We start from the raw sequence: 72,089 nt of genomic DNA, 5'->3' as shown, positions 1-72,089 counted from the left end.
AATAATTAGATAATTAGGCAAAATGCAGAAAATCCAAGTATTTCCAAGAGACAGGAAACAACATTACCTAGGTTCTGTGCAGCTAGGTGGCACATGCATATTTTTTAAAGTTTGCTAAAGTTACGTGGGATAACCTGCATACGTCCCATGGAACAGGTGTCACACCAATCACTCTAAGTTATGCCGCTAAACTAGCCATTGCACTTAAAACATATAGGGTAATAAAAGTAAACTCTAGGTAAGAGCATACCAAGACCTCTATTGCTGAAAAGGGAAACTGATGGGAGGCGACTGATCTCCGGTTATAAAGCTGCTTCATCCTCACAGCTGGCAACGAAACGGCCGCAACCACAGTCCTGAAATAAAAGAGAAAAAGTTGACACTACAATGATCACATAACACGAAAAAGCTGGTCGCCAGTTTATCTTGGAGAGCATCTGCTGCTACATTAGGTTTTGTATATATGTCAGCTTATTGTTAAACTAAGCTTACGAAAATTTTATACCTTAATGGCTTTGCTCTTTACAAACGAAAACATTTGCCTAACTCATACACTTATGCACTACTTAAGCTATGAGATGTTTACTGGTCCCTTACAATGAATGGCTTCTAAGACCAATTATTTCACACAAAAGGATGCATAACTTATGAGTGTTACTGACATTGAATACCAAGGTAATACCTTTTTATAATAGACGACGGCAGACTTCAAGCACATTTTTCTCACAGATACAGGTTGATCGGTCTGCCTTTCTTTTTTTCGCCAGCAGTAGAAATTTTGTTATTAATATTCGTGCAATATAGGATGATGCTAGGATGTGTGATATGATCCTGAGTTGAAAAGCGCCACTTTTTGTGTGAATTTGGCACCTAGAATTCAAAACTCAATATCTGTACCCAATACGCAACGGCAAAGCAGCAAAGTAATTAAACATTAAACAAGTCCAGGTATCCAGTGCACAGCGCCAGCTGTTGAATAACAACATTGCACAAGCATCGACTGTATAGATGTAGCGTAGTATGTGCACGGAAGGCGTAGTGCCGGCCTCCAGCAAAGAACACAGCCATGGAGCGACGCGCCCGTATGAGCCATCGCCGGCAATTCTATCGCGTAAATTGATATATCCCGTCACGGCACAGGTATCGTTTTCTGGCCGCCGAGGTGCCGGCGCCACTGGTACTCACCTGCTCCGGCTGCGGAGGTTCAGGTGACGGCGTATCCAGTAATCTGAATCAAAGAAGGACACTGTTACCGCCAGGCAGTACGCTAACTATAAACTATAAAGCGTTTCTTATACTCTGACCGGCTGTTCATGCGGCGTTGACCCGTAGTGCCGTTGGAAGCTCACCACACGCTTTTAATACCACAAACGCGCCGCCGACATTTCACGCCCGTAGATCAAAGTCGACGGGTGCAGGCTCTACATGCTACACGCCGCAGTCGCGCACTCCCTGCACAATCAGCGGCGTGGGCGCGAAGAGACACAGACGATAGCACGGAGCGTACTGGCTAATCTGCACAATGCGCGCTTAGTGAGCGACCTACTGCACACAACCACACGAGCTAGGGGACTGGCGCCGCGTACACGCCAGCTAGCAGATACCGCGCACAAAGAAGCGCCGCCGGTTCTCGCTCAAATGATCGCTGTACAAACACTCACACACGCGCACCGCAGTAAACCCTTAACGAGCCGCCACATTTTCAGGCTGCGGTTAGGCGGCGAAGCTTAGCTCACCTCGCACTGCACATAACTATTATGGTAGTGGCTTGCGCTTCGGTGAACATGTCGAATGCTCACATCCACCCTATTAAAGACGCGGCAAAGTCCCTCATCATGTAAAATTCTAATGTTTAAGTACACTCGCTTGACCCTAAACACTCAAGTCACCTCGATTACGACAAAGCTCGAAGAAACACAGTGATCGTGCAAAATGGTTCTAGACGGCCAACTGTCGCGCCATGTTGTACTGAGACCTTCAATGAGTCGTATCAACGCGTCTCCTCACTTAGAACATTTGCACACTCATAGAATGTGTAATAATCGTTCAAAGTCACTTACCGTGGAGTCTTGAGGGTTCAACGCAGTGTGAAACATCAACCACGGTAGAAGAATGTGCAGTCGCTGACAAATGGCTGAGCTTTCAACGCGCGCGCGCGAGCGCTCCGAAGGCTTGTGTTCCTCCGCGCGTAGTTCCGACTTTCGGCGTCCTCTGCAGCACCAAGGCGCGGCCACTCCGAACAGAAAAACAGCGCCGACACACATTGCGCGGGATATTTCGAATCTGACTGCAGAAATAATCCTACTGAAATTGTCGCTGCGGCTGCCTACCTTGTTGGTCACGGCTGAGTTATTCTTTTCTCTATTTGGCTCGTCTCAGATATGGGTGTATTTCAACGCTCTCACTTTCCCGTACGCCACCGTTATTCCTTGAAAACCCCCATTTTACAACCGCAATGGCCCTTCAAATGGGGCCGGGGGTATAATAATGGTTCTAGCTTATTTTACTTCTTCTCGTGGGAGTACTCATTTTAGGCTAGAGGGGAAAAATGGCATATCAACTGTTAAAACGCCCATATGGGCTCATTTGTGTTTACAGTGTACGCCGTGAATGGTGCTTTCGATCGTTACTACAGAACTGTCCATCCAGCGGACAACAATTATCCCATTGTCGCTCAGCACGGACTCTGCGTGCCCGCGAGGCTGGCGCTTGACGAATTCTGGTCGAGCGATAGGGCACTCTTTGGGAAAACGGCTCTGCTTCACTGTGCCCGTGCCTTCGTAGCCCTGTGCCTTGAAATGCCGAGTAGCGTCATGCCTGTGAATAAATTATCAAAATAGGAAAAGAAAGGAAGGTCGTGCGTCTATGCTGCGAGTTCATCCACCATTTGAAGAAGTGGCGCCGCTGCTTTTCCGAAGTATTTTCATATTTTTCAGATGTTCCAGGATCCCCTGCTTGCCTTGATACACTTTGAAGTTTACAAGGTATCCGTTCTTGGCATTTGGGCACCATACTTTATACCCGAAGCGGATAGGCCTTCGCGTATGAACTGTTTACAGCCATGACAACCATAATACTCAATCATACTATCGTCATAGCTCTGGTGACGCACAGGTTGAAAGTGCTCCAGAAACCTTGCTTTCAATAGTACCATCAATGGACGCAACTTTGTCAACTTGTCACTAAGTGTTAGGCTTGCATTTCGCACAGTGCAGCAATGGCATTATCTGTACGAAGCGATTTCTTTGCATAGCATTATAGGCCATCGTGTTGCGCATATCCAAGCCGCTGTCCCAATCATATTTTTTCCCTGGCAAGCGGTTATCGCCGCACAAAACGAACACACCAAGAAAACCTAATTCTTCTTTGGTAACCTCCAGGACGGGCATATTGAAAAATAACGCACACTTTCTTGTTTGTACGACTAGCAGCTCCACGACTGCTTCCTCAAAAAAGATTTCGAACAATTCAACAGGTGAAAAGTCCCTGTCCCCAGCAAAGTTTGGGTAGGGAAATATGCCAAGGCTTTTCTGGAGATCACCGTACGTCCACTTAGAAGCAGTGGTTAATTTTGCAGGCATGGCCGCATCAACTACAGCAGAAGAAACCTCTCTTGTTCCGTCACCTTGCCTGCCGGGGTCGCCATCGTCCGAGTCGGATCCACCAATGCGGCATCCCTCATAGAAAACAGCTTCAGCGCCGGCTCATAGCTTCCGCCCGATTAGATTGTCAATGAGCCCGCCTGAGTCTTCATCGGCCGACTCTTCATTCGAATAGGTGCTACACTTTCGCGGGTCCATATAAATCACTTACACGTCGTCATCGTCTTCTTCGAGTATCTTCGCCATTTATTCGAACATCAACCTATTCAGACCATATAATAGGAAATAACCACTGTGGGAACGCGCCAGCAGCCGTGCAAGAGATGAGAATGCAGTTTATAAAAAAATAAGAAGTTAGGTAGCCTAAAGGCCCAGCGTGACCATATGGCAACGCGCAAGATAACACGCTCGTTCATGGATAAATCAAACAATAATCTTTCACAAATGATCATCGAAGGTCACATATTCAAAGAGCGATATTGAGGTAAGGATATCCGACCATTGCTTAAACAAGTAGAGGAAAAAAAACTGGCTGTGGCTTAGCTAAGGTTAAGCCCAGGATGCGAAGCATACTAGCCTTTATTTTAACGCGACAGCGTTAAGGAGCTCGTGTCGCAGAAAAGCCGGTGTCGTCGGCGTCGGCTCAGGCGTGCGGCGACTGATCAGGCGCACATTTCATTGTCGCGCCGAACGCTGCGTTGCTCGACGCTCACCGCGTCCGATGCGGGGCGCGTAGTCACTGCGCCGTAGCAAAGCCACCTAGAAAATCAGTCTCTGTAGCACGCCGCAACCTTCGCTTCTCATTCCAACGAGCAGCTCTGTCTCCAGGAGGCATCTCGCCTCGTGAGTGTCTAGCAGAGGCAAGCGCAGCTGCTTATATACCGCCGCGACGCCGCGAGCGACGGCGCGAGTTGGAGCCCCGTTTCTCCTCTGTCGTGACGTCACGGTGTCACGTGGTATTGAAGGCGACACCGCCGCGCCTGAGGAGCTGGGTTGAGCTCTAGTAATATGCTTCGCATAAAAAAACACATTACCCCTTGGAGTGATGCATGGTGACGCTACTCGCACAGCAACACTTATTCCCGCCTTTGCGAGGGGCTCCCAAAAAATGACTGACACCTGCTGCCACTTGATATCCGTAAAGGGAACTTTAATCTGTCTACCGGCATGTCAAAAGCGATTTTGGTGCTGTTTTGTCAATCTTAATTGAAATCCACTGTGCAGACTAACGTGACAATATGGTCACGCTGGTCTTTAATGGATTAACCCATTCCGGTGGCGTGCGGCGGGGTAATCGAGCGAACGTGTACAACAGCGAAGGATGAAGGAGAAAAGTGCAGTAACATAGAGAAAGACGTTCAACAAGAGCGGACTGTTCCATGGATCCCAGCGGCCGAATTCACTGTAGTGCTCCAATCAGATGGGATGAACTCCTTCCGGTTATGGTTTTGGGCGCCCGCGTTTTGGACGCTAGCTGGCCCGCGTTGCGGCGGCTCCGCTACTCGGCGGCTTTTTTTGTTTCTTCTGCTACTCAATCGCGCGCGGTCTTAGTGCGAATCGTTTAATTAAAAGGATTGTGAATGATCTTCACAAGCCTCCATTCAATCTGTACCACATGTAATTTCATAAAGTAGACGCAAAGGCCTTGAGGAAACGTTTATTTTGCTCTATGTAAATGCTCGTTCCGGAATTTTTGTACGTTCATCCAACGTTGTGGCACGAGGTAAACAGCAACAGTACTCCAACGAAGCTCCACCGGATGGCATCAGCTGAAAAAATTAGAAGCACGTGTCATTTTGGTGCTTACACTTATAGGAATATTTCATGTAGAGGCTACGCGTGCAAAAGTCGTGAATGGGTGGCATTACAAACAAAAGCAATTAGCTTCTACGTACACGTGGCGCAGAAAATACCCAACTCATCCCAAACAATACCACAAAATATGAAACTATCTTATCTGCCCAAGCATTTCCCATTCCCTGTCATTATTTCCTACACTTTAAGAACATAAATACACAGGCGACTGCGCGTTTCCGAAACTTGGCCTCGGCCGACGCGATAGTAAGCTACATACACAGAAGTGACCACAACACAGTGTCTCAGCCAGAACATGCTGGATGCTGGAAGAATTATTCTACTCGCACTCAAGACAAATTCGTGTGGGCAAAGCCTGTTTGCAGTACTTCAGAAGACAATATTCGAGTTCCTGGTTTTTGAGCTCATCGGCGTTATCTTTTGCGGTTTCTGGCGATGCATGCAACACACTCCAGTTATATCTCTCCTGGTAATCGCTTGTCACGTTTTCATAAGCGTGAGTACCGAAACAAGGTATATGTTGACGCGGCGACACAAAAAGCTTCACAATGTTCTCCCACTGAGATTCAGTACATGCCTAACTTACATTCTCACCACGACCGAGCTGCTTTTCGCCAACCGAGTCTCAACGTCAGGCGCGGTGGGTGTACCCCCCCCCTTCAAGTATATCCCGAAAAAGTAAGTATCGAAATTACAATAATATTGGGAGTCCGAGAACGCCCCACGAACATGTCCCGGTAAGATTCAGTACACGCGAAACTAAATGCGTCACAAAGCCGGGTGTGGCGAGCGTGCCCAAACATTACCGAAAAATGTTGAATTATCGTTGGGTTCATAAAAAGTGTCGCAAACGTTTCGCAGTACGAGCTATTAGCTCAAATTACCTACGCCAGGACGGCCGAGCTGTTTGTCGATAACTGCGTCACAAGTCTTGGTTCCGCGCCGTAAAAGGCTAAATTGCTCGAAATGCGGCGCAGACTGTGAAACAATATTTCTCACCTTGTCGTAGTCCAATAGTGCAGTGGCGCCGTGCTGAAGTGAACAAAGAACGCAAGAATACGCAGGAGCCCAACAAACAGGCTACGTCCAAAAGAAACGGTCGCCTAACGAGTAAACTTCAAGGTAAACTTCACATACGCAGCCGGCCTCGCTCGCTTCGGGTGCGTGTCTGGCTCATGACGCATGCATATGGAGCGTCTGGCGTGCCGTTACCTTGTTGCCAGGAAACGCAAGAAAAGAAGTTACAAGGAGTAAGTTCATTTATATGCTAAACTTTTTAGTTTAAGCGGGAAAGAATAAAAAAGGAATAAAACGTTGTCTGTAAGCTGACTTCACATTCTTTTTTTTTTCGTTGCTCCCGTCAGCTACCGGATGGGATTAGCACTAAGCGTGACGTGCTTCCTGTTGCCAGTTTTTTCCAAGTGTCCCCTGTTGTTGAACTTATTTCTCCATGGCAGTAGTGCCCGGTGCACCGCACCGTGGTGCCGCGCCCGACGTTCTCTACGGCGATCGCCACGAGATGGCGCCAGAGTACCACGCGTCGTCTGCCCAATTCTTCATACTAATTCGGTCACTGCTTTTCATGGGCAAACAAATGTTAAACGTTATCACTCGATGCACGACGTGACTGCATGTATCAGAAGAGCCTCAAATGCTATCGATAGTTGTACCCGTTGGGGTACAACAAATGATAAGCAAAGCTTTTGGTAATCTGATTGTACGCGCGACGCGAATTGCGCAGTACTTTGTGCAAGCCACGAGGGCCCCAACGATTATTCTAGAACCTTCGACGAGTCATGTATAAAGCCGAAGTGGCCGAAGCGCTTGACCCGCAGATGGGATTTCCGACGATCGCGAGCTCTGCTTGTGTTGAGTGTTACTTGTTTTGCAACGCTTCCCTTCGTTTGCAACGAGCTACACGGGACAGATTGTCCGCGTCAGCCAATAAATCGCTTAACTAGAACACCTATAAGCTGCGCTCAAATTTGGCATTAGGGAGTATCGTAATCACCGCAGAATTTTTTTTTATAAAGAGATTCCTTTGATATTGACATGCAGAAGGCAATATATTGAGTGCGAACTTCACTTACGTTGCGATGAGACACTGAGCCAGATTCAATGATATTCTAGAACATTTCTTTTGTAGTCTTTCGCAATTGCTCATGCTCTGCGTACAATAAGCTGATCACAGGCCTATATGCCCGCAAATTAGACTGTGGTGTAGACAATGCAAAATTACTTATTGATTAAATCCTGGAGTTTAACACCGAAGCAACCCTGAGGCTATGTGAACGATGACATAGGGGAGGGTTGTGGTATAAATTTGGCCACTTAGGATTCTGTAAGCCGCTACTAAATCTATGCACACGAGTGTTTTAAAGCAAACATTTCTTTGTCTCACCGATTCGTCCGGGAGCGCCGAAAACGCACTGCCCGCAAACCAACTTGCACATCTGCGTAGAACGCTGCAGTTTACATTGGCAGTACCCCGCCAGCGTTGACTGGCCGGCCAGTCAGTGCCTGATAACGGCGCGAAGCGACGAGCTGAGCAAGAGCAGCGCATGCGCGCAAAGTTCACTGGAAGCGCAAGTTGCGTCTGCTAGGCATGGCTCCACCCCTGTCGCGATTAACTGAGCTTCCCTGCTTATCGGAGACAGCAAGTGCGCGTGAACGCGGGCTCGTCTAAGGATCTGCAAAAAAATATTGAAGCCCCTTTCTTAAAAAAAGACGTCTGAAGGCAACGCTACCCAGACGAACTACATATATCTGTCACGCCGGCCGCATTTCGATGAGGGCGAAATGCGAAAACGCCCGCGTACTTAGATTAAGCTGTATGTTAAAGAACCCCAGGTGGTCCGAATTTCCGGAGCCGCCTACTACGGCGTGCCTCATAATCAGAATGTGGTTTTGGCATGTAAACGCCTTTATTTTTGTTGTATATATCTGCACTGTATTACGCGCGTCACGCAATGCCTTCCCGGCCGTCACCAAGGGTAGGCCGCGGGTGCAGCGCACGCCAGAAGAAGAGGCTGCCGTACGGGAACGTAAGCGCGTGCACGATCGTGCCCGTAAGGCCGTTCGCGTGTATCGGCAACGGCATGCAGAAGCCGCGTGGGAGAAGCTTGTGCAGTCGAGATGACTACTGGCCTTGTAACCGTCATCGTGCACAGAAGACCGAACACGTCTCGTCTTGACGCGGAAACATTCCTGGCAGTAGCGATGAAGACCTTAAGGCCACATAGTACGCCGATCCCCGAGTGCCATGACTTTAACATCAATGTGGCGAAAAAGCACGGCAAAAGGATCGATAGTTTCATGCTAGATCAGTACTCATTGAAACTGAAGATGCTACAGGGACCCATGCACGACGCAACACCGTTCCTGCATTGATCTGACGTTTCCAAGCAGGCTGTCTCACGTTACGATGGCAGAGCCTCTGATCGCCTACCACAACGATGACAAGGAAATACTGCGCAAGTTTGGAGTCATCCGTGAAAGTAAATGTGTGCGTGTAATAAATGGCTACATAATCTAAAGGTTGCGCAAATTATCGAAATGTGTCTTCATTCATATTCAAAGTTCAAAATATACAATCCTATCAAGCAATCATATCACATATACATGGGATCAGGTCGCTCAGCATTTCTTGGGTTAGTTGGGCGGTCGTTGGTTTTGGACTTTGATTCAGTTTGCACTGGGGGCAAAGCTTCGCGTTCAACAAACTTTATTTAAGAAAGCGGCTTTGGTTTTTTGGACTTCACCTCATAAATGCGGTTGAATACGAAGCTGGCGCGCAGCTGCACGAGGGGGTGGGAGAGGGGGATTTGAGTTCACGAGATCCCGCGCACACCTGCATGATTCTCCAATAACAGAACAACCAGCTGCGAAAAAACTGCACGCACACATGCAAACTCTCTCTCTCTCTCTCGCACACACACACAAGAGAAAGAACACAGTTTTTGCGAAGTTTGTGCAGCTTCGTGGTGGGCGCATGGCCAGCCCACAGTTCGAAATCATTGTCAGTGTAGGTTTGCTGGCTTTATATTTTGAAGAAATGGAAGCAAGCATGGCCAATCGCGCAAAACATTTAGTGAACTTTCACCTAGTTTATGATACGTTGCCTAATCTAACCATGATGTGGCCACCGAAAAGTTCTAGCCATGCTCTTCGTTCGGCCAACTTGTATGCTTTCCTAGGAAACAACTTGGAAGATGCGAATAGTGAACATTCCGATTCGAACTGAATGTCGAACATTTTGTCATTTTCACACAAAGTGACACAAAAAGACTGCGTGGAGTCAGTCTAGTAAAATAGCTCTTGGAACTTGATACTCGCATGTAAGGCCGCTTATAACTGCACTTCCTGTCAGCTGCTGAGGTCGTCAATGACAACTTCTTTCAGTTCTCTGGCGCAGGGCATAACCGTGGCAGAAAGTAATGGCACGCGCTTTGATTGCTGTGTTTGTTGAAGGAACCGAGTACAACAGCTGAGCACTGCACGTCGTTTGTACAAGCAAAAAGAGATTGATGAAACCAAAAATGGCGTTTCCGTGGCGTGGAGACTGAAATGCTACCGGAAACCGACACAAAGCGATCACCGCAACCAAACGAAGACGACGTACTCGAAACGAGGGAGGCCAAGTTCGATCTCTGGACGTGCAGCATCAACGACAACTCGTCGCCAGCGCCAAGAGGGAAGTCCAAGCCATAGGGTTCCTGGTCTAAAGAGCCATCGCACCTCGGGATGATATCGGGCCTCGCTCGGGACACTATTTCGATTAATAAACGCTTATTTCTTTCTCTCTTTGTTTGAATCGAAACAATAAATTCATAGCAGCCTAAAGGCCAGGTACTCCTTTTAAAAAAGTGGAAGGTAATGTAGAGATGTTGGTTCCTCTGTGTGCTTACTGAGTTAGTGTAGCCACTTTGCAATATTCGCAGTAGTCCTCAAGCAGTATCATTCGGAACGATCCCCGCTTGCCTCGGTCTGTCTTCCCTGAGACTCGAAAATGTGTTATCCCTTATACTGGGGCAGAAAACAACATCCCACCAATGCGAATAGTTAACTCTCGAATGAAAGAGCAAGCAGGTACTATTCTATTTGTTTTCAATATGCGAAATATTCGCACAACCCTACGCATAGCTCGTATTATGTCTTAATTATAGAGCTACTGGGTGCAGTCTTAATATGAGCTCATCAGTTTCTCCTTTAGATTTGTATCATGTATAATTAATGGTTCTTCAGTATACACCAAGATACTACAAATGGAGATCAAATGTAAAGGAACAGAGGTTTCCAATATAAAGATGCTCCATATACATGAACATGTCTGTTGTTCATCATGCATGCTTACTTTTACTTACACTTAATTGTTTTGTTGCACAGCACTTCAGAATGCATTATAACAATCTTATTTACCTCGAAGGCTGAAGTACCAAATGCTTCCTTCATTGCCAAATTTGACCAGTCATTGAAAATTACGGCGTGAGTGGGAAAACTGTCCAAATCATATGTGCACGTGCTAGAAAATGAAGTCTCACCTAATGCATTGCCTCTGCACTAGGATGAGGGTGCACGCATGCCATCATTTTCGAAATATATTGCCGGTTCGTTGTGGCCCAAGTGCAGAACATAGCCACAATCATCAAGACTATGATTCGAATAGATATAATAGAATAGAATTTATTGTTAGGAAAGACAGAGAGGTCGACCTGAGCTAGTGCGCTCCAGTCTGCTACTCTGCACTGGGGAAAAAGGAAAGGCAGTGAAAGTACTTGGATGGATGATGATGATAAGAGAAGTGGCGAGTGCTTATCTACATGAGACAGTTGTCTTGCTAGAGCCGCTCGTCGAGCTTGGTGTCCTGCAGAAACTTCAACAACAATTTAGCTGCACGCATTGAAATCGCAGTGTCAGGCCATGGGCCGAGGACAGCTTCCTCCGACAGTGGTTGCCTGCCAACGCCGGCTAGGAAACTTGCTAACGTCCTTCGCTCCAACGTATATGCTGGGCAGTCGCACAGTACGCGTTGCAGTGGTTCAGGCCTCTGGCAGTGTTCACAATCAGGGCTGTTCGATTGGCCGATGAGGTGCGCGTAGCGACAGGTGAAAGCAACGCCGAGCCAAATCATGTGTAGCAATGATGTTTTGCTCCGTGTAAGCTTAGGGGCAAACAGAATTTGCCGTCTGGGTCAATCATATGTAGACGTCTGTGAATGTTATCATAGTGGGCTCTGTAAGCCTTTGTAAGGTCCTGCATGGGTGCCTTGATAGTGCAGTTGGTGTCAGGTCACGAGTAGGTGATCCGTACTTCATCAGAGGAAGAGGAAGCCGATCTTGCCTCACTCTCAGCGAGTTCATTGCCATAAACACCACAATGAGTAGGCACCCATTGAAAGGTGATCACGTGGCCACTTAACTCGGCACTGTGATGAAGTTCGACGATTTCCAGCACGAGCAGGTAGTATGGCCCTTTCTTTAAGAAGCATTTTAGCGTCTGTAGCACTGACTTGGCATCGCACAATATCGTCCATTTATGAGATGTCTGCGTTCTCATAAAACCCATAGCCTCCCGTATTCTCGCTAATTCCGCAGCCGTAGATGTCGATTTGTGGTATAATCGAAATCGTTGAGTAATTCCAAGTTGTGGGATGACAAATTCGGCCGTTGTGGCAGATGACGTCACCGAACCATCGGTATATACTTGTACAGTCCCACTATATAATGTGAATATATGGGACAGGGTGAGCTGTTTCTAGCCAATGGAGGAAGCGTGAGACTTCTTTATAATTCCGGGTATCTGAAGCCTCACTAGTGGTCTTGGCAATGCCCATGCAGGTGTCGCGGCAATATCGCTGTCCTGGAACCTTGCAGGTATAATGCTTGCGTGACATGCAATAGCTTTAGAAAAACCACAGTCACGGTTGGTGCTTGGAAGTGTTGATAGTAGATGGTGTGAGTGTCTGGTTAGCAGGCGAAGAAAGGTTCGTACAGGTTGACAAGACCTGTATATGTCGATTGGACAAGCCCGTGCTTCCGCTATTGTGCCCTTAGTTGACGTGCAGCGTAGCAAGCCAAGATATATCCGTAGCGCTTGTGCCTGAAGGCTCTCCAGCGTGCGTATACAAGATGACCCAATGTTAGATAGCACAGGCATGCTGTAGCATATGTAGCCCACAAAAAGTGCCTGGTACACTTGGAGCAAACTTCATTCAGAGGGGCCCCTCAGTCCTGATATTACACGAAGAACGTGTATGAAGTTGGTAAGTTTAGCCCTAAGGGCTGTAACATGTTTGGTCCAAGAAAGGCTGCGGTCTATTATCACGCAAGGAAATGTGTGGTGGGTGACTAAAGGGAGCACCGTTCCGTCGACAGCGATTGGATAATGTGACATTGATTTGCGCGTGATTGCCATGACTGTACACTTAGTTGCTGAGAGTTGCAGGCCTCTACGGCGCTAGTACTTTGCCGTTGTGGTAGCCGCACGTTGAAGCCTCGCACGCACTTGTGGACGTGTGACCCCAGTTTACCAGATACAGATATCATCCGCGTACGTACTGATGCGCGCTGTTTCAGGTAGCTCGTCTGCAAGGCCCACCAGTATGATATTGAACATTATTGGGCGAAGGACACCACCCTGCCGAACACGCCTGCGAACGTCATGTCTATCAGTCTCGCCATCCGAAGTGGACATGAAAATGGTGCGGCCACTGAGGTAACTCTGCAGCCACGCCTACAACCGGCCACCAGCTCCAATATCCTCAAGCGCCCGAAAAATCGAATGGTGGAAGACGTTGTCGTAGGCACATTTGATATCCATAAATATTGCGCATAATAGACGACGGCATCTCTTTTCCTGTTGAACAGAAGATACTAGGTCGATCCCACCGTTAATGAATGATCGGCCTCTTTTGATTCCATTCATCCACTGACAAGTTGACCAGCGGGAAGTACATATCGCAGCGTCGATCTCGTGCATTGTAAAAGGCGCGTCCAGACGGTGATCACTAGATGGTGGGAAAGTCAGTCGTGCTTGCGTTGGTATATCGTTAGAGGAGCTCACAAGTAATTTGCAGCAGTCATCGGCGACCGCAACTTCACGCCGGCCTTGCCGTATGGCCACAGCGCTGAACGGGTGAAGCTGTTGTGGAGGCGAGCGAAGGCTTCGTACAATTTTCCAAATTCTAGAGAGAGGTTTCCTCGGATCCAGAGAGCCACATAATGATCTCCAGCGTTGTTTGTCAAGCTTGTCAAGGTGGCGCAGGGCATGACGCTGAGCCCGGCGTGATGCAGTGACGTCTAATGGTGATTTGGTCCTCCTGTATTTCCGTTCTGCTCGACGTCGTATCGCGCGAGGTCGCTCGTACTGGTCATCAAAAGGTGATCTAGGTGAAGGTGCGCTGAGGTGTTTTATTGTGTCACGTAATGTTGTCGCGATTACGTCTTCAATATTGGATCGTGCTTCGATGGCTTGATATGTGGTGTTCACAGATTCTCGAAATGTTCGCCAATCGATAGAACGCGCATTGTGCGGAGCTGGGGGATGTAACCATTTCAACTAAATATTTGTTGGCAGATGGTCACTTCCATTGGTGTCAAGATCAGCACACCATCGTGTAGCAGACAGCAGGCTTTTTGAAACAAACGCAATGTCAAGCCAACTGCTGTAGTAAGTCTCGAAGGTATGTTGGCGAGCCATCATTGATCACCATCATACCTTGACTAAGCATGAAGTCAGCGAAGTCTCTACCGCGGGCGTTCGTCGAAGCAGACCCCCACATGGGATGGTGGGCATTAAAGTCGCCGAAGACAATGTGGGGACCCGGACAACTGATATGTCGCACTAGGCTTTAAACACTGACATCAGTCAGACATAACGCCGCAAGCACCGCAGCTTTATTGCAGCCTGGGTCCGTGTGTTCCGCTGCTGACGTGTGATGATCATGGCAGTGCCGATGAAGGCACGATGAAGATGACGATGAAGTTGGCGATACATCACTTCTTCCCCTTTTACAGGTCCAAGCGTTCAGGAGGCCGTCGCTGTCGGGTCGATCTTCGTAACGGTGGCGGGCTATCCGTCTTGGCCACTTCCGGACTATGTCGCAACGTGATTGGAGTGCTATCTGCAGGGTTTACGGCTACCCTCTGTGTCGAGAAAGAGTCTGAGACAGTTCGACGTCTCACCTGGTCCAAGTGTCGCCGCTGAATTCCTTTCCCGGAATCAACAGTGACCATTCTGGACCCCAGTTGATCTCGCACTACTCCTGGTACCCACCTGCGATGACTTGTTCGGAAATCGCGCATCCAGACTGGGTCACCTGCCTGAACTGGAGACCCTCCAACTCGTGGTTGGATTTCTGGTGACCTTTCATCGGGAGCGATACAGTCCAGCTTTGTTCTTCTTTGGTACCCCAATAAGAGTTCCGCCGGCGACTTTCCATCCTTGACGGGCGTTCGGCGATATCGACATAAAACCCGCGCTATGCGTATTTTGAGGTCTATTCCGGGGTTCTTCTTTAGTCCTTCCTTGAGCGTACGCACAGCTCGTTCGGCTAACCCATTCGACTGTGGATGATAAGGGGCTGTTGTGAGTTGTTGCACATTGTTCCGTGCCAGAAACTCACGAAAAAGTTTGCCCACAAATTGTGGTCCGTTATCAGAAACAAAGGTTTTTGGAAGGCCGAACCGTGCAAATATCGATCTTAGCGCGTTGGCCGTGGTTTGCGAAGTGGCAGTTTTCATTGGAATGGCTTCCATCCATTTCGTTTCCGAGTCGATGACGACTAAGACCATTTGTCCGTTCAACGGGCCTGCGAAATCTGCGTGCAGCCGGCTCCACCTTTCCCCGGTGGCTGGCCAGGCCAAAGGTATCTGGGCTGGTGGCATCGCTGAAGCCTGCGCACATGTGGAATATGAGTTCACCAGTCGCTCTATGTCGGAATCCAGTCCCGGATACCAAAACAACGTTCTCGCTGTGGTTTTCATGGCTGTCATGCCGGGGTATGTCTCGTGCAAAAGACGCAACACACGCCTTGCCGCCGCCAGGGGTAGAACAATGCGATGTCCCCAGTACACCAAATTATGGCTGACTGTAAGCTCTGTTCTTCTGTTGAAGTACGGCCGGAGATGCTCATGGCCCTGCGGAAGATATGACGGCCATCCCTGGGAAATCCATTTTTTAACCTGCAGAAGGCTGGTGTCTCGATTAGTCAGATGTTCAACCTCGCGGGCGCAAAGCGCTGTTTCCTCAAGCGAGTGCGCATACAAAACGTACTCGTCGGCAGCAAAGTCCCGCGGCTCCTCCATTACTGGCAAGGGCAACCGACTGAGGGCATCAGCATTGGAATGGTCACTGCCCTTCCGGTACTGCAATGTGTAGTTGTAGTTGCCAAGAAACAAGGCCCAACGCTGTATTCTTGCGGCCGCCATCGGTGGTATGGCTTTACCTGGATTGAATAAACCAGTAAGAGGCTTGTGGTCTGTTACTAAGACGAACTGATGTCCGTACAGGTAGTCTTTAAACCGGGCGACACCGAATACCAGTGCCAAAGCTTCTTTTTCTAACTGCGAGTAATTGCGCACGCTCTTGGTAAGTTTCCTGGACCGGAATCCGATGGGGTAGTCAACACCATTCACGCGGTGCGACAAAACGGCCCCAATGCCTACTGGTGATGCATCGCACTCCAGCCGCAGTGGCTTATCCGGGTCGAAGTGAGCCAGAAACTTGGAAGTCACAATTGCCTGCTTAACTTGCTGAAATGCTTTCTCCTGTTCCTGGCTCCATTGCCATTTGACTCCTTTGGATAAGAGAGCATGTAGCGGAGCTAGCATGGTTGCCAGATTGGTCAGGAACTTGCCATAGTAATTTATGAGACCGAGAAAAGCTTTCAGCTCACTCACCGAGGTGGGCTTTGGGACTTAACAACGGCTTTGATATTGTCGTCCTTCGGTCGCAGACCCTTCGCGTCGATACGATGACCGAGAAATGTGACTACGTCTTGCCGAAACTTGCACTTTCCCTTGTTCAGTCGGAGACCATACTGCCACAGCCGCTGCATCACGGTTTTGAGCCTAGATGAATCACGTTTTTTTTCGGCGATGATAATGTCATCCAGGTACACCTGCACTCCAGGAATATCCCCCAGCAGTCCGTCCATTCGCCTTTGGAATATGGCTGGAGCAGAACTTACGCCAAACGGTAATCTGTTAAAACAAAAGAGACCCTTCTGGGTGTTGAGGACTGTTATCTTCTTTGCTTCCTCATCCAATGGCAACTGGTTGTAGGCTTGACGCAAATCCAAGGTCCTGAATACTTCACCACTGTTTAACCTAGCAAAAATGTCGTCCACTCGAGGCAACGGGTATTGTTCTACCACAGTGGCCGCATTCACAGTCATACGGAAGTCTCCACACAGTCGGAGGGACCCATCGCCCTTCAAAACGGGTACCACAGGGGTTGCCCATTCAGCGGTTTTTACCGGCGTCAAAACGCCTTCCGCGACCAGCTGATCCAACGATTCAGACATCTTATCTCTGAGAGCGTAGGGTACAGCACGGGCCTTAAAGAACCGTGGACACGCGTTTTCTTTCAATTGAAATGTGACCGGTGGTCCTTTGCACAGGCCGAGTCCCGGAGCAAACACGTCGGCATATTCGTCAAGCAGCTGTTGCAGACCTGTGCTGGCAGCCTGTATTCCAGCCGGTTGCAGATTCGCTACCACATTCGACAACATTGCCACTCCAACTTCATTAAATGCCTTGATGGTCTCTCTGCCGCACAAAGATGGTCCGGAGCTGTCGACCACTATGACAGTACCAGGAATATCTTTCCCGTCGCACGTAGCGGTCATGCTAAGCTGGCCGACAACTGGAAGTTCACCAGAGAGACAAGAGAGCTTGAGCTGTGAACTCTTCAACGGAGGCCAGAGCTGCTTGTACTTGCAGAATACCGTTACGGGAATGACGCTTACAGGTGACCCCGTGTCCACCAACATAGTGAGCGGAACGTTATTCCAACTGATGTCCTTGTAAATAGGCCTAACCTTGCGGATACTGGCTGCGTGATGGAGAACCGCTGTAATCGTGTGCAAGGCGTCGTTGTCGTCCGAGCTTGTGTCCTCTCCGGCTGCCATGGCGTACGAACCCTGGCGCCGTTCTCTTGCTGGATAAGATCCCTGCCGACGGTCACTATTTGTGCTAGACAGGCACATCCGACGTAGATGTCCTCGTTTTCCACACCGGTGGCACACCGCGCGAAGGTGTTTGCACTCGTCCTCAGCATGCGATTCTCCACACCTTCCACACACGTCGCGTTGTTCCGGCTTGGGACGTCGCTTCGAGGAATGGCTCTTTTGTCGGGCAAAATGTACTTCTGAGTGCGCCGAGTTCATGCTCCTGGCATTTTCAACAGCTCTCTGTGCCGAGACAGCAAAGTCTTCAGCCTCTTCTTAGGTGAGCTTCCGTCGCGTCAGTAAATGGCGCCGAACGTCTTCATCCAGCACTCCGCAAACGATTCGATTCCTCAACATGCGCTCCAATGACGTGCCGAAGTTACACTTCTCAGCTAGGCGTCGAATGTCCGCAATGAAGTCCTGAGCAGCTTCCCCGTCTTGTTGCGAACGCATGAAGAAAGCATAACTTGCAGCGATCTCGTTGACCTCCGGAGCATAGTGATCTTCCAGATACCCGACGACTTCCTCATAGCTCAGTTCATTCACCTTTTTTGGTTGACACCGGCCCTGCACCACACGCACTGCACTGTCCGTGAGCGAAGCGATGAGCAGCGCTCGCTTCTTCGTTGGGTCCACGATGCTATGAGCCTCCAAGTACGCCTCCAGGCGAACGCGATAGGTAGGCCACGTACCTTCTGCATCAGCAAATTCCGGTGGCCGTCCAGCACTCATGCTGACGCGGGTCTTCTCACCTAGCGACGCTAGGCCTCGTCGCCACTGATATGTCGCACTAGGCTTAAAACACTGACATCAGTCAGACATAACGCCGCAAGCACCGCAGCTTTATTGCAGCCTGGGTCCGTGTGTTCCGCTGCTGACGTGTGATAATCATGGCAGTGCCGATGAAGGCACGATGAAGATGACGATGAAGTTGGCGATACATCACTTTTCAACTTTTCAGTAGGGACAGCAAATATGAACTGTCTATGCTCTATGTTGGGGGTATATATCCTCCAATTACTGATAATGTGCGCTGCTTGTTCTTCACCGTTATGCAAACGTACTCGTTGGAAGCGTGTGCACGAATGTCTTTACGAAGGCACGTTAAATTCCGACGAACAAAACTGAGCACTTTACTTAAATTGTAGTTATTCCTTGACGACAGGGGCACATATCCAGATACGCGTACTAAAGACGCCATGTTTGGTTCACATATTACAGCCACGGGAAACTGGTATTTGAACATCCATTGCCGAAAGTCTGCGAGGCGGCCTCGTAGGCCTCTGGCATTCCACTGCATTATTGCAGATCTTCATAATGGGTTTTCAAAAGATAAGGCCATGATGCCTTATTGTAGAGCCCCGAGGAGTGGTTGCAAAGCATCTAGAACATGTAGCGCGGTCTTAGCAACCGGCGTCTGTAGTCCGCAGAGAAGTCAACGCATCGTAGTTATCAGGTGTTTCAGCATGTTTCGTTGTATCTCGTATAGAGGACGATAGAACACTGGACTTTTGTTAACGGAGGTTAACTGGGTTTATTAAGCATGGAGTACACAGGAATGGGTGTGGTTACATGGAGGTACAGAGAGTAGAGTGTCTTGAGACGGGGCGGCGGCCGACCAGCAGGAGAGGAGCGGGAGAGCCAGACGCAACTTGATATGTCGTCTGCTCAGAGTTCATAGAGGTGGAGGGCTGCCGCGACGGTGGGAGCGGAGGTTTCAGAAGGGGCGTGCGGCCAGCACGTGCGGGATGGTGGCGCCATCTCTTGAGCCTTCTTGTAACATCCTTCCTTTTTTGGTGATAACCTTTCAACCGACGACAAAAATTGGAGGACGCTTAAGCTTCGCCTTCAAGAGTGGAACGCGATAGCGTTCCCGTCGACCCGCCAATGGGTGTAAGACAATGGGCTACAGGGCAGCCATCACTTACGAGGCGCCCCGCATCAGACGCGCTGAGCGTCGAGCCATATGGTCGAGCAACGCGGCGTTCGGCGCAGCAATGAAACGTGCGCCTGAGCAAGCGGAGCGAACCAAAGAACTCGGTATCCCGGAGGGGGAAATGATGCACGCCAGCCAAACGCCGTGATCGGCACGGGCAGAGAGATAGAGAGATAGTGATCTAAAGAAAGGAAGGACGCTTGATTCTGCGGAGGGAGCGAGGCGAAGCGTTGTCAGGGGAGAGAGTCCGAACCGCGACAGCTCCAATGCGCGCGTGGCGCGCCATCTGTCGGGGCAGCGCCGTACATGGAGAGGAGGGGCTCTTCTGTGTTTGCCGCAAGATGGCTCTCCGTGTGCGGAAAGCGCAGAAGAAATGCAGCGAAACGCACTTCGCTACTCGTGTAATGGCGACTTCTGTAAGTTACATGTTCATAATTACCTATATACACCACAGTATAACTTTCCACGGCTCGTTTTGAAGGCAACACCGCATTCACTAGAGGCGCGTTTGTACCTTTTGGAAGCATCGAAATCGTGGCTGAGTGGTAGCGTCTCCGTCTCACACTCCGGAGACCCTGGTTCGATTCCCACCCAGACCATCTTGGAAGTTGCTTTTTATTTATGGAGTGCCTGCCGTGATTTATCGCTCACGGTCAACGCCGCAAAAACGCTGACGCCGACACCGACGCCGACGACACCGGCTTTTCTGCGACACGAGCTCCTTAACGCTATCGCGTTAAAATCCTCGAACCTCTTGGGAAGTCTTGTCTTTCTTTGAGGTCTGATGGTGGTGCGGTTGGCCTGATTTGTCGCGCTGGTATCCTCTTCTGGTGGTGGTGTAGTGTCGGGCAGTTCTTGTTGGCTTTTGTCGGCAGTCGCGGAAGGTCTTGGTCTGATAAATACTCGGTTCCTTCGCAGCACGCTTTCACCAACTTGAACTTCATACGACCTATCGTCAATTCTTCTAGTTATTGTTCCTTTGATCCATGTCCTGCCTTTCAGTGGTCGAACTGTGACACTTTCACCTTCGCTTAGGGTCGGCAAATCCTTGGCTTGTCTGTTGTAGTACAGCGTTGCTTTTTGCCTTTTCGCCTTTCTTTTCTCGCTCACGTCGACTGCTTTAGGTTGCAGTAGCTCCGATGGTGTTGGCAAAGTCGTTCTAGTGCGGCGACTCATGAGTAATTGCACTGGACTAGCGTTGAGTCCTTGCAGCGGAGTGTTTCTGTAATCAAGAAACGCCATTTGTGGATCTGAGTGGCTGTCTTCGGCTTTCTTGAGCAGCATTTTTGCCGTCTTTACGTCTGATTCAGCCATTCCATTGGAACGCGGGTATCCTCCCTAGCAAAAATTCTAATACAAAAACTAATAGCCTATGAGGTTATTGACACTAATACAGTCTATTATGTCTATTAGTGTATTAGTCTAATAGACCTATTGGTGTATTGGCCTATTAGTCTGATAGGTCTATTGGTGTATTAGTCTAATAGGTCTATTGGTGTATTAGTCTAATAGGTATATCGGCGTATTAGTCTAATAGGTACATCGGCGTATTAGTCTAATAGGTCTATTGGTGTGAAAGAAAAGGTCTCAATGCACCAGTTACAGAATGAAAAACAGGCATAATTGCTAGCAGCATTTATTAGCACACAAATATTTTTACAGATTTCTCTTTCGAGATCTTCGTCAGGTCAGCAATTTTGATTGCCAGAGCTTTTACTCCACCACTTCGACCAGAGAACGTCCTTTTGGGGTGGTCAGAAAAACCTGGGTTGAAACATACACACATATAGAAACATTTAAAAGCAGGGGTGCTAGTTCTACCAGTAAATGTTTAAGCAGGCTATATTTGCTTCTAAATTGGAATAATATGGCCCCGTAATTTCCAAACTAATATTAGGGCAAAGTTTGATATGCTTAGTTCGATATGTTTATCATAAAGAAAAATGACGCCATCTCATATGACAAAACAATTAGACAGCACATAAAATGCACCAAAAATGTTCTGTGTGTTGCATCGAAACTGTAGGCAGATAAAGAACAACTCTAGACAGAAATCTTGCACAGCATTGTCGGAAACATGCATGTCACTGCTGCTATGCGCACAACAATCGGCCCAATCACACTGTACTGAAGTGCATCCACCATTGGGATAAAAAGAAACAACTTTATACTATACTATAGAAGCATAAATAAGTACAATAGTTACCTCCAAATGGAAAGGAATCGGCGCCGGCGAAGACACATCACATCGATGCACGCTGATAGATCCACGAAGCACAGGGGTAAAAACAGTTGCCTTCCGTTGTTTTGAAGTCACACAACACCCATATCCAAGTATTATATTGCAGGAATAAGATTGCGCAGACGCCAGCACTTCGGGTTCCTTAAAAACACATCGTTAATTCACTAAAAATCGCGCACACCTCGCCTCGACATGGCTACAGTACACTGCAACATGGTAGCCGCCAATGCACACGTGCTGTGCGCAACTACGGCTGACTACGGCCGTACTTTTGCGATCTTCCCGCCTGCCATGTTCCCTTCTCTGCGATACTGCTCATTGATGTCAATAAATATTACGGCCTTTTATATGGGGTATTAAGTTATCAATTTAGGTTACAAGTTTAACACTGCTTTATGCGCACTTCAACAGAAGATACGGGACTAACGCAACTTCAGTGGCAAACAACTATGGTTGCTGCGATTGCACCATCGTTCGTAAACCCACCGGGCATCGCGACTCTGCCTCGCAGGTCACGGCTGGTTGTTCGTTGTGGTTTTTTTTTTTCGTGGCGAAGCATTTGCTGCGTTGTAAACACTAGCTGTTTCCTTACGACTCATCGCGACGAGGCTCAACAGAGGCCTAGTTATGAGACGTCGCCAGTGAAACAAAATTAGCAAGACCATGTTGGCGCGCGTCGATCGCTTTCGTGTATATTGCTGAGAGATAAGCTTAGTGCGATGAAACTAATACAAACGTGCGAATGCTGTGTGCTGCACATTTTGTTCTTTATTATTCAGCGAATAATCAGAGACCTCTCTGCAAATGGTCCCCAATACAGACTTAATTTTTCATAAACTTCCACCCTCGCATTAAACAAGCAGCAAAAAGGGGCAACAGAATTCAACAATGCATGTTGCATAACAGACCAGCAACAATCTGTATAAAGTCAATAGGACGTATCAGTCTAATAACGAAACTAGCAGACATGCAACACTGTTTGTATAAGACTAATACGCCTAATACATAGGCTCTATTGGTCTTATAGGTCAATCAGTACAACTGATAGAAATTTCTATTGGTCTAATACAAAACTTATACAACTAATACAAAACTGTATTAGACTAATACAAACTTCTATTAGAATTTTCGCTAGGGCTGGGCTTGACGTTTTATGTTCAAAGTTCCAGCTTTTCGAAAAGTTGTCGAATTCCTCGCTGGTGAATTGAGGTCCGTTGTCGCTTATCAGGATTCTTGGTATTCCGTGTCTTGCAAAGTGAGACTTCAGTTTGAGTATTACTTGAGTGGACCTCATTGATTTCAGTTGGTCCACTTCCCAAAAGTTGCTGTAGTAATCCACTGTGATCAAGAAGTTATTTCCGTTCAATTCGAAAATGTCGCATCCAACTCGCTCCCATGGATAGCTTGGTTCAGGGTGAGGACAGAGAGTTTCTCGTTGCTGGGAGTGTGCGTGCTTTTGACACACTTCGCACCCTGCGATGAGGTCTTTTAATTCTGCATTCATTCCAGGCCAAAAGACACATTCACGAGCGCGTCTTAGACAGCTCTCAATCCCAAGATGTGATGAGTGAAGCGTTGCTTTGATCTCACCTCTCAGAGAAACTGGTACGATTAGACGTAATCCCTTGAAAATGAGGTTGTCTTCAACTGTAAGCTCATCTCTGTATGTGAAGTACATGCGCGTGTCTTGGGGTAGTTGACGCTTATCTTGTGGCCAACCTGACAGGATGATTGCTTTCAACCTTTGCAGTGATTCATCTCTCTCAGTCGCAGACCGAATCTTTTCCAGGGTTTCTTTTCTCACAGGAAGGTAGTGCAAGACGTTGATGTTTTCAAGTTCTTGTTCATTGCTTTCGTTGGGAAGGAACGCACGTGACATCGTATCAGCCAAAAGTAATTCTTTGCCTGGTCTGTGCTCGATGACAATGTTGTATCTTTGCGTCTGAAGAATCATGCCTTGTAGTCGTCTTGGAACTTGATCCAATCGTTTCTTCAGGATCGCTTGTAGTGGCTTGTGATCGCTGATGATCTTTGTTTCTCTACCGAATGTGTACTGGTGGAACTTGTTTAGTGCGAAAACGATAGCCAACATTTCCTTTTCAATTTGTGCATAGCGGCTTTCTGTCGGTGTAAGTGCTCTGCTGGCGAACGAGATTGGCTGTCCGTCTTGAAGAAGAGCTGCTCCGAGTCCAAGATCGCTTGCATCATACTGAATTTCTAACTGCTTTCGTGAGTCGAAGTAGGCCAGAATTGGAGCTCTTGTCACAGCGTCTTTTGCCTTTTGAAATGCTTCTTCTTGCGGTTTTCCCCAGTGCCATGGTGTATCCTTGACAGTGAGCTTTTTCAATGGCTCTAATACACGCGAAATTTTCGGCAAGAATCTGGAGAGATAGTTGATCATTCCGCAGAAGCGTTGTATTCCTTGGACGTCGACTGGCTTTGGCATTTGGTCAATTGCCTTGACTTTATTTGGATCAACTTTTAGTCCTTCTTTTGTCAGCAGGTGTCCCAGGAAGACAGTTGATGAGGCTCTGAGCTGAGTTTTTTCTTTGTTGAGACGAATTCCGATTTGTCGGCATCTCTGGAGTAGACTCTCTAATTTCTTGTCATGATCTTTGACAGCATCCTTTTCAGTTTCGCCCACTCCATAGACAAGAATGTCGTCTGCAACGCAGAGAACCCCGCTAAGTCCTTCAAGTGCCACTTGAAGTCTTTTCTGAAAAATTTCGCTGCTTACCGCAACAGTGGCGTAGCCAGAAAATTTGTTCGGGGGGGGGCTACGCCACTGGCCCAATATATATATATATATATATATATATATATATATATATATATATATATATATATATATATATATATATATATATATATATGTGTGTGTGTGTGTGTGTGTGTGTGTGTGTAGCTGCACGTTTCTCCCTGCAACCACTTCAGCAAATTTGAGGAGGTTTGTGGCATTTAAAAGAAAAAGTTTAATGGCGTTTTTCACTGGTTGATCTGGAGCGGCCGCCCAAATCCTCGAGCGAGCGCTCGGGTTTCACAAATCCGAATCGGCCAGCGGAGCGCAAAAACGCTCCGCGGCGGATCACACAGGAAGTCTGCGTACACGTCGCACGAACCGGTTCCGAAATCCATGCCCTACTTCCGTTCTGTATGTTTCCACGGCAACCAAACTCGCCGTTCCCCGTGTGTAATTTGACCGTGGCAGTCGCATAGTCCGTCATTTCCATGTCGCGCCCGCAAGGATTGCGCATGGACAACGTGCATAGATGGCTTCGTACAGCACCTGCGTCACTTCGTAATCGCTGTCGTCCGCGCTCTCATCGCTAAACGCGAGTACAGTGGCTAGAATAGCCACTGTAACGCGAGCGCTGCAGCAGCACCGAACGCAGCCATTTTGCGAAGCAACACAATGTTGTGCGTACCAACCAGGTAACGATTTCGCTTGAAGACGGAAGTGACGCGAGCTATTTCCGCCCGAATCCGCGTCTCGGCGGCGCAGCAAGTGAGAGCGATCCGGCGCGGAGCGAGTTGATCCGAAACGACCAGTGGAACGCGCGAACCCGCTCCAGATCGACCAGTGAAATTCGGATTCGTTGCCGCGGAGCAAGAAATCCTGCTCCGAATCGACCAGTGAAAAACGCCATAATTCTAGTGACTACTGGCTTCGAATTTTTTCATTTAGGAGGTCAATTATTTATTAAAAATTGGCCAAAATTGAAAATTTTCGGGAAACGAAACTATCAAGTTTAAAACTCCGTGACTCAGCAATGAAAAATGGTATCACAATTCTGTGAATTGCATCTAATAGTACATCTACAGCGGACAAAATAAATATGTTAAACATGAATCTCAAAAAACTTTAGTTTTGTGGAAATACGGCTTTTGCAGAACCCTTGTACACAACGTAACCAATTAACGTAAGATACAAATTGACACAGCAAACTTGTCCGCTTTGACTGTTATAATAAATGCCGTTTACAGAACCACAATATCTGTTCTTCATGCATAGCTATTAGTTTGTAAACGCCGTGCTCCTATTTTTTCAAACTTTCGAATTTTCCAAAATATTTTAAACAAAATTCAGGCCCTAAATTGAAGTTCTGTTTCCAACAGACACTAGGATTTAACTTTCTCTCTCAAATGCAACCAATTTCAATAAAAGCGATTAGCAGGATTATCTCAGAAAAGCGTTTCTGCGTTTTACAAGTATTTGAATAGGCCGCATCGGATTGGGCCCGAGCTAAAGCTTCCTCTTAAACAATTTATCGAGGGATCAAATACATGAATAATAACTGCATTGTCATTGCCAAAGATGCTGCAAACGAATTCTTGAAAGCTACGCTCTGTATATACAAGTAAAATATGTATTTTTTTCATAAAATAATATACTCGTATGTGCCAAAAATTGTGCCCAACGTAACTGACGTCAATGCTTCCATGTTTTTTGTCTATTTATTAAGTAAAGAAAATATCACACGAACTTTAGAACTATATCAGTTCGAAACCAGGAAAGCTGTGCATGCCGCTGATATGAAAAATTAAAAGGCAATGAACTGAACAAGTTGAGGACAAATATCTTAATGAAACTTTGTCATTCAAGAACCGTGCTTACATTCTTGTATATATGCAATGGCCAGTGAAAAATCTCAATGACACTGTCGTTTGTTCCATTGTATTACGCAGGAGTAGCTGTCCCTTGTCGTGTATCGTGAGTAATTCCACCGAAGTTATAGTCGCGACAGAGAGCACGTATAAAAAGCAGGAGTTCTGCAAGATATATGAGGGCAAGTCAAATGAATGAGCCAACAACGGGGTACTTTATTTAAAAGTAGTCTTCATGATAATTTAGACATTTGTCCTGTTGACTAACGAGTTGCGTGATTCCCGTCTTATAAAACTCCTTGGGTTGCTGCTTCAGAAAGTCTGTATCTGGTTCCCTTGAGCTGTTTTTTCGGTTGCCCCGAAATGTAGAAGTCGCAAGGTGACAGGTCTGAGCTGTATGGCGGATGTTGCAGCGTTTCCCACTTGAACTTTGCCAGTTTTGTATTAACCACATAAGCGACGTGGGGACAGGCATTTTCGTGGAGCAAGATGACCCCATTCGTCAATTTTCCACGTTGTTCGTTCTTGATTGCGACACGCTGCCGTTCTGGCGTTTCACAATATCGGAAACAATTGATAGCCTCTCAAGATTTAGCAAATTCTATCAGAAATGGACCCTGTCGATCAAAAAAAAAGTCAACAACACCTTTCCAGCGGAAATGATGGCCTTTACGTTCTTTGGGGGTGGTAAATTCGAATGTTTCCGCTGTAAGCTTTGCCGTCGTGTTTCAGGCTCGTAGTAGTGGCACCAAGGTTCGTCCCCGGTCACAGTTGCAAACAAGAAGTCGCCATGCTCATTGTGATACCCGATCAGATGAGTCAAGGCAGTGCGAAACTTCTTCGTCTTCTCGCGATAGATAAAAATCTTGGGGATCCATTGCGCACCAAAGAGCCGATAGCCGAGAAGCTCATGAATTATGGCGTGAACCGAACCGTGACTGATGTTCGGACGGTCTGCCAGTTCATCGATGCTTATCCTCCGTTCTTGTTTCAGCAGCTCATGAACCTTTGAAATTGTGTGGGGGGTGATTGCACGATGGTTTTGGCCCAGTCTTGGAATGCCTTTGCAACGTCCTTTGAACCGTTTGCTCTAACGATTCACAGTGGTCAATGAAATGCAGTGTTCAACGTACACGGCAGTCATATGGTGATTAATTTCTGTTTTGGAAACACCTTCAGCTGTCAAAAACTTCGCGACACCGAGTTGTTCAACTTTTGAAGTGTCCATTATGTGACGCAACCATATTCAACCCAGTGTATGAGAGCATTAAAGAACATTTATCTTCACACCTGCGTGTCACTTTTGTAAATGAGACATGCCGTTCTCCTACGCGCATGCCTCGCAGATAATGAACCGAACCATTATTGCGCGGTTAGGGTAGGCTCACTTTCATTTGACTCGCCCTCGTACATTAGAAATGCAAAGATACAATGGGATATGCAAATGCGAAAATACTGCTTGATAAAGGACAAAAAAGTGTCACTGGAAACAAAGTTCACTGCATGTATACACAAAACCTCGCAACAAGATATTTAAGTATACGTATAAGTCTCCAATGAGTCTATGTATGTAACTGTATAAGTTAACTGTATTTAATGCATCTAATAACTGTATAACTGTAATAACTGTATAATGCGTATATAATACTGTAATAAAGAAGTAACTGTATATAATGCGTCAAACAAGGCAAATAAACATGTTGCACAATCATAGATTCACAGAATCCTAGATTCCGCCCCCATTCCATCCACTCCCCCCGATGTATTGCGCGCGACGGAAGGCGGCGCGCTTGCTCCCCGCTTTTCTCCTTTGCGCACACAAGACTGAGCCACCATCGCCGGCTCACCCATTACACCTCCCCTCCTACGCTTTCACTCGCACATACAGCATGCAGCGCGTGGTCACGATGTTATCACCCTTGGACTTTATACGAAACATGAGGGCGATGGCAGGAATGCGCCTGGAGTGTCCATATAATTGCTTTCGCAATAATATAATAAACGTATCCGGCAACTGAAGCGTCCCGTCGCCCATTACTTTCCGCAAAAGAAGTATCAAAATCGAACTTTCACCATGCGACAATTCGCTGCGCCGCAACAATGTATTTTTTTTCTGTGAGGCGGAGGCACCGAAAGGAAAAAGAAACGCATAGGAAAGTATCTTGGCCAGAATCTAATGCCTACTTCGGGCACCTAATGGGGCTACGGAAGGAATACCGAAGAAAACATGAGACGCTTGGTCCACTGAGAACCATACGCATACTGCTCAGTATCCTACAGCGGCGAAAGAAGAGTTTCCGGAAAGGTTCCGCTCAAGGAATGCGGTGCAATCCTTCGAGTCCCCACAGTGATGGCGGGGAGCGACCATTGCTTTTTTTCTCTCGTCTGCTAGCCAGAAAACTTCCAAAACTCTGTCCGGTGAAAATCCACTCGGCCAGAGAAAACCGAACGCGCACCAAAGTGTACCGCACGGTGGTCGGGGCCATACGAGAAAAACGTATGCGCTCTGGTTGGCTCTGGCAGCCCGCGGTTAGGGTAGCGAGAACAAAAAAAAAAAAATCGAAGAGGCTCAATGTGTCCTCGCGAATAAAAGTCAAAGTAGAAAAAGTAAATAAGAACGTATTTACTTTGGCTGGCTTGAGTGTCTTGACATGGATGTTCTGGCGTAGGTTAAAAAAAATGTTTATATTTTTTTATGTGACATGACGGCACAAATGAACCACCCCAACGCTTCGTCTCATTGGACCTCGCTGCCTGTTTGTCAACTCCTCGGCTAGTGTGTTGATTTGGCTTGTCTCGTTGTATGTTACGATGTAAGACTTTAGAAAAGTCAATAGACATTTGGCGTCAAATGTTTATAACAACATTAAACCCACAAAGTTCCGCAATTGAAAATCTAAAGCACAACTTTGGAAATGTCAATGCACCTTTCACATCAAGAGCTTATGAGATTTATACCCATAAAGTTTCGCTATTGATATCCATGCGCTCCACAGATTCCGTGGCCTCAGTGAGATGCCGCGGCGAGCCCGCTCACCATCAAAGTGCCCTCGAAACTTTGTGCTCGGATGGCACTGCTTGGCGTTATGTGACTCCCGGTGTATGGGCGTTGAATCCAGCCCGAGTTTGCAATCTTCGCGGTTAAATGTCTTTTCGAGCGTCAAAAAGACATTCTAGACAAAATCCAGAGTGATTTCCGGCGCCGGGGGTCGCTTTGGTCGGCGGTGCATGGACAGCACGAAAAAATTTCGGGGGGGGCTGAAGCCCCATAAGCCCCCCCCCCCCTGGCTACGCCCCTGTACCGCAAGTCCAAATGGCAGGCGGATCCATCGATAACGACCTTTTGGTGTTTGAAATGTGGTCATAAAGCTTTACTCATTATCGAGAGAACATTGCCAGTAGCCTTCCCGCAAGTCTAGTTTTGAGAAGATTTTTGCTTTGGCAAGATCGGGTAGCACATCATCGAGGATGGGCAATGTATGACGTTCTCGTTCGGGAGTCTCGTTCAGTACTTGTGGGTCAATGCATATTCGCATTTCGCCATTTTTTTTGGTTGCGACAACCAATCTGCTCACCCACTGCGTTGGCTCTGCTACACTTTTAATGACACCTCTTTTTTCCAGATTTGCCAATGTTTGTTCTAGTTGCGGTTTAATGCTGACAGGCACTCTGCAACTTGTTATCGCTTTCGGAAGCATATCTGGCTTGGTCACCAAGTGTACTTTCCCCGGGAGTGTTCGTAGAGTGTCACCAAAAACATCTGGGTATTTTTCCACTATGTGATGAGTGAAATTTTGTTCTGGAATTTCGTCGATTCCAGCCACAAGGTTATAGTCTATGGTTATCAGACCCATTTTCTCGGCTGTAGATCTTCCGATGAGAGGAGTGAAGTCATCTTTAACCACTATGAATTCCACAGAATGTCTCTGTCCGTTTGCGGTTGTAACATCTAGCTGCGCCTTGCCTGAACAGTGAACTTTGCTGCCATTCCACATTCGCAGTGTTGTTGTGCACGGTTGTATTTGCTGTTGCCTGACGTGTCTAGCCGGGATAACGTCAACAGCTGCACCGCTGTCCACTTGAAACTTTACTTGAGTTTCGTTCACTCGCAGAGACGTGTGAACTGAGCTTGGTTTGTGGCTTTGAACTGCCATTATGTCTTCATCCTCGCTATCTACTGCCAGGCCAGCAATTACCTTGCTGCTTTTGCAAACTGCCGCGAAGTGATTTCGTTTTTTGCACTTGCTGCATGTTTGTTTCCAAGCCGGGCATGTTTCTCTTTTGCGCTCGTCGCTACCACCGCAATACCTGCATTTTGGTACGTTAGCTTTTTGTGGTTTTCTTTTACGCTTTTCGAGTTGGCATTGTTGCGATGGACGAATTTCTTCACTGCGTGCACTGTCTCGCTGTTTGATGGAGTACCCTCTTTATATGCCTTCATTTGAATTTTCGTGGCTTCGTGTGCTCGACACACCTTTTCAACCTTCTCTAGGGTCGGATCTTCTAACTTGAGAATGTCTGCACGGGCCTTTTCGTCATAGATACCACAGACGATCTGGTCGCGGATCGTTTTTTGTCTTTCGTTTATGAATCCACAATCGCGCGCCTTGAGCTTCAAATCTGTTACGAAGCTGTCGAACTGCTCTTCCTCCCGTTGCATGCGAGTTCGGAAGACGTATCGCGAGTACAGCTCGTTGTGCTTCGGTAAGAAATGCGCGTCGAGGAGGCTGATGACATGTGCGTAGTTAAATTCTGGGTTTGGTCTTTCCTCAGTCGATCCCCCGAAGTCCAAAGTGTTGTAGATATCAAGCAGTGAAGAACCACCGACGGTCAAAAGAAGTGCTACTTGCCGGTCAGATGGTGCTCTCGCTGTGTTAGTTGCTTTGAGGTACAGCGTGAAGCTCTGCTTGAAGGCTCGCCATTGTTCCACAGCGTTTCCTCTGGAGTCGAATTTCGCAGGTGCAGGAATCTTCTCCATTGCTGATGGGCTGACGTTGGAACTAGTTCACTTCTGACACCATGTTTCGTTGTGTCTCGTATAGAGGACGATAGAACACTGGACTTTTGTTAGCGGAGGTTAACTGGGTTTATTAAGCATGGAGTACACAGGAATGAGTGTGGTTACATGGAGGTACAGAGAGTAGAGTGTCTTGAGACGGGGCGGCGGCCGACCAGCAGGAGAGGAGCGGGAGAGCCAGACGCAACTTGATATGTCGTCTGCTCAGAGTTCATAGAGGAGGAGGGCTGCCGCGACGGTGGGAGCGGAGGTTTCAGAAGGGGCGTGCGGCCAGCACGTGCTAAAGCCCCTTGATAATTTGAAAGTAGCGACACTCTCCTCCACTCCCGCGCTTTCCTCCTCGATTCTCCTCGCCCGCCGGCTGTGCGCGCTGCGCACGGCACGCTTCGCAGGCCATCGCGCGCTCGCCGGCCCGAGCATTAGCTGGCACCCGTGATCGCACCTAACTTCGGGATTTTTTTCTCGCTCTATTATTAAACGAAAGCACTAGAAAGGGATGCAGTGTGCTTGACTCTACCATGACCCACATTTCTCACCTTCTCGTTTGAACAATGAGAGCGCTAAACGTGCGCGTTTGCGGCATGAACTAACAATCGCAGCGTACTGTATATAGCCCACATTGGCTTTGATATCTTTATACTGGTCACTTCAACAGGGCAGAGCTTTAATTAACACAGTATTTAATTTAAATTTGTACATTCTTTAATATTTTTCGACGCAGTGACGCTCCGTTAAATCCGATTTCAACTAGCGCTGCATTTTGGCGGAAGTACTTTTTATGACACTATCTTTTTGCAGTCGAGCCAGGCAGAGATTGCGGTAATTTAGTTGGACGTCATTGCGTGCGTGAAGCTTCAGAAGCAGGGCAGTGGCCGCAAAAATGATGCGAAATTTGCTTTAACGTGATTATGGATTTTTTTAGGGGGGGTGGGGGGCATGGGGGGAGGGGTTCAGTCCTAGAAGGCTTGGGGCCTCGGTGTAATGCATATGCCGCGCATTTAATACCTGGGCTATAGAAATTTCATTCCTGCTTGAAAGAGAACAATTTTTTTCTAGTTTTTCGTGCTTTCAAGAGAGATATATTTTTATTGACTACTGTAGAAGTGAGCGTAGCCAAGGGTTGGCTTGAAATTTATGAATGATTGCTGACGGCAACGGACGACTAGATTAAGAGATGGGAAGGTGATGCTGTCTTTGTGACTTATTCAGTGTAGCCCATCGAATGCATTCAATTAGTGGTTCAGACGCCCGTGGTGATGCAATATTCAGCGCTGTAAAGGACGATAAGAAAGGATTTAGCCATTCTGTGGCTGGGTCGGTTTCAAGGAAACAATTCGTACTATTTTAGAAACACAGAGCTTAAGAATCTGACGTTATTTTGATAGCATAACTAAATATAAATTGTAAAGATTGCACCTATGGCGAATGAAAGTCAGCCTTAAAAGGCATATCTGCTGACTCGCTCCTCACGTGCCGCTAGACCTCGGTATCGCGGTAGACTTTCACAGTCGCGGCGGTCACACGAAGGCCTTCAACGCTCTAAAGATCCATAGCAGGCAAGAAGATGCTCAAAGCTTATTTGCGCGAAGTTTTGGTCCTCCTTTGCATATTATTCTTCAAACCTGTGGCATTAATGACTCTCCCAGATGTCATTCCTTTTGCAATTTGCCAATAAAGCTGTTTCGTAAGAGCTGGAAAAGCTGCCAGCCGCAGCCATTACCATAGATCTGAGAGGGGGGCAGGGTTTTGCCCGTTTTTTCAGCTACTTATTGAAAACATCGCGCCACCCCAACACAAATTTCAGACGCAGAGTACAGGTCTCGAGCATAGAATACACAGCCGCTGTGACACACCAGCACATATCTGGCCAGATGCAATCTTTATTGCAGGTGACTCTTGAAACGTTACACGGAAAACGCACAAAACATCCAGGATAGCACACACTTCGGAAAATATAAATATTCATATAAACCGCCGGTTACAAGTAGCATAAGCTCGAACCCAGTAACATGAAACATTGCATGGTGTTAGCCTCCAGACGATATGCGTGAAAAAGGATCAAATATTATTCAGAGTAGCGCACCAGATGCAACTAAAATTTTACAACATAACATAACTGAAGGAAACGAAGCAGCTGGTTTGTATGCTCACAAAGTTTTGGGCAGGTGGTACAACAAAAAGCCGCGCGATAACACTCATGTACAGCAAGACTTAAGCAAGATTGTCAGCCTCTTGACGAGCTCGCAAGAAGTTTCAAGTATACAGACTAGTTTATGTACCAATCAATGCACAGTACCTCGCAGAGGACGGTGTGATTCGTCGGAGTGAACTCCTTACGTTCGATGTTGTGAATCCACTTTTTTCTGCGACTGATGTCGTTCTTCCCTCGAGGAATCGTGAAAAGCATGAAGCCATTTTCACGCCGGCTTGTGCACTGAAACGCGCAGCAACCCGGCATAACGCGGTGCGAAATGCAGAGTTCGAATTAGATGAATAAAGCTCGACCCGCGACAGAGGAACACGGCCTGCCCATGGCGCTGAAGAAAAACAACAAAACAAGCAAAGCGACGCTTTCGCGCGCGTTTCCAAGGCGACTGCTGGGGCCGGCCGCAGCGGCCAATCATCGGTCAGAAAAGCGCCGAGTGGAGAGGCGGGCAAGGAGGATGTGCGAGGGTTCGCGTCGCGGCGGCAAAGTTCACAGAATGGCGCTACTTTCAAATTATCAAGGGGCTTTAGCACGTGCGGGATGGTGGCGCCATCTCTTGAGCCTTCTTGTAACACAGCATACTTCGTACAGTTTAATTTTCTGTCTTATCATTCTCAACCACCTTTGCAGACACATCACCCGACGCATTCAAGCCTGTGTGTTTGGATGGGAGCGACGGCAAGTGAATGTCACAGTCGGTCGGCGGAAGCGTCGTTTTATGCTGCGCATGTGTTCCACGTGCTGCTGCCGAAGAAGGTACGTCGGGCCTGCATCTTGATCGCAGAAGCAAACTTGGCAAGCGAGGAGTTTGCCATGTGGCCGATGGTCAATCTGTTCGGGAAATACTCTTGTCTTGCTGTCGTCTGTGTCGCGATCGACGTCTGCGGCGGTGTATCGATGTAGCAGCCTGTCTGTGAGTGGAGTTGTCCCGCACCAACTTTCTCAGCACTGACATTTCGTCCTTGATTTTCCGGCAGTCTTTTGATGTCGCTTCATGTGGACCGGCGCAATTAGTACATTTTAGGGCAGTAGCATCGCAGCTATCATTTTGATGGACCCCTCCACACCGTTGGCATGTTACGCCGCCCTTGCAAGCTGCGCTTACGTGTCCTATTTTGAAACACTTCCGACACTGCACCAGTTTTGGCACGTGAGGGCGCACATGGTGTCTTGCGTATTTTACTTTTACGTTGTCAGGTAATATTTCAGAATCAAAGACGTACTATTTGAAAACACCGGGATTGACCGAAGCGGTGAATCTGCACTATAGGTGCGGTGGAAATCAATAGCCTATCGAGATCAGTGTCTGCGATTTCTTTGTCCACGTCAGAGATAACACCAGTCGAGGTTCCTTATCCATACGCAAAGAAGGAGCGCACTGGAATGTTTCCGAGTAGTGTGGCAGCCTTTAGCATATCCAGAATTGACTTGTTGTTCACGTCAACCGAGAGGATGGTCCTCTGTGCGTTAATTCTGATCTCGCTTACTTGGCCTGCAACAATTCGCTCAAAGTACTCTGTTAAGCTCTGCCTGTTCAAGGTATTCAGAGTGCGGTAGCTGTGGTAGGGACGTAAGCAACAGTGAATGATTGCTTAACAGTGTCCTACCTGGGCAACGATTCACTGTCTGTTGATGTCCTCTTCAAACGGTGACCCACGGCAAGTGTGAAATCGTCCGATTCCATTTCTTCAACCGTTCAGCTGTCGGAAGATTCAAGGGCGATAGTGGAAGGGCCAGTGTGGTCCCTTGTCTTCGATGAAGCCAGTGGTGGACGACCAGGGTCAAACGCTTGGTTGGGATTCTTGTCCCCCATCCTGGAGGATGACGTTTGGCCCTTTGCACAGCCTCTGATGTCGAAAAACATCCGAGACACAGGAAAAAGAAGAGACAACAGCTATAGGCGTTCTTCTTCCTGGGCATTTCCTAGGCACCTATAGACATGGAACAAAACAAGTTGCCTCAACTAAATGGATAACAACCAAGGCCTAATTACTTAAAAATATTCAGATTAACCACAAGCTTCTACAGATGAGACCAGGCCATCACTGCAGAGTTGTGGCACTCTTTTAAGTGGAAACAGAGAAATTTAAGACAAATGCAGTAATAATAAAGCACAGAGCGCTATGGGGATACAATAGGTACGAGGTCCTCCTAGGTATGTGGAAAGGTGTAATGGTTCTAGGACTTACTTTTGGAAATGTGGTTGTTTGCTTTAAATCAGGGGTACACTCAGGACTCGACGGGAACCAAAGGTCAGTGGGTCAGTGGGGAAAGAAAGGTCAGCTCGCATTGGGCGCTCACGGGAAGGCTACAAATGAAGCTGTGCAGGGTGATATGGGCTGGACTAGTTTTGAAGTGAGGGAAGCTCGCAGTGAAATTGAGTATGAAAAACGGCTGAGGAATATGGAAGAAAGTAAATAGGCTGGGAGAGCGTTCAGGTATCTCTACAGGAAAAAGATTGATTCACAGTGGAGGAAAAGAACTAGGAAGCTTACCAGCAAGTATGCGGCCTGTGGGGTGGGCAAAACAGCAACTAAGAATGTCAAGTGGAAAGTCAGAAAGGCTGAATTAATCTCAACGGTGGTGGCAACGGAAAAGAAACCTGCCATGAGTAAGTACTTAAGAAGAAAAAAACGAAATCAGGAAGGAAACACTTTATGATAACTCAACCGGAAGCACATTACTTTTCGGAGCGAGATCAGGATACCTTAGATCACCTATAAAGCGAGATATAAGAAGGAAGAAGGAGCATGTGCTTGCTGCGGTAAAGCTAGGGAAACGGCGGAGCATGTTTTATTAAAATGTGAAGACGTCTACCCAGCGGTCGATTTAGGCACCACTGGCCTCCTTGAAGCACTTGGGTTCAGCGGGAGCAGTGCTAAAGCAAACATGTCCGCATTAGGCATTAGTAAGAGGCGATTGCAAGATTGGTGGAAGTAGGGAAACGACAAAAGACGGAGACGTACAAAAGCACAGTTCGCAATAGGGGATCAGAAAATTTAGACGTTGTATTTCATAGCGTTTTTTTTTCATTGTTTAACATAGGTAGGACATTAGGCAGTATAATAGCAAGAGCTTGATGGCGCAACCTACCGCCCCGTTCCAAAGGGCACTCTCACAACATCCATCCATCCATCCACACCCGTAGAGTTTCACCAATGCCTTTAATAACGCACGCTGGGAGTTTATTGTTTACCCAAATGTAGCCAGGAATAGGTACTGTGCATTCGCACTGAAATCGTTAGGTCTTAGCCTGGCATGAACTGCAGGTTTTTGCCTGGCCTTTCAGCGGCTGACGTTTATATATCATTTATTGGTGCTCGCTGAAAATCACGTTGCGATAATGGATGTCTCCGTCACGCTTAAGATATCTTGTTTTGCAGCCCTCATGGGAGGCATCGCAAGATGATTCAACGAATAACCAAAGCCAGTGACGTAGTGTTCGGGAAATACGCGCTGTGGATGTTAAATATCTCGCAAGAGGCAGGGTCAGTTTAATAATTTTTAACGCTGCGGACAATCGTCCGTGCTAAAGGATTCATGACGCTAGCAATAAGAGTAAAACCGTACGGCATTACTTTTTGCACAAAAGCAAGCGCATTTGGTTTAGTACAGAAGCGTATCCCAAGAACATGATAAGAAAAACACATTGTACAGAACTGATCTGCGCTATGTCTTGCCCCTTGAAGTAGAGATCGGCGGTGTACAGGGCGAGCGCGCAGTACATTTCTCCACTACGATTTCGCGTTCTTCGCTATGAACCATTTGAAATTTGAGTTTCTGACGCTTTCTTGGTCCAGTGTGGAGCGCAGACCTGTTGGAAGACATGTGAGTAATATCCTGTTTTAACTTCGGTATTGCTCCAACTTTCACGAACACAATTGTCTATAAGTACTTCTGCTACGCCTGGTACTTATTGTTCGCAATGCATTATAAATATGGACGGCATACAGGGCGGCAATCGTACCGCATGCACATATGGGGCTCGTGATAGTCATAGACGAGTAAATTTGGTCATAGGTTACAACATAGGTTACTGCTCGGCGTGACTGCTTGACGCAGTCACGCCGAGCAGCCACGACACCGAGAGCGGTAAGGAGCACACGAGTCATAAACAAAGAAAGAATGGCTGCGATTAAGGACCGATATTCTCAAAACAATTCCTACGCAAGTACTACAAGAACAAGTGACGAATAATCTTGATACGCAACCTACTATTAGCAAAGATGACATGCTGATGAGAAACAGTTGTTAGGAACGAACATTTTGTCGTGAATAAAGCACACATTTCAGGTGCACACAACTTCCTCCATTCGGTTCCTAATTTATTATTTCGCCAAAGCAACCACGCATTGACTACGAAACTGACGGCTTTTGTGTGGAATACTGTCGCAATTCGCCCTCTACTTTTTTTCACGTCCACCACCGAGTGCCGCCGGTGCTACACAAAACACACGGCCACTGCCGTTTCACACGCTTTCGCGTCCCTTCATCTCCTTTGGCCAGAGGAGCTCGGCACCCGAACCAGCCAATTTGCGTGCGAACTTGCTCTCCAGCCTTTCGTTCTGATCCTCCGTGAGGTAGTTGCGCCAGTCTCCCACGCGACCGCGGCGTATGAAAGCCGGCATGTTTTCTGGTCTGGTGCTGGTCCACTGTTCGGGACGCTGCGCCTTCATTACGTCGAAGCTCGCTGCGGCCACAAGAGACCCTCAGTCGGGAGTCTTCCAGTCGGCGGGGAAGCACGGCCTGACGTGTTCAACGAGCCTGCCTACCTCTTGCAGGGTTCGTTCCATTAGGCCTTCGTAAGTTAGTACGAGCACGTTCTCCTTGCTGCGATGGTGCCAAAGTGAGAGCAGGTGGTCGTGGTAGTCGGCGGAGTCCACTTGGCCTTCGAGAAAAGTCTCGAAGAAATCGTCGAAGCTGCCGTCCGTGAAGTGATAGTACTTCTCGAAGCCCCGTACATGGTGGTATAGAGACACGCAAACGTCCTTTGGATTTCGCACAACACATACGTTGTGGGGCTCGGCACGCCACGGCATCACGTTGAACGACAGATGCGTCTTGATGGGCCTAGGCGACTTCTCCAGGGCACCGATGAGGTTGAGGCCCCCCTTCTCGAGGAAAGGAGCGAAGCTGTCCAGTCGGCTTCCCAGAGGAACGGGTTTCATGTCATGGACGAGCAGGTACAGCATGTACTGCACCCAAGTGGTGCCTGACTTCGGGTACGTCATGAGCAGTATGTCGTCGCAGCGTGGTTGGTAGCTGCAGGCACCTTCGAACTCTGACCAATCGAAGCCGTCCCGGGGAAAGACCCAGCCCGTAGCTTCGTGACGCTTGTAGGTCGGTCGTCGATTCTCCATAATATCCAGCTTAGAAGAGTGCGTCCTTTCCTTGGCCGGTGTCTGGCCGGTGTCTTTTTCTTTAAGAAACCTATACGCACAACCTCTCCGCCGCAGGCCAAATAAAGCCGGGGCTTCCCGGTCTGTCGAAACGGCCTCGCGACAAGCCAGACAAGCCGATTAGAGCGGACGCCGTTTCGAATTGCGGCAATGAAGATACGTCCCGCTGGTGGCACCGTTCGCGAAACCGGAGAGCGCGCGGGCTGTTACTAGCCGCCCCAGCCAACGCCATAAAGGGAAGCTGAAGAGTCTGTCGAATTCAATAAGACGCTCATATACGGATGCGGGAACCTTATAAACCATGTTGGTCAAATTTGGGTTTTTGTTTTCAAATAGGAGCGACGTAATCGTCGGTTGAAATTGCGCTGTAGCTCCGCCCCCCGTCGAATGCCGCGCGCTGCTACTGATGCTGACGATGCGAGCGGAGACCGGAAACCGCGGTGTTGTGACGTCAACTTTAGTGTTTTGCTCCTTCGCAGCGTGCGCGACCGTGCCTGACCGTGCTTGTTTCTGCGTGCGTGCCGTCGTAATCTGCTTCGATCGACCCTGCATTTCTTTGTTTGTGCGTCTGTGTGTGTGCAGAGTGGTGGTCAACGTGCGCAGCATCAACTGATGTGGTGGGCCGATCATGCCGTCTTTCTGTGCAGCCTACGGTTGCACGAACACCAGCAGCCACGACGTTGTTGTCTTCCATTGCTTCCCACAAGACAAGAAGCTTTTAAGGAAGTGGGAGGCTGTTGTAAAGCGAAAGAATTTCAAGCCCTCAAGAACAACACTGCTGTGCTCCAACCACTTCCGTGACGACGACTATCACCAGAATTTCCACTAGCAGGCTTTCTAAACGCAGCGCGAAAAGATCGGAGCAACGAAAACAAAGACGGCACGAGTGCGGACTGACTTACGATAACTGGTGTTGGAAGGCCTTATGAATACACGAACTCGCCCAAACCTGGATTTTGATTTACTGCGAGCTCCTTCATGTTAGCACGCTGAACGGACGGTGCATGTTTATTTCCCACCCTCGACGCAGGTTTCGTCGCAAATCGCCGCGAATTTTCTATTTGCACGTGTGTTGTAAAACCGCCCGCAGGCAGCTATAGCATAACGCAGTGCAAATGTAGAGTTTGCATGTGCTGGAAAGCCGGCGCACGCCAGGACGCTACGCTCCCCCCGTCTCTCGCGCACAGAGAGAAACCGACCGTCTCACGTAGCCGACGGAATTCGCCGCCTTTACGACTTCGGTTACGAGTAGTGTGCGGATGGCGCACAGATGAAGGTCACTACACGTACTGCATGAACCGGGAAGCTTTTCACGCGTTTGAACAGTCTTTGTAGGTTGCCGACAGCTTTGGACAGCGCACAAATGCCGACGATCGCATCCCCGCTTACGTTCCGCGAGGAGGCATGCAGGAACACAACACTGCAGTTGTTTGACCGGAAACGAGCTCACTAGATCGGCGAAAGATCGGCGAGATCACTAGATCGCTTTGCAAAAAACATACTCACCAAAGAGCACTTCCAACACGAGGAGATCCCAAGACTTCGCTTTCGTTCTCGTCGAAAGCACTGCTCGCACCAGCATCGTTTGCTTCTTCGAGAGGCCGGCTCTTTGCAATCGGCTCGTGCATGTAGGGAGCAACGCCGAACTCTTCAGAAAAACGCAGTTTCTCTAAATTTTCTATTACCTCTTAATTTTCCATTACGGCACCAAACTACCTGGCACCGCGCTTCATGTGGAGCGGCAGCGGTCGGTCGCTAAAGTTGACGTCACGGGTCGCCCGACCAATCACAGGCGGAAACGAGACGCGCGAGCTGGGCGTGTCCGCTGCTGCACTTTTCGTCGAAATAAAATATATTTGCGCTTTCTTTCGCTCAATTTCGATACGATATTCGAATTCGGAGGGTTGAAAACCATTATGTACACATGTTCACTCATTTTTTCTGGAAAACCTTTCAGCTTCCCTTTAAGTCCTGTCAGGGCATTAAAAATTGTTGTCTTACCGCAATTTGGATTGCCAACTAAAGCATATTTCATGCTTGTTTAGCGAAAGCAAGTTTGTTCTCAGTAGAAGTAATTTCTTCTTGTAACTGAATTACATTTTAACGCGATAGCGTTAAGGAGCTCGTGTCGCAGAAAAGCCGGTGTCGTCGGCGTCGGGTGTCGGCGTCGGCGGCGTTGACCGTGAGCGATAAATCACGGCAGGCGCTTCATAAATAAAAAGCAACTTCCAAGATTGGCCCGGTGGGAATCGAACCCAGGTCTCCGGAGTGTGAGACGGAGACGCTACCACTCAGCCACGAGTTCGATGCTTCCAAGCGGTGCAAACGCGCCTCTAGTGAATGCGGTGTTGCCTTCGAAACGAGCCGTGGAAAGTTATACTGCGGTGTATATCGGTAATTATGAACATGTAACGTACAGAAGTCACAATTACACGAGTTGCGAAGTGCGTTTCCGCTGCATTTCTTCTGCGCTTTCCGCACACGCAGAGCCATCTTGCGGCAAACACAGAAGACCCCCTCCTCTCAATGTACGGCGCTGCCCCGACAGGAGGCGCGCCGCGCGCGCATTGGGACCGCTGCCAGGCGCGTCGCGGGACTCCCTCTCCCCTGACGACGCTTCGCCGTGCTTCCGGTTTAGATTACTATCTATCTCTCTGCCCGTGCCGATCACGACGTTTGGCTGGCGTAGATCGTTTCCCCTCCGAGACACCGAGTTCTTTGGTTCGTTTCGTTCGCTCAGGCGCACGTTTCGTTGCCGCGCCCAACGCTGCGTTGCTCGACGCTCACCGCGTGATAGGTGGGCGCTAAGTCCGATGCGGGGCGCATCGTAAGTGATTGCTGTGCCGTAGCGCATTGTCTTATACCCCTTGGCGGGTCGACGGGAACGCTGTCGCGTCCCACTCTTGAAGGCGAAGCTTAAGCGTCCTCCAATTTTTTTTGGTTAGCTTTTATGTACCAAAAGATCAGATTCTATAGCCTCTTCTAAAGTAGCATGGAAAGCCTCAACTAAATCATGTGGTAGATTCTCGAACAGGCGGTTTGCGATAACACAGCGTCAAGCGCCACCTACTAGCTTTGGGGAAAAGCTGCAGACGCGATCGTTGTCTCCTTGTCGCTAGAGGTCTCCACGCATTGTCTGCCCAACCCTGTAAATTATACGGGCTTCTGCCCGTGAACAGATGTTTAGCGGCCAGCGGCTGATTCCAGACGGCTGTGACAGCTCGTGTTTTAATCAGCGCATGACCATACCACGAAAAAAAAAAGGTTTGACGCGCTAAACATGATACACGCCATGAACTGTAAGCCGCTGACAAGCACATAAAATGGGGTGTAGGAGTGTGGAGTTTCTCCTTCGTTAGAGATAAGGCGCATTACCGCTAAAAGTTGCATTCAAGCCGCCAGTGCAGGCACGTACCTAAAGGGGGGCCCGGGTGGGGGGCCTAAATTAATACCCCCCTGAATTAATACCCATCCCCCATCTCCGTCCACGCCACCAATCCTCACATACATTCCAAAAGCGCCGCCAAATCAATGTTGAAACTTGACTTGACAGCTATTCGGTAGTCAACATTTTGCTGCCTTTTTCCATCCTTTTGGATGGCGGTAGTTATCGGCATCTCCTGGGGTGTGAATGCCAGTCTCCTCATCTATTCCGTGCCCACGCGATTAACTCGAGATGCATTGAGTTGTCACCGTCTTTTCGACGGTCAGGTACATCGCTGTTGCTTCGTTAGTTCAACCTTCTTTGTTTAGACTTATCTAGGGACCAGGAAATGAATTCGGTTCGTCGTCAGCTGGTCTGTATGCACGTGGAACGAGTTCCGGCCAGAGAAAACGCCATTTGCGTTTAACTTTTCCTCTTGCTTTATTATTTCCTCGAGTAACAGCTCGCCGCGACGCTGACAGATTCTCGGAACCCTATATCGGCTATATGGGTTAGATAAGGCGGAAAATAACATGATACGAGACAGGCGTCCATGATCAAACCCTGCAGCGACCCTTAAACTCATAAACAATATGACTTTCACCCGTTAACTTGTCTGCTTTTTTCCCTAATTGTAGAGCTCTTTTCGTGCAAAATTCGCAACTGGAAACAAGAGTCACAAGGAGTTGAGAAATGAGGCGATCTACTAAGGGAGACAGCCAAGGCAACTAGCCAAACAGGAAGGGAAAGCAAGAATGAACAAATTTAACTATTGTTCATGAACATATTTATGGATCTTTCTATATAAAAAGGAAATAGAGCAGGAAAAGGAAGTGGAGAACAGTTCCGTGCGTTCTGAATGACGCTTCTACAGTTATCATTCGAGCCGCCTAACGTAGCCACTTCTCTGCTGTGCTAATGTAGGTGTTTTTCTAACCTTTCGCGGTGGGCGTAGTACGTCTAGAATCGCAGCGTAATGCGCCCGACGCGGTTATACGGGACTGGCAGCCACGCATCGTTACGTAACTTCCCAAATAACAATACGAGTCGGTCGCGGTACTTTACTTGGTAGAGCATAAACGAGGGATCTAAAAGAACTGTGATTGTTCCCCAAATACATATTTCTCTATAATTTTTCCAGAGCTAATTTAAAAAACTCTACTATATTGGGATGCTAATTAAGTCTGCAGTCAAGTCCTGCCCACGCCCTCATAATCGCCAGCCACTTTTCCTCCACAAGGCTGCAAATAATTCGTACTTGAAACTTTCCCTGTTACCCAAATAAGGCGGTAACCACAAAAATAGGATTATTAGCGCATAATTTTATACCTTTTGCCTCGCCTATTACAGCAGAATAGCCAAAGCCGAATTCCTTTTTGAACTGAAATAACATGCTTCCTTTGCTGCAGCTATGTATTGTCAAGTTTCACTTCCGTTGGCAGTGATGTTTCATGAGTTAAACAGGTTCAGCAGTGAAATGAACGGCACCGCAGACTTTTGAAGAGTGAAATGCTCAGACTCTGTACACTTTGTCCATGTCTGTCGCACACCTCATTGCTTCCGCTGATGAAAAGGCTTTTCAAGAATAGCAGACGCTCCGGAGGTACCAAGTACGACGCCATTTTGAAAATGTGGCATGACAACGATTTTGTTTGCTTCTGTGATTGGCTGACGAAGTAACACAAGTAGTTGGTGTGCCAGGGTTGCCAACTGCTGTTTTTTTTTAAGTGGTATTCTACTAAAGTAATTTTTATATTACACTTTGGCTTCTTTACTTGTTCTTGGCAGTGATCTTCCTGCGCTTCTTGCCTGCGCAAGTCCATTTGTCGTACTTCCTTGTTTGCCAAATAAAGATAGGTGTGTCGCACAGGCGTACCTGTTAAATACACCTTATTTCATTTCTCTTTTGTGGGTTTACGCGCTTTTATGGTGAATGGTGGAATTTATTTACATTTCTACCAGTAAAGTATCCCCCCCTCATTTGCATAGAAGTTACCTTGGGTTGCCCCCCCTCCCCCCTCCAAAAAAAAAAATCCTGGGTACGCGCCTTCGCCAGTGCAAATATCGCATTATTGGATCAGCGTTCATTATTCGGTCGAACGTCCGCTTCATCAGTATGTTTTATTGAATGGCAGCAGATGCCAGGGCCTGCGAATCGATGCTTTTGTTGACGCGTTCAACTTAGTTTCAAACGTTCAGAAATACTTGCTCGAATGACAGCGCTTCGGGATTAAGTTTCAGTAATCTGTATCTGGCCGCAGTAATATTCGCGCAGTGTGAAACTTTCTACTTGGCCGATACACTACCGTGCAGCTCTTATTTGATGCATTTTAATGACGTCGCAAACAACTGACCAACGCTATCGATCGCTGTGATGATATAGCATAACTCACAATATTGTATTTCAATAACAATTCTAATAATAGTAAAAGATGGAACCTTGTTTGTCCGAATCATATTGGAAAACATTGACGGGAAATGCGTTTTTCTAAGTTTTTCAACAACTTTAGTGTCAGAAAACGTTTCTCAATTGACGGATAAACATTCCTACAAGTGTAGGTCGACAACTTCTTGGCATGGCTCCAATCGTATCTTAAATCATTTGAACATAAAAAACAGTGTAACAATTCATTTGGCGAGCATTTCTCGGCTACAGCAAAAGAATGCGACTCCGCGGACCAGCTAGAACTCATCGAGCTGCGGTGTTCTTCACGGCTAAAAGGCATGCAATCGAAGCAGTCCCCTAGTCGTTTTCAAAAATGAGAGAGACCTTGAAATTCTCTTGGGAAACACCTATGTCTGTGAGCAGACGTTCTGTTTGATGTTGCAGAACAAGAGCCACGTCCTGTCTACAGTGACCGACGTGATATTGCAAGACGAAACTTAAGGCCCGTTTATAGTCCGACGTTATCGGCGCGCGGGTGAGCGTCGTTCGCGGTCAGTCACGCTACGTCAGTTGCGCTGCGCCAGCCGACATGCCATCCCCTCTATACTTCAAAGCGCGCGCCGTAGGCTGCAATCTTCGGAGCATGCGCAGAAGGTTCGCCAAGTCGCGCGCCGTCCGCAAAAGCCGTCTGCGGAGTTGTGTTGGCGCCTTTTTCTTCGCGCACAATGCATTGTGGTGCGAGAGTTCCGCCGACTTCGACGCGCGAATGGCTCAGGAGCCATATCGGCGCCCGGCCCGTCGGGGCGCGTTGGAAGCCGCCGGTTACGTTAGCTGCGCCGGTGCGCCAGACTATACAGGGGTCGTTTTCGCCGACGTGACGTAGCGTGCGCGCGCGCGGGCGTTACGTCGGACTATAAACGGCCCTTTTTACGCTTCGAATAAACTTTGTGCGCAGGCGCTACTCTTGCTGATATCGTCGCTTCGAGCCGTAAAGGGCCGTTTATAGTCCGACGTAACGCGCTCGCGCACGCTACGTTACGGTTGGCGAAAACAACTCCTTCTACAGTCCGACGCACTGCAGCGCCGACGTAACCAGCAGCTGCCAGCGCGCCCCGACGGGCCCGGCGCAGATTTGGCTCCTGCTCCATTCGCACGCCGGCGCCGCCGACTGCGTCGACCCACAATGCATTGCGCGCGAAGAAAAAGGCGCCAACACAACTCCGCAGACGGCTTTTGCGGACGGCGCGCGACTTGGCGAACCTTCTGCGCATGCTCCGAAGATAGCAGCCTACGGCGCGCGCGTTGAAGTATAGAGGGGATGGCATCTCGGCTGGCGCAGCGCAACCGACGTAGCGTGACTGACCGCGAACGACGCTCGCCCGCGCGCCGATAACGTCGGACTATAAACGGGCCTTGAGAATGTGCTGACCGGCCGGCCAGTCGACGCTCGCGCGATACTGTTAAGGCCCGTTTATAGTCCGACGTTATCGGCGCGCGGGCGAGCGTCGTTCATGGTCAGTCAAGCTACGTCGGTTGCGCTGCGCCAGCCGAGATGCCATCCCCTCTATACTTCAACGCGCGCGCCGTCGGCTGCTATCTTCGGAGCATGCGCAGAAGGTTCGCCAAGTCACGCGCAGTCCGCAAAAGCCGTCTGCGGAGTTGTGTTAGCGCCTTTTTCTTCGCGCGCAATGCATTGTGGTGCGAGAGTTCCGCCGACTTCGACGCGCGAATGGCTCCGGAGCCACATCGGCGCCGCGCCCGTCGGGGCGCGTTGGAAGCCGCCGGTTACGTTGGCTGCGCCGGTGCGCCCGACTATAGAGGGGTCGTTTTCGCCGACGTGACGTAGCGTGCGCGCGCGCGCGCGCGCGCGTGCGTTACGTCGGACTATAAACGGCCCTTTAGAGAATCGGTCGGCCGCACATGAAAAGCAAGGTCGATCGAAATAGGTCGCGAAGCTTCAGGCGAAAAATGGTTCAGTACAAATTGTTACCGACATCAGCAAGGGGGGTTATGGGAGCAGCGATTGAAGTGCGACTATGTTTGGAGGGAACCAACAATGGGAAAGGAAAAAGCGTTTTTTAAATTCCAGTGAGACGCAGATTCAGTCAACAAAAATAAAATTCCTGGTCAATTTTATATAGTCGTGACGAGTTATGAAAATACAAGTTTACTTAATTTATTATTAATAATAAATACACTTCTTTTCAGCGCCCATCGTTACAGGGGGCGTTGACGCCGCTATCACTCGCAATGCAATGCACGTCTTGAAATGTGCAAAAAGGCGCGCTCGTAAAGTTCACCTGTTGAAATATGCCTCCCTCACACGTTGTGCTTTTTTGGTTGTGGAAGTTTGTCTGAATTTGGTGACGCGGGTAGCTTTATCGCTTCTTAATCTGTTCAGTCAAAAGTAGTGTTACGACCGCCAGATAATTGAGTTGTTTTTTTCGTGTGACTGCGTTAGCTGACGGGCTTGGCATCCGACGATAGGATCAGCACTCTACACCTAAAGCTTTCATCTGCCTCCAAAAAAGTATGTTTTCTGCTGGGGTGCGCTTTCGAAAACAGTGCGGTTGGCCTTTTCCTGCGTCGCTTTCCGTGCTGAAAGCTCCAAACGCCCATCAAGTCGAATGGCGGGTCATTTGAATATATAGCTCCAAAGGCAGACGAACAAAACAAATTTCGCGCCTTCCAAAACAAAATGACGTCACTTCTGCTTTTAACAGATATGGTGTCACATTATTTTTTCTTCCGCCGGAAGTGTTCCCACCCCATACAGGTGGCGCTAAGCCCCATGAACCGCCGATGAACCGCCATGTTTTGAACGTATGGGCTCCTATGGAAGCTTCGCTACTATGTATATTTACCTTGTATATACCTTGTGAATAGTGGCCACTTTTCCGCAGCTCCAACGCCACAATTACTTGGTCACCTTCGTGTGGCAGGATTCGGAGCAAGGCACGGCCCGGGCCAACATCAAACTGTTCACACAAATACTGCGTCTCCTGTATGTTCTGTGTAAAATCTATGTTGCCCCACTGCAGGACACCATGCATTTCCATGTCCAGGAATTCTGGACATTCTCCTTCGGAACTTCAGCGTAACGCAGAAGTGTAACTCAATGCGAAAATTTTCTTTTCTAAAGTATATTTCAGAATACCAGCCGAGGGTCAAAACATTTCAACTGACTACAACAGAGCAGTCCATTCTAACAATATATGCATTTTGGTACTAAGTCGGAACATTGGTGGTGCGTTAAAGCAGTTAAAGCAGGTCCGAGAGGGGCGGTGAAGTCCCACGACAGGAGGAAATCGTTTTGCACCCTCACGCCAGAGGGCACATTGGCTTAAAAAAGTGCCAAACTTAAACTATAAAGCGATTTATTACAGGTGGCATTGAGAAGGTAATGTTAGAGGGAGTTGTATGCAGCCTGTTAGCACGCCCAGGTTTTTGAGAAGCAGCCGAAGATGGTACAGAGTGGTTATGCGTATGTATGTCTTGAGCGTGCCTGGGTATGGTTCTATGCGCATGTTCGCTCTGTGTATGAGTGTGCGGGCGTGTGCCTCCATATTTGCGTTTGCATGCGCGCGAGTGCGTGTATTGTAGGAGTTGAGGGACGGACTTCGGGATGAAAACCAAACTTGGGAGGGTCTATTTTACATTATTTACAGAGAGGTGAGACGTCAACCCTTACAAAAAAAATTGTTGAAAGGTTATTGAAATATCATTGGTCAACGTCAACAAATGACCTTGAAAGATCATTGGCGAATTGTTGAAACATCATTGAGGAAATTGTTGACAAGTGTTGATAATTGGCCCGCGACATTTTGTCGAAACATCATTGTGGCCTCTCAATTTGAAAGATCGTTGGCATATCGTTGAAACTATGGTGTATTTCACTCTTGAAAGCCCATTGAAGCAGTGTTGAAGATGTGTTGTTTGTCAATGTTGAAAGCCCATTGAGGTATTGTTGAAATGTGTAGTTTGTCAATGTTGAAAGCCCATTGAAGCATTGTTGAAGCTCAAAATTGAAAGCCCATTGAGGTATTGTTGAAATGTGTTGTTTGTCAATGTTGACAGCCCATTGAAGCATTGTTGCAGATGTGTTGAGCCTCAAAATTGAAAGCCCATGGAAGCATTGTTGCAGATCTGTTGAACATCAACACAAATTACGTTGAAAGCCTTTTATGCCCCACTGGGTATTTAGCAGTTTAAACCTGCACTTACCTTAAAATACTGCTGAGCTATGTTGCATATAATTACCTTTGATGTCACGGTGGCATGTCTGCTGTGAGAGGATAAGGATAAAATTTAAATACAGGCATTTTGTACCGCAGACCTCTGTCACCCTGGGCTCAAAAGCATGCTCCTAGATTGCCTGTAATAAACCATATTGTAAAACTGCTAGCAGTACTGTTATGCCACTTTTTTCAATTGTCAGAGTGAATGGTCCTCCGAAAAATCAAGAGTGCTGAATTGATGCAGACAAAAACCATTTTTCTAGGTGAACTGTTTATTTGTAACCAAACATCTCTGTAAATGTACAACCCTTTGTAGTTTGAGATCAGAAACTTCTTAAAAACTATCGCACAGTACAAACTTCCTGCAGCTTGACACCATAACAAAATTGAATACTGAAGATGTAGTCAGTGTGGCTCTCAAGTAAAACACATTTCCCAAAAGAAATAAATTTTAAAAAATAAATGCCTAAATAAATAAATGTACAAGCAGACTGACATGACTGTAAATAAGAACACTCAAAAAAGGTACTTGCTTTCTCTATTAGGTAGCCAGTGGTACTATAACCATGGCACAATTTGCTTGTGCCCACAGCACTCAACTGAGACCTGATATGCAGGGTGGTTATCTTTAAGTTTCATGGAACTTATTGAAGACTGACTGTTGCAGCTAACATAATTCTAGATACAGAGTGCCAAACATTACTTGCATGAGAAACAAGACACCATAGTCAGCTGATTAACAAAAACTCAGTTCCTAATAAAGTTTTTACGAATTGTAGCCGGTAATTTTACAAGGTGTATGCACTTAGAATGAATTTCCAGAATGACACTAGTAACGAGACACATGCCATCAAACTGGCTGTCGAAATGCACTGCTATGCATTGAAGTACAAAAGTAACCGGAATGCCCTTGTATTTCTCTCACATTTATGGAAAAATATCGAAACTGGTGTCATCCTGGAAATTAATTTCAAGTGAATGTCTTGCAAACTCACTGGCTACAATTTGCAAACTGAAATATGTGCTGTGATGTTATAAGGGAATTAATAAATTTATGACAATCAGTTTAATGTTTCCATTTCTTGTGCTAGTAATGTCCACCTCTGAATAATCCAGCTCAAGAACAAGAATTATGCTACCTGGCAGACAACTTAAATATCTGTAAAACTGAAAAAGGATCACTGTACAATCCTTATTTGTTGGTTGAATGGTGTGTGCCAATTTCAGTAAACCTTACATACCTTTGAAACATGGCAATCACAATAAGTGATGCCTATGGGAGCAGTTTATTATGCCGCATTGCTGTTGCATGATCCAGTTGTGTTTTCTGCCATGATAACGTTGCTGCGCAGGTAATTCCATATCAAGCGACTTATTCATATTGACTGCTTCAGATTTTCATATGAAACAAAGACAGCTATTAGTGATGTGCTGGAATACAGCAAAGTTACTCCTTGTGCGAGTTCCATTTCAATTTTATTCGCTGCCACAAAAAATAACGAAAGAATTCAGAAGATATGGTTTTATGCAAACATGAAAGGCACATCATTGCCATTACTGGAGATGTTTTGTTGCATATTAAATTTAAGCCGACTTATACCTATTAATTTTACTCATGTATTTTAGATAGCAATAAACCATTTTTACAAAGTTATGTAAAATGCCGTTCTTACTGAACTCTGGAAATGGCACAGATGCACTTGCAGGTATGCAATTCCATGCCGAATCGACAAGCATTTTTTTCACACCGCACATAAATCTGAAACATTGCCATATGTTTACTAGAGTTCAAAGCTTGTTACCCACTTTTATTTATTTCTGCCAGATATTTTGTAGCATTTTAGGTGACAGTTTAGTTTTCCTGTTCAGCTGAGCTAGAGGCATCAAATGTCCTCTAGCTTTTCACTTTTTTTCAAATGCTTCAAATACTTTTTTTTCAAATGCACATTGTATTGATCGAGGCCTTCAAATGGTGTGCGTGGAAATATGGTGAAGTGATGCAACTGCCAAAATAGACAATTTTTCAAATATTTGCATACTTCAATTGCTTTTGGCACCGGCAAAAATGAGTCAAATTGCAATCCGTTAGTTTTTTTTTCGTAAGAAAAAATTCACAGGACAGAAATTAAATACAGAATGGTAGCCCAAGTGACATAGTATAGCAGAAAAATATATGAAGCTCTGAAGGTTCAGCTGATCGCCTGTAAAAAAAAAATTCTAATCTTTTGCAAGAAGCTTCATGTTCAAGGAAAAAACAGCCTTCGTAGTTGGCGAAAAAATGTGATACATTATTGGATAGCTCTACATGTCTGCTATGCATGTGTGAAGTTAAAAAAGTCATTTTAAAAGCGAGAAATTCCTTTTTGAAATTTTGTCAGCACCGACTTTTCTCTGATGTGCGCACAGCTTGCTGGCCGGGAATGCAGACGACAAAGCTGGCTTCGTATGCACAGATGACAGATAAGCGGTGTTAGGGTCTGCATTTTATTGCTAAGGGACACATGCTCTAATGCAACGAGGCTTGTGTTTGGTGTGGGCCAAGTAAACCATACAGCCATTGCACATAAAATATCAATACGAGGTCTGTTAGAAGAGTATCCGACCTTTGGCTGAAGAAAAAAACCTGGCATAACTGAAGTGTTGGAAACCTAATCACCCTCAAAGTAGTCTCCTTGGGAATCCAGCCACTTCTCCCAGCGGTGCTGCCGTTGTTAGAAGCATTCCGAGAAGGCTTCTTTCCAAATGGACTTTAGCTCAGCTGTCGTTGCAGCCATAATGTCTTCTCTTGTCTGAAATCATGCTTGTTTCAATGGCCCCTTGATTTTGGGAAACGGCCAGAAGTTGCAGGCCGCCATATCAGGAGAGCAAGGAGCCTGTCGAACTACAGGAGTCTGGTTTTTCGCCAAAAAAGTCTGAATCAAGTGCGAGAAAAACATTGTCTTGAAGGATGTGCCAATTTCCTGTTGACAACTTCGGTATCTTGCTCCATACAGCATCACATAGGCCATGAAGGACATCCCTGTAGTAGTCTTTAGTGATTGTTTGACCCTGTGGTGTGTATCCGTGGTGTACCACACTGCGGGAGTCAAAGAAAGCAGTCAGCAACACTTTGACGTTGCTGCACACTTAGCAGTCTGGTTGGTGACGTGGAATGCTTCCACTGTAACGACTGGGATTTGGTTTCCAGGTCGTAAACATACACCCAAGACTTGTCACAAGTGATTATGGTGTTCATGAAGTTGGGGTCACTGTTTGTGGAATCCAGCATGTCTGCGAGACTTCAACACAAAGTTGCTTTTGCTCCACCATGAGCAGCTTGTGAACGAATTTTGGCGCAACTCTCTTCATGGCCAAATCTTCGGTGATAATGGAATGTGGATAAAATGTGCAGATGCCCACCTCTTCCGCAATTTCTTGGATAGTTACACGACGGTCCCGCATCACCACGGGGTTCACTTCGGCAATGACCTGGTCATTTCGGCATGTTGATGGCCGACTGGAGCGTGGCTCGCTCTCCACCGATGTGTGGCCGTCTTTAAACTGGTTGTACCACTCTATAATCTGTGTGCTGCTCATAGCACAGTCACCGAAAGCACTCTGAATCTTCCAGATGGTTTCCACTTGGCTGTCGCCCAGTTTCTGTCAAAATTTGATGCAGTAGCACTGCTCCAGTCGCTCTGCCATTTTCCTTGCGATAAAAAACCGACGAGAGCACCGTACTACCTCATTCAAACGCTGCGTCCCAGCGATTCACGCTATTGGCAGGTGGGAAAAAATTCATGCATGCGCACAAAGGTTCAAGGGCGGCTGATGAAAACGCGCTTGTTTCATATTCATCAGGTGTTCGCAAAAAAAAGGTCGAATACTTTTCTAACAGACCTCGTACGTAATAAATATGTGAGGGAATCCTGCAGTGCTAAAAGATATGTTTCATGCAGTTTAGAAAAAGAAATATCAGCTATTATGTAGACAGTAAATCTATAAAGAGCACTGATATTGTTCATACAAAGCATCCTAAAGGGCATGTCGCATTGCAATGCAACATAGATGGAGCAAGAAATTTTGTGCCCTGCTCCTTGAAGCCCAATGATGATGCAAGTAGAAAACACCTTCATAATTAAGACTGAAAACCTACATGAGTATGAACAAATTCTTGTGGTGTTGTTTGCTACCACTGTTTCAGAGCTGGAACATGCTCATCTATAAAAGTCATATGTGCCATGTTCAGTCTGATGTGGTCAGACACCATTGGCGACCACTTTTTGCGTTCATGTTAAAAAAATAAGAGCTGAGACTGCAGCAGCAGCGCTTGACGTCTCCTGCCTTCGTAATGATAAAAAAGGCAAGTCAGTTTGTTGAGTAGTTCTTGTGGCTAATATATTAACAACCTTTCCTTGCTAGATGACATGGTTTCATATATTTATGCTATATTTATGCTGTATGTGTGATCCACAAAGGAACATTATAAAAAATACCTTATCGCACTTAAAGAATAATCACTTTTTGTTTCATGTCACATGCGTAGCAGACATGTACGGCTGTGTAATGATGGGTGACATACTTTTGTGCCAACCACCAAAGCTAATTTTTTACCTTCAACACGAAGCTTGCAAAAAATTTCAACGTTACAGTTTTTTTAGCTGATCAACTGAACCTCCAAGGCTTGAAATATTTTGCTGCTATCCCAAGTCAACCAGTCTGATTTTATATTCATTTTGTGCCTTCTGTATTTCCCTACGTTAGAAGAAAATTCAAACTGCAAATTTTGGCAGTGACACCACTTCAGTCTCTTGACATGAACACCACCTGAATATCTGGATCATACAATTTCCCTTTCAGAAGAAACGTGTATCAGTGGCTTCTAGCTTAGCTGGGCAAGAACAATAAATTTTTGCCAAAATTCAAAAAAATTTTTGTGAAGGAAAATAAATGGGGAGCAAGAGTTCGGAGCTTCAACTATATCTGTGATGGCCAAAAAAACGCTGGTTGGTTGCCCTGGAATTACTTAAGAGTATGTATGAAAGAAAATTTTCTCAAAAATTTTCTCGTTGTACCTACTCAAAATCAAGCAAACTTGAAATGGTTTGCCATAATGGAACAGTTCTTGAGAAAATTGTTGGGTGGTTTGGCATGAAATGACTTAAGCTACTTAAAAAATATATTAATAAGGAAACACTATCCTTACTGGAACCATATCAAAAACTAACATAAAAATGTAGTGAACTATAACAAAGCACAGCACTTGTATTCTAAATTGAGCAATCCAATGTGGGCTTCTCAGGAGACTAGCATAATTAACATAAATAAAATTAACATAAAAATGTCAAGGCATAGGAAGGCACATTTGTATGCTCATTTGAGAAATCCAAATTGGGCCCTTCAGGAGACTAACATAAAACATAAAAATGTCGAGAGTTACAAAAGCACAACACTTGTGTTTTGGTTTGAGCTGTCCAACTTGGGCTCTTCAGAGGTGAAGGGGCAGGGGCAGTTGCTTCAGGGGAAGGGTCCCATGCGAGAAGCGAGGCCAGAGTTCTTTACATAGGGCATGTTGGTACCAGGAAATTTGCGACACGTGAAGCCTGCAAAAACAAGCCAGAATAAGTTTTAAAAAGCAACTTCCACATGCAAAAGAATGGCATGCAATATGCCCTTGTTACAATGAAATTGATTTATGTATTTGTGTTGCTTTATTCCAATTTTCTATGGGTACAGCTTTACAGCATGACCATTTAAATTTATTTAGTGTGGCACAGGACTCCACTAAGTGTCAAATGCAGGAAAGGGCAAAGAGGAATAAAACACTGTAGCAATATAACTTCATGAATATCTTCAATGTCAAAGATGTGAACTTTGCTTGCTGATAAACAAAATGGTGAAAAAAATTCATGTCGTTCATAAATAAACCTGAACTGACAACTAAAATGATTTCTTGTAAGTTTCATAATTAAAATGTGCAGCACTTCACTGTGCTTTTCCATGCTCCAAATACAATAGTGTCATGTCACTATAATTGAGTGTAGCTTCATTTGATGTTAGGTTTCCTGAGTTCACATGCAATCGGAACGTACTTCTCGCCTTACAATGACTTAGGACTTTCCACATTAAAGAAGACACTGCTTACAGCGAAGTATGTTTTCTTCCTCAACGACTGAATTACTGTTATAATGAGGATTCCGTGTAGTTGTGCGCCAAACTGCTTAGCATGACACATGCAGAATGTGACAGATACGAAGAAATGCTGTCTTTTAAGAGCCATATGCCATAGGACTGACTTCTTTAACCCTTTTAGGGTTCACTACCATACATCTGTCACTGTGATGGAACGTTCTGAAAAAATTTGCCTTTTCAGAACAAAGTGTTGCCTAGCCTCCCACTGGAGGTGCTGCAACCTTCTGAGACTTCTAGAAAATATTCTTATAGTGCTGTCGCTCCTTGGGTTTCTCCCAAACTGATTTTTCACTTAGCTCCTTGGTGTCTGTCATTGCACTAATTTGGGAGTGCTGCCACAAGTTTCCGTAAGTTTCATTACAGAAAAAATTATGCTGCTTTATCCTGCATAAAACAATAAAACATGTAAAACTGCAAATACTTAAATGGTATTGCCACTTTATTGTTATTTTAAAAAATTATTTACCAGTTTATTTTCTCGGAAAGTCGCCCTGAAGAACTTAAATCTGCAATAACAATATTAAGGATGCGCGAAAAGTGATTTTTGAGACTGAACCGAATAATGCCAGAAGCAAATCAAATATGGGATAGCTTCTGAATAATGAACAGCTGATATCACAATTAATGTAAGATGAGGTTCACATACTAGTATTCTTAAAGTTAGCAAGTTTCTGTCATTGTTATGTTATGAAGAGCTGTTTATTAAGGCACAAATGGAGCAGCAAAAAGTTTCTTCACATGCACAGGACTCTTCAGTAAGCATGAATGATTGCTGTACAGCCTCTAAAGTACAGCTAACTTTAGTAACGTAGCCTGGTCTGGTATTCTTACAAGTTCTTACGTTTTACGTCTATACTATGTTATTGGAGGTGAAAATTTACCGTACTTTGGCTCAAATCTCATGTTTTATTGGTGTTTCGAAATATTAGAATAATACTCACATTTACAAATAGTGACCATTCAAAGACTAAATTGAATAGGACACTATTCAAGTCGAAAGTTTTGGGTATGTGCACACTACAAAAGATATATAACTCCTAAATTAGAGGCATATTTCTCCCCAAAATGTGATCCTCAACGGGCTAAACAAGAGCGACAGAAAAGCCCATTCATCTTTTTGATAAATTTAAGCCCATAATCTACTTGGCAATGGTTCATAACCATGTTAACAGGTAGGTGAAGTAAGGAAGCAGGAAACAATTCTAACAATTTCAGAATGGGAGTAGTGGACATGTCCGATGGTCTGTAAGAAGCTTTATACATTAGGCCCCAAGAGCCTATTCTCCATTTATTGAAGTATATGAGGAAAAGCCACATAAATATTTTTTTCTTATCTTAGAATACAAAGTGATACAGTGCATGTTAATAAATACGAGTCATAGGTTAGGTGCTTAGCATCCACTAAACATAGTACTGTTGACTGTGAAGCTGGCAACTCGGTCCCTGTTGTTTCTTTGATTGAAACTACCAAAAGAAAATTGCCACAACACTCAGGTTCCCTCCGCTGAAAGGTTGCTGTCTCGGATCACATGGACCTGCTTCAAGATAGGAGCCACTTTGATTTGATGTGGTCTGTTAAAATTGGTGAAACTACTGTTTCACATCTCAGAACATGGAGAGCTGTTTTGTTTTGATTTCTGCAATTTGGTGAACGTGCTCCTGCTCGAGCTGAGCAGTAACCACACTTGAGCATAGCTTCTCCGCAATTCGTGTATTAACACTTTCAGGCTACTTAACCATGTCCTCCATGCCAACAGATTTGGAGCGTGCTTCACAGACAACTATTCCTTGCAATGACAGCCAAGTAGCACTGCTAATGCACAAATGCAGCTCATTTTATTTGGTGGAGATGCTAAAAACTTTTGGCAGTGAAGGCAGCTTTTAAATTTGGAAGCATTTGAGTATGGCGGCATTAGGCACTCAAGATCATATGAACAGTCATTCCAAATGGTAGGCTATTGTAGCACACAACTGGACACACAGGCTACATGAAAGTCGTTTGTTATGCCAATGGCAAGTTCATAAATTTAGAAAAGAAATGTGAATGTAAAAATGCAACCGGAAAGGGTATATGGTACTTGCCTATAACAGCACTGACCCTGATGGGGTCAAGAGCCTCTGTTGCCCCTTGGTGTTATTTCCAAAGCCCAAATGGCCCATGAGCTCCTCCTCTGTGAACACATGGTGAAGCAAGGCCCTTGCAAACTTTCCTGGTCCACCATGGCAGGCCATGGTAAGCTGGGCCAGGATAACCTTCTCAATGTGCACTCTTACAGCGTATGTGAACCTGCATGTTTAAGTAAATGTTAGCAAAACAGTTTTAAGCCTTTCAAGTACATTCACACAACAGCCCTACTGCAAATCAATTACAAAAGTACCTGTTGCAAATCTAAAATGCTAAACTTGACTTCTTACAAGCTTCTGATGCTGTCTGGATGCCCCATGTTTCAGAAAAACAACCCAGCACAAACAAGAAAAATAAACCAACGTATCCAAACATCTAGTACTTGAAAAAGGGGAGCACCAGCGAAACACAAATGACACGCACACAAGGAAACGGCATTAGACATGGACGGACATTGGGACGGACCAGCGTTCGTCCCTGTCTAACGCCTTTTCCATGTGTGCGCGTCCTTTGTTTTGCTGGTACCCCCCTTTTTCAAGTTCATCATGCACCAACTGGCACAAGAGCTTGCGCTAATGCACATCTGGTACTATTTATTGTGATTACCATTCTTGGGATACTTCATATTTTCAGGTGTTTGTCTCGATTGTCCCATCCATTTGTGTGAATATGTAGCCATGGTCTAATGGGGAGATTGGGCTGCTATGTTGAGGGAAGAGTTCAATACCAACCATTGGAACAGCTTGGGTGACTGGGTATGCGACCCTGGGCATATGCCACTTTTCAATGAATCTCTTTCACGCTATCTTGAGCAGATGCCGCTGCTTGTGTTGGCAAGCAGCATTAGGAGCTCGAAGTGGGACATGATTGTCAATCATTACTAAGATTACCACTACACATCACGTTCGCTTGCTGTGCTCCAGAAGTAATGCGAGATTCCACTCCACTGTATGAAATGTACATAAGCCGCAAGGACAGTAAATTGAATTAATTAAATTAAACCTCAATTAAATTAATCTACTCGAAAAGCACAGGCTGCACAAGATCACGGAGTGAACTCAGAAGTTTGTGGACAGTCAGTTGATGTCCATGTCAAGGACCTCTAGGGAGACTCGGTCATTTCTTCGATGTGCATCATCGTGCCGTCACACATTGTATTACAATTCTGTCTCGTTGTACCACTAATAGTCATCACGTATCACAGAATTGAAAATATAAATAGACACTTATATCTACTGTTTATTTAATCTTTACGGAAAATACTTTGAGCATGAGTTTTTGCAGAGATCATGAATTCTACCGCTTAAAAGAGCACTAAAGTAAAATTAAATTAATTAAATTTTGGCGTTTTAAGTGCCAGAACGACAATCTGATGTTTAAGCTTGTTTCACATGCAAGCGATTCAGCGAATAGAGCGAACAGCGACGCGGCGCTGCAAAGCTTATCGCAAAGTTTCGTTTCATATGCATTGCCGCCGCGCATTTTCCGCTGCTGCGAATAGCAATGTTGCTGGCATAAAACACAGGACTTTCAGCCAGTTTCGGTAGTTTGCGACTACCAACATAAACATAGCTTTGTCTCTGCCTCTCAAATTTTTATTTTATAAATACATATCCTGCGCTTAGCAATTTAACAATTCGTTGAAAAGCTCTCTTGGCATGTTGCCTGTACCACGTGTACCAAGTAAATAAACATCGTCCTATGCGCAGGCTTTCCAGCACTAATCCTCCGCTGGTCACGTGTCGAGGTGGGTCGTTCGGAAGCAGTGCTGCCGCTCTGCCGCTGCGATGAAATTCCAACTTGCCCGAACCTTGCCGCTCCCACCGTTGAAACTGATTTCTGCGGCGCAGCGGCAGGATTTGCAAGCATTTTCGCTTGCATGTGAAACAGGCTTTAAGCACGCCATAGTGGGGAACTCTGGATTAATTTTTACCAAATCAGGCTGCAAGGTACATGGGCAGTTTTGTATTTCACCTCCATCAAAATGCGGTTGTTTGATCATGTGACCTCGTGCTTAGCGGCGCTGTGCCAACACCCCTAAGCAACTATGGCAAGAAAGCACTAAAGAGAAAAATTATTTTAGATGTATCTGTAAATGACCTTCCTACAATTCAAGAGATTCACTCGTACCATGACAAGAGGGTGAGTAAATTGTAAAAGCAGCAAGAGGAAAGATTGGTGGCAGTGCTGCCTTGAAGTTACCACACCCGCTTGCTGTGACGTCATGGATTTTGATGTCTGTTCAGGTGCAGCAATTTTTTTTTACAAATAAAGATGTTCTTCATTGTATTCCAAAAACTTAAAATAAGAACCGTCAGGAACTTTTACTGAAACAATACAACCCAAGTTTGTAAAAATACTTGAAATCCACGATGTGACAATGAGATGTCAGCACGAAGATTTTGGGGCGATACTCAGAAAATTGAACGCTGAGCTTTATTTTCTCTAATAATCAAGCAATTACCAAGAAATTTACAGAAGTAGATATTTAAAACGATGCTTTATTTTAAATTCATTTAAGGTGTCATTAGTGTCCCCTTAATACAAAACAAGGAATGCACTTAGCTGCGTAATAGGTTAACATGCATCACTGGTTCTCATTAAGGTAGGATTATCAGTATAGCAATGGGCATGCACTGGCTACTCCAGAGGGGAGCCCTGCCACTTCGCCTCAACCTCCCAATTTCCATTTTTTTTTTATGAGCAGTGATGCAATTTCTGTATCCTAACGAGGCATAATGCCAAGGAGATTCATGCCATGCTGGCTACAGTATGTGGTGACCGGCACTTCACACCGTCCAGCTCGGCATCAATCTTTCTGGAATTTGGCCCTTGAAATGCAGAAAGCTTTGATCACTGCTCGTTCTTCAGCCAACTTTCTCAAAGGGTGCTGCTGCTCTGGTTTGATACCTCTAGCAGTGCACTGTTGCATGACATAGGTAAAACTAGGAAGATGTGCACTCACGTAGACCACTAATGTCCACACTGTTTCTGAACACCCCTCCCATATCAGGCATATACCCTGAAGAAGGCACATTTTATCTTTAATATGTTCACAAGTGACACTGAAATTCACTCCCAGTCCCGGTGCAGTTGCAGTCTTTCAGCTGAGTGCTTAAAGGCACCATGTCTCCTAATGAAGGCACTCTGCACCAATTGATCACTGGAGCAAATGCCTTGCAGTTGCATCAGCAATGTTGTTTTTTCTGCTTCCTGCAATACATTTTCACGGCATCACTGTATTTGATCATGGTGACGTTACAGAATGGATGGCCAAAGAATTCACCTTTAGCATTCCAGCTTGGGTGTCTTTCAGCTCATTTTGAATCTGAAAAAAGATGTCAGTATTAAAATGTGAAGCCACAATGCAGCAAAATCAACAATCAAAAGAGCTACATGGACCATTAGGCTGACATAAATAGACGGATACAAATGACTAGTCATTGAATACACTAAAGTGTGGCCGCTCTTGCCAATGGCAGTGTGAGCTTGTCAAATAATTTATTTCACATTCCTCTATTATTTTAAAAATTATTTCCATGCATCTACTGAACTGTTATGGCCACATATTAAAGGATGCTCCTTCATATAAAACCACAGTGTTGCATTCTTTTACTCCCCGTCTACCTGATGCTACTGAAGTTTTGCTTACTCTCAAAGAAAGAATTTCACAGAACTGCTCTTTCGACAATGCATTATTCCAAGCTTGTGGCAAAGCGTTGTCATTTAGTTCACAACTATGCGCTCCCCTTTCAATCTGTTCACTATTTAGTGCTCGGATTCAAAGCAAAAATAGCTTTTCGACATAATTAGCTACTTCTATGGTCACAAGAAACAATGCTAATTATTGATGTTTATGTTGCCGATAACGTATACATGCCGCCTCGAAACCCAGTGGGACGACAAAGCAGATATGCCAGGCATCTCGTTCCTCTACTGATTTTAAAATTTTGTTAAATCAATCACTTACTGAAGTGCGAAAAGCTGCAATTTCAGGAAATTACGTTATTTTGAATGTTGTAGGACCTGGAGTGCCATGAAATCTGCCTTTCCGTGAATGCTAAGAGCGCCTACGCGAAGCCGTTTGGGGCGAAGCACTCGATGGCGTCGAACGAAGATGAAAAAAGAAAGCTGAATGCGCGCGAACTGGTGGAAAACAAAACACACGCGGTTAGCAAGGCGTATAACTCGATGATTTCGCAGCACTCTGTGGCATCCCCCTCTATTGTATCTAACGTATCGCATAGAATCACATGTACACCCTTCAAATTCTTTATTATTATTGCGCGACAGCCTCCTCTGTGTTTTCCGATCGCGTGAACATCGGCCGCACGGCGTGTCAGATAGCAGCCTAGTCACTCGTTCCTGAAGGGAATTCAGCGCAACAGAATACACTTTCGCCGATGCCACCGCCCCACGCCGCTACAAGCTCGCTCCCACGTCTTGTACTAGCGTGGCGCAAACGAAATATCTTCCGATTACAGTACAGCTCGGATGGTTTCACGTCGCATTGTTTTGCGCTCATTAATAAGGCTAACTCAATCGGTGCTCGAATACCGTATCAGAAATCATGGCGTACAACATGCCCTGTTTTAGCTGGCACCACATAGCTGCCTTACGTCACCACAAGCGGAGTGTAAAGTTAAACCAGGACAAAGCTCCATGTTATATACCACGAATCTAGTGCGGTACAACCAATTCTGGCAACGGAAGGATAGTGCTAGGAATGAAAACTAGAAAAGAGGCGCATGGAAAACACGCACAAGCGCTGAAATTCCCCTTGTTCGTCCGCGCCGCAGGCGCGGACGAACAAGGGGAATTCGAAACACTAACTCACCTTTGATGTCGCTGAGTCGGAGGCGATCATGGCGATCTTCGAGGCAACAAGCCCATAAAAAGCGAGCAACACGCAGGAACATTCCAAAGATGTCGCAGCGAAGCACACAAAGAACGCAGAAAACGCAGGAAGTTTTCACACAACCGGCATGCACGATCACGCCGGAATGCTACAAGCCTCAACAGCGCAAACGCGCAATCATACATGTACACTCATACAAATACACGCTTATATTATCATAAATTGTACCATTTGATAACAAATTCTGTGATGTCATGTTATTACAGAAAAATTGTAGCGCTTTGGAAGTGTATAAAAGTTTTTTGCTTCACTTCTTTGATGAACTACTTTCTTTGGCGCAGTAACGCAGTGCACCGGCCGGAGCTAGTGGCATGCGCGGGAAAGGCGCCAAATTCAAACGTCGCAAACGCCGTGCTAATGTTTCCGCGCACAGTTTTCGTCGTTTGTATTTAAAAAAAAAGTAATGCGTGCCGCAACCATGCGAACTGAACTATTGACCACAAAAGTACAGAAACGTCGCTGTTTGTGCTTCTTATTTCGACGTCATGGCAAACTGCAGGCGGTCTGTCGTCCCATTCTTTAAACATTTGTGCGTGTGCCTCTGCGCTGTGCGACTTGTCACCGAGAACGTATAGCAGCGCAGGTTGTGCTTGGTGGCCGAGCAGATTCCCAACACATTCGCCAGCACCCCGTCTAGGTCACAGAGAAGAATTTGGCCTCCATGTGAAATATGAGCACCATGTTGTACATATCCGCCAAGCTTTTCGTTTCGTTCTGTAGCGCGCTAACGGGTAACATCTAAGCTAAATTACTCTAAAAACGATGTTCACTCCTTTCTCCGCCGCACCCGCCGTGGTGGCATAGCGGCTGAGGTGTTGCGCTACTAACCCGAGTGCTTGGAATCTAATGCCGGCGGCGGCGGCTGCATTTCGATGGGGCTGAAATGCAAAAACGCCCGCGTACTGTGCGTTTAACCTGCACCAAATTTGGTGCAGGTTAAAGGACCCCAGATGGTCAAAATAAATATGGAGTTTCTTACTACGGTGCGGCTCATAATCAAAGCGTGGTTTTGGCCCGTCAAACCCCAGACTTGAATTTTGTTAACGTTCCCCGCCACCTTGACCATATTTAACATGGAGGCATGCAATGCCGTTTCCTAACACTCAGCTAGGGCACTGGCCCCTTATAATGGACGCCGATAGAAATGCAGGATGCGTCCAATCATCGGTTTATCACTGCTTGTAGCGACGTTTGTCTTCTCAATTCTCAAACTATATATATATATATATATATATATATATATATATATATATATATATATATATATATATATATATATATATATATATATGCAGGGTGTTTCTGCTAACTTTAGGCCGAGTGTAAACTCTATGCCCTCCATGACGACGCGACTAAATGCATGTTGCTCCCTTTGGTATGTAGCGTGTCGCGCTATTTCTATATATTGCTTAATTGGCTAATTAGCCAAGGATAATTAACCAACTTCTGAAGCAAGGAAGTTGCGAAGAAATTCCAATTAGAAAGTTGCAGAGCAGTTGGCAACACGTCCGAATAAACAGTTTCTGTCTTTTTATCTGTTAAGTATTAGTGTTTTCCAGCTTACTGCGGATGCTCGCAAAATACAAAAAGCACCACGTGACATGCCCGCCTGCGAGTCGTGATTGCACGGCTCCTAAGCCTTCTGCGCACAAACGAAAACATACCGTTTAACCGGCGTGAACACCCGTTTGCTTATCGCCATCATGAACCGCAGCGAGGGAAGCACGTCGCTGGCGTCAATACCACAGCCAACGCCTTCGTCACTGCCCTGTCGCCTTTTAAGCGGCAACACGCCCTGCTCGATGGTATGCTCGTTTGGGAGCGCTGCAAGCACGGCGCGCAAGCGGGTATGTCAAGTGATATTTTTTGTATTTCTCGGGCATCCGTAGTAAGCTGAAAAACACTAACACTTAATAGATAGAAAGTTAGAAATTGCCTAATCGGACGTTTTGCAAAGTGCTCTAGAACTTTTTAATTGGAATTTTTCGCCTAACTTTGTTCATTCAGAATGGCTAATTTTCTTCACTAAATAACTACTTAGGAAAAATACAAGAATAGCGTGACACGTGCAAGAGTGAGCAACATGCATTTGGTCGCATCGTCTTATGGTGCATCGGCATATTTTTTTATCTCTGAGTAAAGTTGGCTGAAACACATGTATATACGTCTATGGTTCAAAAACAACACCCTGTATATATGCAATGGTGATCAAGTGATCAGTAAAGCAACATATATGTGCAAAAGACGCACACATACATATGTGCGTGTGTTTTTCACATGTACTTCGAAACTCAATATTGCTCGTGACTCAGTGTTATTCAACAATTAGTTAACAGCATTTAGTCAACGACTTTATTGTTGGAAACTAGTCAACAATGGTTCAATACTCAATACTTTTTCAACAATATGTCAAGAGAATTTAGTCAACGACTTTATTGTTGAAAACTACTCAACATTGGCTCAATAATACTCAATACTATTCAACAATATATCAACAGAATTTAGTCAACGACTTTATTGTTGGAAACTACTCAACAATGGCTCAATAATACTCAATACTATTCAACAACATATCAAGAGAATTTAGTCAACGACTTTAGTGTTGAAAACTACTCAACAATGGCTCAATAATACTCAATACTATTCAACACTATACCAACAAAATTTAGTCAACGACCTTTTTGTTGTGAACTGCCCAACAACTTTACTGTTGAATTATTGCTCTATGGTTTCAATAATTGTTGAGGTATTGTTGAAAGGCTGTTGAGTCAACAGTTCGTCAACAATATGCCAACAACATTTCAACAGTCATTTTCATAAGGGAATGAACAGTCGTACAGCCATTACGGGCCGGCAGCAACTCGGACGCCGCGGCCCGCGGCAAGAAGTTCGAGAGAGGTGAATCAGGGAATCGGGGACTGCTCTGGTCTCTCTGGAACGCTTCTTATAAACCCTTCGAGCACTGGAAGTCGCGTCATGTTCGACCAATGGGAGAGTCTGCTCAGATGACGCCATTTTCAGCCAATGGTAGGCGCCCGTGCGATGGTGTCATACCCAGCGAAGAGAGTCGGCGCCTGGTCCTCCTCTCTTGATCACTTGATCCCCCTGCGCTCTTGCCTCGCAGAATTGCAATCCACTTCTTCTAAGGTGGAGAAGGAGGGGGGTGCTCATGCTCCATTGTACAAGGGCCCACCTGCTCCCGGTGGCTCGGCTCCGCAGTGGTGGCAAATGCCTTCTTCAAAGGCGAAGGGGGACGATTGGGCTCTATTGTCCGACGGCCCCTTCTAATCCCGGCGGCGCACGATCTGGGGGCCGCAAACTTGTTTGCACTTGTCTGGTGCTCCTCTGGAATGTGCTTTCCTGCTTCTGCATTCCTCAATTAGCTGTGCTGCGATTCGATGTGGTCTGGGGAACTCGAAGTAGCCTCAGGAAACGGCGCCATATCTAACAGCTCGTCCTCGCCCCGGTTGTTCTGAATGGCCGGTGAACTCAATTCGCTGGCCATGAGGAACGCTGAAAGAAGCTGCAGGGTACTGGGGTCGAGCCTCGTTTGACGAACTTCGGGATCCTGGGCCCTGGAGAACATACGTCAAACAAACAAAACAACACAGCGCTGCCCCACGTGTAAGCGCAGGCTCTTCACACCTGACTCGCCAGGCTATTACTGAGTCAAAATGAACCCTGATCTTTTATTTCCCCAATTTTGACAAAACAGTTCCAACCACCCTTCCAAACAGCTATCCATTTCTCCTCGACTGCCGACAAGACCAGAGTACTATTGTTGTTGCAAAACAAAGTGTCGTTGACGTAGCAAACAACAAATGAAAACAGCCGAACATAACTTAAGTGGCCTAACTACACGAATAGCATGTTTCCAATCTATCGCAGTGGCGTACTTATCGCACGTATTGGTGCCACTGAACAATCTGGTCAACCTCACAAGTGCGTAATCACAAGCGCGCTAGCCTTGTGGTCACTATCCAGAACGCATACTTGTGTCGTAGGCAAACTCTTCATTACGCTTACTCACGTTTCTTCCTTTAGTCCCTCTAGGACACGTGACTTAAACGAACAATTAAACTCGCGGGACTTACACACTCCGCAGAACCCTTAAAATAATGCGTCTTTTAATAACTCGTTCCACGCATACTTATCAGAGAAGTCAGAATACGGCTGCCCTCAACACACACGAGCAACCCAGTCCTAAATCTGCTTCCTTCCGTCCACACAGGACATGCGCTAATGGAACGAAGAACGCTTCTCAGTGCAAATCATGCACTCACTCAAATCTACGCGCTTAACCTTACAAAATTCAAAAACGCTTAAAAAGAAAGAAGGTTAAATAACAGACACGCGCGTTACGATAGGCCTTTCAACGCTAACCTTGACCTTCAGGATACTCACACACACAAAAAGAAAGCCTATTTACTTATTAATGAGCATCTCGCGAGACTACATGTTTACTTGAAACGCATCTTTCAAATCTCGAGCTTCTCGAACGAAAACACAAACAAAGATCAAACCTTACACCTTGAAAGAAATCCTAGTTTCAAATCGCGAAAACTTTCCAATGCTCAAAATAAAAAACAACACACTTCATTTCTACGGAAGGGCTCTTGGCCTTCCTTTCCAAACGCTTACGTCTGACTCATACTTTGAGCCTGACCCGGGGTGGTCGCGGTTTCAAAGCTACTCTGGCTGCCGAGAGACAACAAAAGGGCTGATTCACTATCAGCTCCCCCAAGACGTTACGGTCTCCTGCCAATTTGCGTCCTGGCGCTCCGCTTTCCTCACAAACTCGATTGACCGCGTCGCTACTCCCCACCTGGTCTCGTCCTGCCACCTTGCGTTTCTTCGAACTGCACGCTGAGCTGTGAAAAGAACTACGGAACGACGAGGAGTTTAACTGCCTCGTGCCCTTTGTCCGCGTCCGCGCAGAACATTCTTCGCGGTCCCCCTTTGACCGGTGGCTCCAATGTGTTTGATGCGTCAACATCGTCCGTGACGACCGCACCTCTTTCCTCGCGCCCTGCCCTTTTGGGTTTCTCGCCATCTTTGGCGGCGCTACATTAATTACCGTCTTTCGGTCTTTACCGCGCTTCTTTTTACGGCGCTTTCTCTTTGCACTTGCTTTCATGTCGCCTTCTCGTGCCTCGTGCTGGACAGTACACGTTTCGTCGGCCCGGATCGGTCTCTTACCCGCACAGTCTGAGTGATTCTCACTTAAATCAACACTCTCTCTGCCTCGACTGGCGGACAGCTCAACCGACTCTGGAACACTGCAGCAGGCTTTACTCGAGTTAGACAACTCGCACTCTTGCGAACTGCCCTCTACTACATTGCCCAGCTCACGCTGTGCATCGGCACACAACCCGTCGGTATCGTTCGCTGTCTCACGCGCACACTCCGAATGATTAACAACTGAATCATCCCTATCTAGGCCATCTAGACTGGCGGAGAGCCGCACCGATCCCTGAACAATGCAGTTGTATTCTCTTGAGCTACACAGCTCGCAATCCTGAGAATTACCCTCAACTGCATCGCTCAGCTCGCACTTCACTTCTGCACGCAGATCTGACCTGACATGGGTGCCCCCGTCTGTCGCGTCAACAGTACCCTTTTCTTAGCTAGCAACCTCGCTAACATTACCAGCGACGCAGACGCTCGGTAACTGTGCCAATTTGTTCGCAGCTGGCCTAGCTGTCTCCACAGTCATCTGTTGGCACAGCACCTCGTCGCTCTCACTGCGGCCTTTAACGGCCTCTGTTTCCACTAAGGCAGAGTCAAATAGAGATTTTTGAAGCAGCAACCCAAGGTGTTTTATGCGACATAAATTACGCGACTCGTTAGTCAGTGGGACAAATGTCTAAATGCTCATGGAGGTTACGTTTAAATAAAGTACCCCATTTGTCATATATTCGCATTGGCTCACTTTCGTCTGACTCGCCCCCATATATTTTGCAGAAGTCCAGCTTTTTATATGCGTTCTCTGTTGCGACTATAATTTCGGTGCGATTACTCGCAATACACGACCGGTGACAGCTTCTCCTGCACAATACATTCTAACAAAGGACAGCATCATTGTGATTTTCCCCTGGTCGTTGTATATGTACAAAAATGTAAACAAGGTTCCAGAATGAGAGAGAGAGAGAGAGATGCAAATGAGAGAAATGCCAGGAGGCTAAAAAATTTTCATTAAAGAATTTGTCCTCAACTTGTACATTTCATGGCCTTTGGATTTTTCATATCAGTGGCATGCACTGCTTTGCTGGTTTCAAACTGATATAGTTCTAAAGTTCATGTGACATCTGCTTAACTTATTAAATATACAGAAAACATAAAAGAATGGATAGCAATTATTTCGGGCACAATTTTGAGATATACGAGTATATTCTTTTATGAAAAAAACATACTTGTGTTGAATTGGTTTGCAGCATCTTTGGCAATGGCAAGGCAGTTATTATTATTATTGTTTAATGTATTTGGTGTCTTGACTATTTCTATAAGGAGGAGGCCGAGCTGCAAAGTGCCCCCCCCCCCGAACGAAATTTCCGGCTACGCCACTGCAGAGCAGCAATACTGACTGCACAGGTGCTTTCACAGCGAAGCTGTGTACCTCAGCCCTGAAATGCATTTGTCGTGTCAGGGAGCAAACATATGGGCCGATCCCGGAGGTTGCGCAGTATCGGGCTGTCATGCGGTGGAGCTGAAGCAGGCTTCAACTGCTCCGTCAATCAAATTAATAATAATAATAATAATAATAATAATAATAACAACAACAACAACAACAACAACAACAACAACAACAATAATAATAATAATAATAATAATAATAATAATAAAGATGCACTGTTTCACGTCGATGGGTGCGCTAGAATCATTTGTGAACCGCACATGGCCTCACGCGCAGAAGGCATTTCCGTATATGCAGAGGAGGAAATGTATGTACGTACAACCATACAACATGACTCGTAAGAGGACAGGGGCACCGAATGTGGGATTGCCTGTGCCTAACAAACGAAAGACGGAATTATGATATCTACTGTCTATATGCATTCAGGCACACTCAAGTGTGGTATTGCAAACTCATAGCAACATATTTAGCGCGCACAATTGACAAGGACACAGTGAAGAGGGACGCACGAGCCTTTGAATTCGTACCAACTCGCCCAACTATCAGTTCTGCTGCAGGTATTGAGAAGTTCATAACCACGCACTTTTCATTGGTTAGCCGTGATGACACTACCCTTGTAATCACCATTGGAGACTTCAATGTGGACATTTCAAAACTAGAAAAGAAATGGTTCACTGAGTTCGTGCAAGAATTTGGTTTGCAGTGCTACACCAATCGAAGTAAGCCAATTAAGCAACAGCGGTCGTGCATAGATTCTACTTTGGCCAATTTATCTGTCTAAGGTTGTACCGGACCATCCCGTACATATCACAGTAATCACAAGGCTATCGTCACTACCATTACCAAATGGTGAAAATGAATACATAACCACTTGTATAATCCTGTGTGATGTGCTGCAGCTTAGCTGGTCATCCATCTCCACAGAGTGGAATGGCTCCTAATATTGTTTTTTTTTTCTTTTTGCGTCGGTTCTACTTTCAGAAAGTGATAATGGTATAAAGGCATTGCCATTCGTTCTTGTCTCTGTGGATATAAATAAGATTCAAGTAAACTCTATTGGCGGCGAGGAGTTACGGAGTCGCCATCTGTCGGAAGCGCCTCACTTGCGTTGTATGGGGGATCACGCGGCGCGCTCCTGATATGTTTCGCTGGCGGCGCTCAATAAAAACACCACGCGGCAGCCCTCCTGGACATTTATGCAGGTACTCTCAAAACGAGGGAAGTTTTTAATTGTCGATTTAATAATCTTGGCCAAACTGTAAGCACAGAATCATTTCCAGACGCCATCCCTTTACCGAATACGCACAGTACGTGAACGCCACTGCGCGCGGTCGCCGCGATGGAGTCTCCCGAACCGGCTTCTTGCGTGAAAGGTAGGCAAACGATGAGAGTAAAGTACGTGAAATATGTTCTTATAGTGGGTTGTCTGTATAACCAAATGGGGCATAACAGAATGGAGCCTCAATCCAGCGATCACACGGGATCGCAGTGACCGACTGGGCGTCTGCATGCATGTCCGCGCACAATGTTTTGCTTTCGCAGTGAGCGCGTTCTCGCACCATGCCGTGGGATTTAGGCCGCAACATATGAGCATGGGAAGGACATGTAATGAGGAGGGAAGACAACCGATGGTCATAAAGGGTTACGGACTGGATTCCAAGGGAAGGGAAGTGTAGCAGGGGGCGGCAGAAAGTTAGGTGGGCGGATGAGATTAAGAAGTTTGCAGGGACAACATGGCCACAATTAGTACATGGCCGAGGTAGTTGGAGAAGTATGGGAGAAGCCTTTGCTCTGCAGTGCGCGTAACCAGGCTGATGATGATGATGATATGAGCATTTGACAGTACACTAGCAACCATTGTTGTGTGAACGCTATCAGAACCGTTCAAAAATAATTCTGTTGTAGAAACTTCAACGCCAAGCTACGGCGACTATGATGTGCCGTCGCGACGATTCAATCTTTTTTTTTTCTTCTAAATTCTTGGACATTTTAATATTATTTCTCAAGTTGCGTCGCACTGTATATTTATCGGTCTTCTCAGCGTGCGACTTCCCTCTGCTTGATTTTCGTAATCCAGTGCATAACACAAACATGACCAAATTTCGCGCCTTTTTTTATTGTGCGTCTTAGCGCTCCCTTTCCGTTCCAGTGAACTTGCCAATATCTAGCATCAGCAAGTTCATAGACGAAACCGTCATTACATTAGCCGGGCAGCGGGCGCGGGCGAGCGTCTCAGTGCGCGTTTTCTACTACTCACCGAACATTGCGCAGTCCTGGCGCCGTATAAGAGCGAGAGAGAAAACTTTTATTGTCAAGTTTGAGTGGAGTTTTCTTTCTCAGCGGTGTGGGCTAGCTTGGCGTCTGCTTTGCCGTGACGCTATCAGCCCATTCCGCCAACCGTATCTGGTCTTGCGGGTTGGAAGTTTTCGTCTTTATCTCCCACTCGTCATGTGAGGGAGCTCGCCTAAAGAGTTCTCTCGGGAGAGGGTTCTTTTGGCATCCCCACAACATGTGACCTTGGTCCGCCCTGGGACAGCTACAATGTTTGCAGTTTGGTGGATATTCACCACCGGTCATTGCAGCTAGCCTTTTTGGACTAAGCAGAGATCTAGTCTGTACTCTCCTGAGGTTAGTGGCCTGCATTCTTGTCAGTGTCTCGTGCGGGGATGGATATATTCGCCTGGATTCGCGGTAATAGACGGTCATTTCGTTATAGGTGTGCATACATTCATGTCGGTCAGCCCCGTCGGGCAAGCCCACCTCCCGGTTACTACCCAATGGGCACTGAAACTCCCTCGGACGTCCGGATAAGATCCCGACGTCCAAGTCCTACAGCAGTCGTCCTGGGGACATCCAGTGGATATCATTATCGGACTAATTTTAACATCCACTTCTTATCCTCCTGCGGACATCCTTAGGTCACTCGTGCTGGACATTTCGCCAATCTCCTGAGCATGACTTTGTTCGAATTTGAGTGACGAACTGCTCCTTTGCTGAGCATTTCTGCGCTTGCAATTACCAAGGTAGAACTGACCTCGAGTTCATTCAAGCTATAGCCACAGCTAACTTTGTTCAATAGAGGCATCAACGTTTGTCGGCGAAATATCAACGAGTCTTCAAACATGCAGCATAAAATAAACCACATTCGATCTAATTTTACCCGCCCATGGGATTTACTTATGGTGGAGAGCATACAGGTAGT

At 46.4% G+C, this 72,089-nt stretch overlaps 2 protein-coding genes and 2 long non-coding RNA genes across 4 annotated transcripts in view; all 4 read right to left on the bottom strand.

The window, feature by feature from the left end:
* LOC139052645 (uncharacterized) overlaps positions 1 to 2,175 on the bottom strand; it is a 13,130-nt gene extending 10,955 nt beyond the window's left edge. Inside the window, exons 1-3 of the long non-coding RNA XR_011510009.1 lie at positions 2,061 to 2,175; positions 1,186 to 1,228; positions 251 to 356 (exon numbers count right to left, since the gene is read on the bottom strand). This is a non-coding gene — a long non-coding RNA (uncharacterized lncRNA). The remainder of the gene's footprint in view (positions 1 to 250; positions 357 to 1,185; positions 1,229 to 2,060) is intronic.
* Positions 2,176 to 17,862: 15,687 nt separating this feature from the next.
* Positions 17,863 to 18,318, bottom strand: LOC139052622 (uncharacterized). Its single transcript, XM_070529694.1, has one exon. The coding sequence runs from the start codon at positions 18,316 to 18,318 to the stop codon at positions 17,863 to 17,865; it is 456 nt and encodes a 151-aa protein (XP_070385795.1).
* Positions 18,319 to 37,799: 19,481 nt separating this feature from the next.
* Positions 37,800 to 39,193, bottom strand: LOC139052633 (sulfotransferase 1C4-like). The gene has a single exon (XM_070529701.1). The coding sequence runs from the start codon at positions 38,950 to 38,952 to the stop codon at positions 38,302 to 38,304; it is 651 nt and encodes a 216-aa protein (XP_070385802.1). The 5' UTR covers positions 38,953 to 39,193; the 3' UTR covers positions 37,800 to 38,301.
* Positions 39,194 to 49,293: 10,100 nt separating this feature from the next.
* Positions 49,294 to 62,327, bottom strand: LOC139052614 (uncharacterized). The gene is made up of 4 exons (XR_011509990.1): positions 62,173 to 62,327; positions 60,622 to 60,663; positions 57,293 to 57,497; positions 49,294 to 54,621 (listed from the first exon to the last, which is right to left on the bottom strand). It is a non-coding gene; the product is annotated as an uncharacterized lncRNA (long non-coding RNA).
* Positions 62,328 to 72,089: the final 9,762 nt, after the last annotated feature.

This window comes from Dermacentor albipictus, unplaced genomic scaffold (genome assembly GCF_038994185.2).
Source record: "Dermacentor albipictus isolate Rhodes 1998 colony unplaced genomic scaffold, USDA_Dalb.pri_finalv2 scaffold_28, whole genome shotgun sequence".
NCBI classification, from domain to species: Eukaryota; Metazoa; Arthropoda; class Arachnida; order Ixodida; family Ixodidae; genus Dermacentor; species Dermacentor albipictus.
The sequence above is the reverse complement of the archived record's forward strand: the minus strand, read 5'-3'. Positions and strand labels throughout refer to the sequence as shown.

Bases quoted from the DNA above. Each gene is read 5' to 3' on its own strand.
- LOC139052622 (XM_070529694.1), bottom strand. From the start codon at position 18,318: ATGAGTGCTGGACGGCCACCGGAATTTGCTGATGCAGAAGGTACGTGG.
- LOC139052633 (XM_070529701.1), bottom strand. From the start codon at position 38,952: ATGGAGAATCGACGACCGACCTACAAGCGTCACGAAGCTACGGGCTGG.